This window comes from Trachypithecus francoisi, unplaced genomic scaffold (assembly GCF_009764315.1).
Source record: "Trachypithecus francoisi isolate TF-2019V2 unplaced genomic scaffold, Tfra_2.0 Lachesis_group3, whole genome shotgun sequence".
Taxonomy (NCBI): Eukaryota; Metazoa; Chordata; class Mammalia; order Primates; family Cercopithecidae; genus Trachypithecus; species Trachypithecus francoisi.
In genome coordinates, this window is record NW_022681468.1 from 103,268,430 (window position 1) to 103,340,518 (window position 72,089).

Sequence of the window (72,089 nt, forward strand, 5' to 3'; positions counted from 1 at the left end):
ATACATGCACACACACCACACAATTACATGCACAAACATGCACACAACAGATACATACACAGGCATGCATGCACATACAAACACACACACAATCACACACATACCCTGCTCCTGAGGAGCGCAGTTGAGGAGTGGGGCTAGTCAGCTGAGGAAAGTCAGGAAGGGCTTTGCAGAGGGCTAAGGTGCTGAGTTGAAATCTGAAGGGTAAGGAGGAAGACAAACAATGGAAGAGAGAGGACTTTGGGGAATAAAAAGATCACAGATGAGAGAGCTGAAGGAGCCTGGCACATTCAGGGGACTCGTATAGCTCAGTATTTCTGGAGAATAAAAGCATCCAGAACTCCAGCTTCTGTTAGCTTGGGCCAAGGTTAAAGACTCAAATTGCAGCCCAGGCATTCTCCCAGGGGCTGGAGACAGAGAAAATAAACTGCAGCTTCACCACATATTTGGACATCCAGAGTCGTGGGAGAAGATCAGGTGAAATTAACATGAGTGTTTCTATACCAAGCCCTCCTCAGTGAAGATGTAGCCCTCCCTCAGTGGCATAAAACCATTCACATGATTGTATGAGTGGATAAGCCAAGAACACCAGCAAATTGGTCTCTCCAAATAAAAAAATAAATAAATGAGCATTTGATTGGACCACCTAACCAAAAGCTTTGTCAGGACAGAGATTCAACAGCCTCCTCTGCAATCTAAGTCATATCTGATTCCTCTCTGCTCTCACCAGACACATCCGGTGCATCTGAAGACACCCCAAATCCCTCCACTCTTCTTCTTCAGGGCCACCACCCTCACCCAAGTCAGCTATTGTCTGGATTCTTGAAGCAGCTCCTACCTGTTCTCCCTGAGTCTTCTCCTTTCCCATCACGTATCCCAAACTTTGAGAAACCTAAGGCAGGTCGTGTCACCCTGCTTCAAACTGCCCAGTGGATTCCATTTTATTATACAAACGGTGGCTGAGAGCACAGCTCTGGAGCCAAGTCCCGGATTTAGCTCTGAGTTCAAATCTTAATTACCCCATACCTCAGTTTTCTGCTCTGTAAAATGGGGTTGATAATTGTACCTATCTCATACCATTTTGTGAGGACTAAATGAGTTACTATATGTAGCATTTGCTGATACTATGTTTTTATTAAAATAAAATCTAATCTTTTTACCATGATCCCTGACTATGTCTGTGACCTCATTCTGATCCTCTTCACCCCTCACTAGGTAATAAATAGCCACACTGAACTTCTTCTTGATCTTTAAATAGATCAAGGTTATTTTGAGCTCAGCGCTTTTGCCTTTGTTGTTCTCTCTTCCAGACACGCTTCGGCCCAGATCTTCACATGCCTGGCTCCCTTGTCTCATTCAGAGACAAGCAGAGATGTCACCACTGAGTTCCCTCTAGCTTCCCCTCTGCCATGTCCTCCACACACACACCCCCAGACACATATACTCATGATTACCCTATTGGTTGCCTTCATAGCGTTTATTGTGAGCTCCATGCATGTTACTTATTTATTCCTCTACCTAATTATTACTCACTTTTCCCCAAATATAAGGAAAGCTTCAGAGAATGAAAACTTGTAGGATAGTGTCTGGCATATGGAGGAAACTGAGAGCATGTGTGCATGATGAATGTATGAATGAATGAATGAATGAATGAATCACTGTATTAGCACCCTGTATGTGCTTACTGAACACACTGAAGGAAGCTCTAACCACTCCTGGAAATGGAAACAAACTAAAGTTAAAGGAAACTCCATCTCTGCCATGTGACAGATATGAAACTCTTATGCCACGTGATCCAATTAGCATCGCTCTTGAAAGGGCATTATTCTTGGATATGATTACACCATCTGTCCTAAAAGCTTTCATGATTCATGATCAGATAAGCACTGAACCCCATTTGGCAGGTCTCATAAAGAGACTCTATCTTCTCCGCTGGGTTCTGGCCATGTGTGGGCAGTGTTTTGACATTTTCAGATGAAATATGGGCTCAAATGAAAAACACATAAGTACTGAGATGACATGGGCAGGGGAGGAATATTGCACTCTGTAAACTCTCAGAGTGTAACCAGGCTAAGGAGGATAAATCCAAGTATAGAAAAATGTGGAGAAACATTGCCCAGTGGGAAACCTTGTTAAATTCTGGTTTTATCTCCCTAAAGAAATTGCTAGAGGCTATATTGCATGTAGCAGGACAAAGACTCGGAGCACACAACACCTGGATGTTGTAGAAGGTCCCAGAAGCACAGATTATGACAGAAGAGGACTTGGAGCAAACTACTGAGCCTAGGGAAGTGATCACCACCCCATTTTAAGGATCAGGAAAAGTCACTCTAGGTGGGGCACAGTGGCTCACGCCTGTAATCCCAGCACTTTGGGAGGCCAAGGACGGGCAGATCACTTGAGGTCAGGAGTTTGAGACCAGCCTGGCCAACATGGTGAAACCCCATCTCTACTAAAGACGTAAAAATTATCTGGGCGTGGTGATGGATGCCTGTAATCCCAGATACTTGGGAGGCTGAGGCATGAGAATCACTTGAACCCAGGAGGCGGAGGTTGCAGTGAGCTGAGATCGTGCCACTGCACTCCAGCCTGGGCAACAAAGAGAGAGTCTGTGTCAAAAAAAAAAAGAAGAAAGAAAAAGAAAAAAGAAAAAGAAAAAGCACCCTAGCCTAGGCAATATAGTGAGAACCTGTCTCTCAAAAAAAAATTTTTTTTTTTTAATGAGCTGAGCACGGTGGGTGTACTTCCAGCTAGTTGGAAGGATGAGGCAGGAGAATTGCCTGAGCCTGGGAGGTTAAGGCTACAGTGAGGTATGATCATGCCACTCCAAGCCTGGGCAACAAAGTGAGACCCTGTCAAAAGAAAGAGAAAGAAAAGGTGGGGGAAGCGGGGGAGAGGGGGAGAGAGAGAGAGAAAGTCAGGGAGACAGGGAGGGAGGGAGGGAAAGAGGGCGTGAATAGCTGTTGGTTTTGCCTGCCTGTTCACCATTTCTCCTCCTGCTGATGGGACAAAATCTTTTTTCCTTTCAGAAACCCCTCACTCCCCATTCTTGGGTCTTGTGGTTTGGGTGGGGCTCATGCAGAATCCCAGGGTTTAGTGATGATTTGGGTGGAGCTAATGAGAGTGTTGCACCCCCTGGCTACATGATTAACTCAGGGATAAACATGTGACCCACACCAGTCAAAAGAGAAATTCTGGGATTCTCTTTTTCTGAAACTATTGAGAAAGAGCAGCTTTCTGTCTGTAGAGGTTGCTAAACTCTAGGAATAAACACATCTCAGGCTGCCAGCAGTCAGTTTTATTCTCTTGAAGACAGCCTGCCTAAGAATGTAGCCAACACAAAGGTAGGCTAAAGCTGAGAAGTGGAGGAAAATGAATTCCGGAACAAACCAGGTCTCTGGCTAAAACAAGCACTGAATATTTCAATTACCCGAGCCCCAAATGCCTGAAACCCCTTATCATAATTAAACTCTGTGGTATAATAACAATATGTATTTGGTCTTTGTCCCTGGTTCCTGGCACAGAACTCCTAAAACCCTTGGAACTGAGGGGTCAGAGCATCTTTTGTTATTCATAATGAATCCCTTTTGATCACATCTGAGTTTATACTCATGAGTTTACTTAGACTGGGACTTCTAGATAGCCTCAGGATGGCTGGTTACCAGAAAGACCAAGTGATAAGAGGACTGGGACTTTCAGCCCCATCCACTGACCTCTGGGAAGAGGAAGGGGGCTGGAGATTAAACTCTACAAAACTCTCAAACAACAAACTTGGGGAGCTTCCAGGTTGGCGAAGATGCTGGAGGGGTAGCAAGCCCTAAGAGATCATGAAAACTCTGCACCCACCACCCCAAGACCTGGCTCTCTGCATGTTTTCCATTTGGATGTTCCTAAGTTGTTTCTTTTATAACTCAGTAACAGCAGGCAAAGTGCTTTTCTGAGTTATGTGAGTCACTCTAACAAATTATCAAACCTGAGGGGGAAGGTCCTAGGAATCCCCAAATTTGTAGGTGGTCAGTCAGAAGTACTGGTGGCCCCTAAATCTTGCAACTGGCATCAGAAGTGGCGGAAGTCTAGTGAGACCGAGTCTTTAACCTGAGGGATCTACATTACCTCCAGGTCGTTGATGTCAGAATTGAATCGAATGGTCGGACACCCAGTTGGTGTGGAGAACTGGTTGTTGGTGTGGATAAAAGATGTATATATTTAGTATCAGAAGCAGCATCAGAAGAAAACGCCATGTAAACCCATTCCCCTGGGATTTTCTATCACTTGCAACCACAAGTCCTGACCAATTCAAGAATCCCAGGCTTAGAAATTTGCAGTAACTCACTCGGCCACACAGCTTAAAAAGCAACAGAACTAGGCACTGAACCAGGTCTCTGAACCCCTAAATCCAGGGTCTTATCTGCTGACCTGCTCTTTCCCTGAGAGGGGCACCGTGGAAGCTTTTCCAACCACAGGTGGTAGGTGGCACCTAATAGTTTCATCAACTCTTGAAACTCCAAGTTTCTATCACTGTAACAACCTCCCCCACAGATGACTGTAAGAGAGTTTACACACAAACTCTGAAGCAGCAGTATCCTCCAGGGAAGCAAACCCAGCACCGCTCTTGCGCTGACACCCTGAGCGCCCTACACAACGTCATCTGGGAGTGTACATTCTAAATTCAGCCCATGACATACTGGTCAACTCTATTTCCTGAACAAAGTTCAACACTAGGGTTGAGGAAAATAACATCTCTTTAGCTTGGACTCAACTACTGAGAAGGAACTCAATGAACTATCTAAAATATTGGCTGTTTGCTCGTTTTATTTTCTAATTTCCCCTTATCGCTGTAAAATAGATTATACCATCCTTCTGGCAAAGACCACATCTTAGACACTTCAGTGTCTCCCTCAGCCTCCAACACTGTGCCTTGTGCATAAGAAAACATGTTGAATGCTGACTAATGCAGGACTTTTGCTGGTCCTGGTTTGATTCCACTATCTCTGCCTCCTTCCAAACCCAACGCTTCTAAGTCTGATACTAGGAAGTCTTTTTCAAGCCTTATTTAACTTTCCTAAGATACTTGTCTTCACAGATGTTTGTCACATGTGTTGTGCTGATGGGCTGTTAAATTAATCTTGTTCAATATCAGCTCACCCCACATTTAAAATAAAATGGCAGCCGGGAAGAAGCAGAGCAGTGAATGGGGAGGGGGATCATAAACAGGGCTAGAAAAAGAACAAATGTGGGCATTTAGGGGAGAGGAGGCTGTGCAGGAGGGGAGGCACATACCCCTGCGACTGGGCATATCTGAATTTAACGGAAGAAGATGATACTTAGAGCAAGGATTGAAGTGAGGTTAGAGTGCTCAGCACCAGAAAGGCTGAACGAAAAGGGGTGCAGGATGCCTGGAGTAGACAGTTGGGGTGAAGGGACTCTCCTTCATCAACAGCTTACATGGGCAAGACCTAGAAATTCAACACCATGAATTTCAGGGAGGCCACTGGGTAGAAGGGAGGACATGATCCAGCCACACTGGTTTTCTTTCTAAAGTCCCATGTGCTTTCTTCTCCAGCTTTGCATGTGCTCATTCCTCTGCCACCCAAGATTTCTCCTTCCAATCCTGCCTTAGATGTTACCTCCTCTGGGGGCCATCATAATGCCCCCTCACCGCCAATCTTACATGGTCGCTTGCTCTGCCACATATAGTGAAGCATTTTACTCTACATCAGGGATCAGTCTCCCTTATATTATATTGCACTTTAACTTTTATAGGATGTTTTCACCCTGTTATTCAAGCTTCCTGGCTATCCTGGGAGATTGTGTCTTATTCACCACATTCAATATATGATATAAACTAAAGATCAGAGAAGCTGAGAGCATCACTCAAGGACCAAGCTCATGATGCTCAGGACAAAACTAAGCCAACTCTTCCAGCACAATTTCAATGTCTTCCCACTTCACCAGGTTGCCCCAAAGGATTAACTGGAGGGAGAGTTTTGTGTGCACAGCTGGGAGCTCTGCGTGCATATAAGCATGAAACTCTCCAGGGTTCTTTGCCATAGTCTTTTGGGGGGGAAAATGGGCTTCCTGGTATTAATGGTCATATTGAACAGAAAAGTTACTTTTTTATATTTCTTTCACCTTTGTGCCATATTACAAAATGGGCATAGGCCTGATTCTGGGATTAGCACCCTTATACCATTGAAAGCAAAAAAAAAAAAAAAAAAAAGATAAGAGTGTCCAAATAGAAGACCCTAGAGCTGCTCCCTGTGGACCACTGACCTGTCCTACCTTGATGCACATGGAATAGAAAGGGACAGAATCTAGGCACATATCAGATGTGCTTAGCCACCATCCTCCTAAGGCAGTGATGAGGAGACACCATTCTTTCACCAAACATAAGTCTTACTGGGTCCTGGGTTCTGGGGGCACAGAGTGAATGCATAAGATGAGACCCTGTCCCAAAGTGTTCAAAATCTTGTGGGGAAAATAGATTTGAATGTCATTTTATTATGATTCTCTTACTCTTATTCATTTTTCTTTCCTTCTTGTTTCAAACTTATTTTATGGGGGTTTTTCAATGTGTTTTGTAATTTTTATTTCTTGCGGTACTACTTTGCTAAATAGTACTAAATGTGCTAAACATGCTCCATTTGTTGTTTTAGCTGACTCTACCTCTTTGTGGTTGGTTTTCTTATGTGGTATAATTATTACTGCCGCTGCTGTTGTTAGGTCATCTCTAACAAGTGTTGTATTCCTTATAGGATTTTAATGGACTCCGAGTTGTAAAATATAACACAGCAGCATTAGGTTTGCTTTTTTTGGGATTCTGGTACATAAATGGCCTTGGACCACTTTTATGTTAATCCCTTGCCTTTCAGTAATTGATGCCCAGTTTGGATACAGACCTGGAATTGTAATTTCCCTTTAATAACTTTAATGCTGGTGTGAAGGGCTTTTCTAGTGCCCAAGACCAAGGGGCACTTTGAGGCTGTCCTCTCCCTACTCTTCACAGGCCTCTGGTCGGGTCTCTAACTGCTCAATAGGAAATAAAAGTCAGTCTCTAGGACACAGAGCCTTTATCCACCTGAAACCCCAGCCAACTGCAGCAGTAAAATCCTTCTCATTCTCACTCTTACCACCCTCTGTGCTTATGGCACCTGGGGGCTTCCCTTTTCCCTTCTTTCAAGCTCAGTCACATTTTAGTGTTTGATTGTATATAGAATATTTGTCTTGTAGCAAACAAACTATCACCATGTTGCTGGAAGCTCCAAATAGAGACTCAGACACCATAATAAAGAATTTTGATTTCTTTTTGAGGAAAGCAATGGAGCCTAGAAGATTCCACAGCAACCTCGTTCGCTGACAGTGCTGACGACTGGAAAATCTGCTCTGGAGCCAGCAGCCACCTGGAGCCAGCAGCCGTCTGGAGCCCCGGAGACAGAGGCTGGTGCTGACTTGACTTTGAATGCACCTGGGACCCTCACCAGGCTTCTCTAGAGCTGACTCCTTCTCCCTGGTGAACAGCATCCCTCCTCTGTGTGACCCAAGCAAGGGCAAAGGAGTTCAGAGAAGTCTCCGGAAAGAAGGAGAAAGGCCAGATGCTGAGAGTGACCTACAGTAGTCCCCCTTATCTGAGGTTTCATTTTCTGCAGTTTCAGCTACTCAGAGTCAACCACAATCCAAAAATAGCTAAGTATCATAGAGTAAGATATTTTGAGAGAGAGCAAGCTCACATTCCATAAATTTCAAATTTTATAATTGTTATATTTTATTATTAGTTATTTATGTTAATTTCTTACTGTTCCTAATTTATAAATTACACTATCATAGGTGTATATATAGAGAAAGAAAAGGGCCAGGCCCAGTGGCTCACACCTGTAATCCTCGCACTTTGGGAAGCCGAGGTGAGTGTATTGCCTGAGCTCAGGAGTTCAAGACCAGCCTGGTGAAACCCTGTCTCTACTAAAATACAAAAAATTAGCCAGGCATAGCAGCGTGCACCTGCAGTCCCAGCTACTTGGGAGGCTGAGGCAGGAGAATAGCTAGAACCAGGGAGGCAGAGGCTGCAGTGAGCCGAGATCACACCATTGCACTCCAGCCTGGGTAACAGAGCATCCATGGTCTCAGTCATCCACTGGGGGTCTTGGAACATATCTCCCATGGATAAGGGGAGGCTACAGTACAGAGGGAATTGGGTGCCAGGGGAGGATTCCAGGAGGGTGAAGTAAATAAGAATGGCACTCCCCATGACATCCAAAGGCCAGCAAGGCATGGAATTACAACAGATGGAGTGAAGGAAGAGGACCTGACGTTTACATGGGAACTACTCAGTGGACTCCTCCATGAAGTTCTCTTTTTTAAAAAATTTCCACATTTATTTTAGATTCAGAGGGTACATGTGCAGATGTGCTACAATGGCATATTGCGTTATACTGAGATTTAGAGATTGATCCCCATCGCCCAGGTAGTAAGCATAGGACCCAATAGGTAGTTTTTCAGCTCTTGCCCCCCTCTTTTGGAGTCCCCAGTGTCTATTGTTCTTATCTTTGTGTCCATGAGTACCTACAGTTTAGCTCTCACTTACTAGTGAGAACGTACAGTATTTGGTTTTCTGTTCCTGTGTTAATTCACTTAGGACAATGGCCTCCAGCTGCATTCTTGTTGCTGCAAATGACGTGATTTCATTCCTTTTTTGCTGCACAATATTTCATGGTGTATATGCACCACAGTTTCTTTATCCAATCTACCATAGTTGGTCACCTAGGTTGATTCCACGTCTTTACTATTGTGAACAGTGCTGCAATGAACATACAAGTGCATGTGTCTTTTTGACAGAATGAGATAGTAATGGGATTGCTGGGTCAAACTGTAGTTCTGTTTAAGTTCTTTATACTCTCTCTTTTAAAAAATATATTAGCAGACTTTGTTTTTTAGAAACAAAACTTTTTCAGAAAAGTTGAGCCTAAAGAACAGAGAGGTCCCATATACCCCCTCTCTCCCTCTACTCTAGTTTCTCCTATTACTAACGTCTTGCTTTGTGTGGTACATTTGTGCTGGATGGATATCTATACATTATTATGAACTAGTGTCCATCATTGACTTCAGGGTACACTTCTTGCACTGTACACTTAATGGATAGGGACATATGTACAATGCATGTATCTACCATTGCAGTATCAGACAGAATAGTTTCACTGCCCTACTGTCTCATTTTTAGAACATTATACATTTAGAAACATAGGGTTAACATATCATCCAGCAATTCTGGGTATATACCCAAAAGAATTGAAAGCAGGGTCTCAGACACTTGCACACCCACGTTCATACCAACATTATTCACAACAACCAAAAGAAGGAAACAATCCAAAGATCCATCTATGGATAAATAAACAGAAGGTGGTATTTACATACATGTGCTAAAATGTGGTATATAATAGAATATCATTCAGCCTTGAAAAGGAAGGACGTATACATGCACACGTATGTTTATTGCAGCACTATTTACAATAGCAAAGACTTGGAACCAACCCAAATGCCCATCAATGATAGATGGGATAAGAAAATGTGGCACATATACACCATGGAATACAATGCAGTCATAAAAAAAGAATGAGTTCATGTACTTTGCAGGGACATGGATAAAGCTGGAAACCATCACTCTTAGCAGACTAACACAGGAACAGAAAACCAAACACCGCATGTTCTCCCTCGTAAGTGGGAGCTGAACAATGAGATCACATGGACACAGGGAGGGGAACATCACACACCAGGGCCTGTCAGGGAGTGGGAGGCAAGGGGAGGGAGAGCATTAGGACCAATACCTAATGCATGTGGGGCTTAAAACCTAGATGACGGGTTGATAGGTGCAGCAAACCACCATGGCACATGTATAGCTATGTAACAAACCTGTACATTCTGCACATGTATCCCAGAACTTAAAGTAAAATTTTTAAATAAAAGGAAGGTGGAATGACACATGCTACAATATGGATGAACCTTAAAGACATTATGCTGATTAAAGTAAGCCAACCACAAAAGGCCACATATTGTGTGATCCCACTTATATGAAGTACCTCAAATAGTCAAATTCCTGGAGACAAAGCTGGAGAGAGTGGGGAATGGAGATGTATTGTTTCATAGGAACAGTTTCCATTTGGAATGATGAAAAAGTTGTAGAGATGGGAGGTGGTGATGGCTGCACAATGTGAATGTACTTAATGCCACTGAACTGCACACTTAAAAATGGTTAAAATGGTACATTTTATGTTATGTATATTACACCACGATACAAAATAAACAAACAGAAAAAATACATCCATAGACCTTATTCCCAAAATGTTTTTAAAAAGCATGGTATCTTAATTCTCACAGAGGCCATAGAAGGTGACTACCATACTCAGTTCATAGAGATACTTGATAACTGTCCAGCCAGGGCCACTAGTGTCACCCAGTGTGACTAACTCTGCCATCCTGTGCACATTTTTCCACAGGAAGTTCTAAGCCAGTCTCAACCCAGATCATGACATGGAACAAGCACTCGCCATTCTCTATCAGGAACCACAGAGGAGAAGGGCAAGAAGAGACATAGGCTATGGTGGCCACTGTCAACAAAGAAAAATCCCTTTCCTGGGTCCATGAACTCAGTGCTTGGAAAATCTGGTTTGGATGACCCTTTTCTCCCCTAACATCCCACACTTTACATTTTTTGGCTTAAATGCACAATCAGCTGTTGACATTCTTCATCAGTGGTAGAACAAAGACAACACCATTCTCCCAAGTATTTGAGTTTTCAGCTTTGACAATTGGAACCGAATTGGAGGATTTATCTCATTGCTCATTCCTCCCTCTACCCCAAAGCAAATTCTCAGTCTGTGCCTGCCAACCCATAATGACACTCGTGCATTCCTCTTTTTCTGCCTGCCTTTTCCCTCTCCCTTTCCCACACCCCCAACACACAGGTGGAAATTAAAAACCAGGTTTGCCAATGCTGGAAGTCGTATATTGAAGTTGGAAATAAATTGAAAATGAGCAAGCTGGAGCAACGTAACAGGGCCCCGTGCCCGAGGCCTGATAAGCCACCCACACCAGTTCTTTCTGCTCCTGACAATGTGTTATGATTGCATAGCTGAGTCACCTATACCAAATGATAGTAATTCAGCTCAGTCATGTAAAAAATCAGAAATGCTCAGCCATCTGGCCACAGGCTTACTCACCTATCAGGGCCACCCATTGTCATACTGTTGGCGGAAAAGGGCATAGAAGGTGGTAGGTAAAAGAGAGGGCATGGATAGAGGGATGGCCCTAAATAGCTTGGGGCCATGAGTCTAAAACTTTGCCTCTGTCCCATCTTGTTGAAATAAGCATTATGACAGATGGTCATAATAGAGGTTCAGACAAGAATCTCCCTCATTTGTTGTCTCTATTCATTGCTGGAGATTTTTAAATGTGAAACAAACTTACTCTACCATTTTTTTCTAATGCACTTGGAAAAGATAGAGATAAAAGTCAATATTCATTGGTAACAACTTTGCAATAAAACCTTCACTTTCATATATTGTTAGGGGATAAATTCGTATAATTATAGGAAAGCATGTTGGCATTAATGTATCAGGATTTTTAAAGTTATTCCAATGTTTAGATGGTCTTCTAAGGTAATTCTCAGTTATATCTTAAGGAAATAATCAGAGATAGGCACAAAAATTAATGTTACAAAAATTTTCATTTCTGCACTTCTTATAATAGCGAGAGAAGGAAGAGAAGGAAGGAAGGGAGGGAGGAAGGGATTTAAATGTCCTATAATGAAATAAATGGTTTAAAAATTATGGCCACACAACCAATTTACTAGAAAATAGCCATTACACACCTCAACTTCAAAGAAAATTTAATGACATGGGGAAATGTTTATGATATAACTGTATGTGCAGAGCAGGCCATAAAACTTGATATACAATGTGAAATGTATTCTGTCAAATCATATATAAAATTGCCTTTTTATGAATCAAAATGGTTGAATTTCATGAATTTCATATGATGCAAGTCAAAAAAGAAAAAAATACTATAAACAAAAAAATCGCTATGGTAAGAGTGGTTTGCTCGGTTGACATTTAAGTTTTGTTTTAATCCCTTTCCTTATTCCAATGTTCTACCTCAGGTCTTTTGGAATTAGAAAAGGGAAAAAGAGGTCAGGAGTTCGAGACCAGCCTGGCCAACATAATGAAACCCCGTTTCTACTAAAAGTACAAAAAATTAGCCAGGCATGGTGGTATGCGCCTATAGTCCCAGCTACATGGAAGGCTGAGACAGGAGAATTGCTTGAACCCAGGGGGCGGAGGTTGCGGTGAGCCGGGATTGTGCCACTGCACTCCAGCCTATGCAACAGGATGAGACCCCATCTCAAAAATAATAATAAAATAAAAATAACAAAATGTAAAAGTTTAAGAGCCCACCCCCAGCAGAGTCCAATTCAGTCCAGGGGAGACATGTGGTAGAACCAGCTTGTACAGGCTTACAAGAGCATATTGAGTGCTTTTCCCAACTCTTCCTTCTTGGTATGATTGATATCACATCAGGTTGGTAGTTTGAAATTGACCACGGTGAAATTGACCATGAGAATTGGTAAATGCTACAAATCCGGGCCTCTCTTTCCAACCTGCTAGCATACCACTGGTCCAGGGGTTTTATTGGTCCAGGACAGGACCTGCCCAGCCACAGGATACCCCTGATTCCCTGCGTTGGACTGATGAGTCAAACAACTCTTCATCCTCTAACCCCTATTCTGAAATTCCACAATCTGAGTTCATGCTCACCAAATGAACTTCTAATTCATATGGTTTCCCATGGGTCTCTCCCACAGGGACAGGACTATGTGATAGACAGGCCCATCAGGGGATACATGGACACGGTGGTTTCTGTTATTTAATAAATTAGAGTTACTCAACAGGAATGGGGCAGTTGGCTCCTGAGACAAATTCAGGCTCCACATGCAGCTGAGTCAGTTTTCAGAGCCTCTGATACCAAGGGTGAGGTTGTGGGCCATGCTGAATTCTTCTCCCTGGGAGACTGCTTTGTCAGCTGTCAGCACACTTACCACTCGCTTCTTCCTAGGCATTTCCACATTTGCCATTAACAGTTAATAATAGTTAGCATTTACTGCTTGCTTATTGTGCCAGGCACCATGCTAAGTGCTTGACACACATGATATCATTTAGTCCTCAGAAGCTCATGAGCTACATTGTAGGAATACTAGTCATGCATTTGGCTCCTGAAACCTTTGAATACCTTTCTTTCATTCAGAGCCTCTCCCACCTTCGAAGGTAGAACAGTGGAGCTCGATTTCCCAGCCTCCTTTGCAGCTAGTGCACAGGCATGTGACCCAATCTCTGCCAAACAGATGCACCCAGAAGATCTGCTTTGGGAATCTGGTGACCTAAAGCTCCCCTGGAAAGCCACCAAAGAAAGGGTGACCTCAGGGACATCCACATCCAGTGGCAGGGATGCAGGTGACAGTACCCTGTACAAGCAGGGCATGCGGCAGTGTCTGGCCCAGCAGCAGTGGCAGGGGCATCTCCTCCCCTGAGGCAGTCCTGCTGCTGGGTAGCCTACATGCCTTCCAAACCTGGCTCGGTGGCCCTCCTGAAAAAGTCAGACACTAATGAATATCCTTTACCCAACTCCTGTGAGGTTTAACCTCCAGCATAAGTTTCTGCGCATCTCAAAAACATTAAGAACCCTGACAGATTTATAGGTAAAATTATAACATATCCAAGGTCATATAATAATCAGGATTAAACCCAGGTCTCTTTGACCCCAGAACACACGCTTTTATTTTAAGATACTACTGCAATGCACCATACCTCTACCCTCTAGGTCAGTATTATTGCTCCCATTTTAAAGATGCTTCTGAGATTCTAGGAAGTTGAAATATTTTCTCAATCACACACAAGTGATTAGTGGTGAGTGGAGCCAGGATCAATCCTAGGGCCACCCACTTCTCTCCCCCTGCCCTTTCCTGATAGATGCACCATCATGACCTGACTCAGTAGTCCCCATCCCACCCTGGCATTCCCTAGACCAGTCTCTCTCCCTCTCCTGTGTGGGTGATGCCCTGTGCCATATCACCTCCTTCCTCAGCCTCTTCCCTGACCTACAATGACCTGCCATTCTCCCCACTTTTCATTCAAAATCTACCACCTTTTCAACGCCTACAAATTAAGTGCCACCTTCTCTGTGACACAGCGACCCGCAGCTCCCGTGAATTCACATTCTATCTGAACCACTCATTTGGGAGTGTCACCCTGTGCTGCCTGGCATGGTTACTAATTCTGTCTTTTCTTCTTTATCACATTGACAGCTCTTGGCAGGCAAAGATTTGTAGTTATTTAGCACCAAGCCCAGTGCCATGCATACAGTAGGCACTCAAGAACTATTGCTCAACAAACAAGTGAATACAATAGCAGCCAGCTTGCCCTAATTAGCTACATGATCTATATGAGTTTTGGGGTTTTTTTTTTTTTTTTTTTGAGATGGAATCTTGCTCTGTCACCCAGGCTGGCGTGCAGTGGTATGATCTCGGCTCATCACAACCTCCGCCTCCCGAGTTCAAGCAATTCTCCTGCCTCAGCTTCCCGAGTAGCTGGGACTACAGGCACGCGCCAACATGCCTAGCTAATTTTTGTATTTTTAGTAGAGACAGGGTTTTACCACATTGGCCAGGCTGGTCTCGAACTCCTGATCTTGTGATCCGCCTGCCTCAGCCTCCTAAAGTGCTGGGATTACAGGCGTGAGCCACCGTGCCCGGCCGAGGTATTATCTTAATAGTTTTGTTTACCTCTTTCCCCTTTCCCTAGGAATGCAGATGTTTAAGATGGAAATTGGAAGCATCTTTAGCCCCTACTCAGTGTGGCAATTCCGTGGGAACTCAGCTACCATGCATACAGGCCAAGTAATAGCAACTGTTCTCCCCAAAAGGAAGGTTCAAGAACATCAGAACTGCCTGTAGTGGGGTCAGATCTGAGTCCGCAGGGCCCTTAGACCCAGCTCCACAGCCCTTCTACACACACATCCTCTGCCTCCACCAACAGACAGCATCGTGCAGTCCTGCTGTGTCTTGCCTCGGCTTCATTTTCTTCCCCCAAAGCACATTGCAGAGTCACCTGCTCCTGGCTCCACCCTCAAACTCCATTCCCAATGCTCTCCACTTCCCTATTAACCATGCCTCACACTGTTCTATCTTCCCTCATGCTAAGCGCCCCCGCTCCCACAGTTACGGACTGTGTGTTTGAGTCTCCAAAAATGTCATACATTGAAACCCTAATCCCCAGTGTGATGGTACAGCAGGTGGGGTCTTTGGGAGGTGACAAGGTCACGAGGGTGGAGTGTCCCTGATGGGATTATAGTAGTCCCCCCTCATCCATAGGGAATAGACCCTCAGCGGATGGCCAAAGCTGCAAATAGTACCAAACCCTGTATACACTATGTGTTTTTGATCTAATAACCCAGATGGCTACTAAGTGTCTAAGGGTGGGTATTCTATAAAGTGTGGATACTTTATAAAATAAAGAGATGATTCATGTCAGAGCCGGATGGCACAAGATTTCATCATGCTACTCAGAATGGCATGCAATTTAAAACTTACAAATTGTTTTTTTCTGTTCTGGAATCTTCCATGTAATGTTTTCAGACCTCATTTGACCACCCATAACTGAAACAGCAGAAAGCATAACGGCAGATAAGAGGAGACTATTGTACTGCACTTAAAGAGATGCAAGAGAGCTCTCTCTCTCTCTCTCTCTCTCTCTCTCTCTCTCTCTCTCCGTCACATGAGGACACAGAAGATGTCAACTGCAAACCAGGAAGTAGGCCCTCACCAGAACCCAGGCATGCTATCTCCACGATCGTGGACTTCCCAACCTCCAGAACTGTTTATATTGTTTAAATCACCCATTCTATACTAATTTGTTACAGCAGCCTAAACTGACGAAGACATACACGCACACATACCTGATGAAATCTTCACCCATACTGTAGCTTAACTGCCTCCTGCCTCCTCCAGTGTACCTCTGGCAGGCAGACACCACTGTTTACCCAAACCCCACTCACAATCCTCTCCTCCCTGGGTACTTCCAAATAGGGCTGGCCTGTGACACAGTTCTGGCTAATAAGATAAAGTCAGAAGTCTGCCAAGAAGGGCTTCCCTTCCAGAATTTAAAATAAAATAAAATAATAATAATAAAGTTATTGAAGAGAGGCCTTTTTGTTCCTTCGCCCTTCCCATTTCCAATCTGGAATGTGGACTTGAGGTCTAGAGATGAAGCAGCCCTCTTGCAACCACGAGGCAACAAACATAGCACCAAGCCCTTCACACTAAGTGTGGCAAAGGGGAAATGCTAGAAAGAGCCTGGGTTTCTGGGGCCCTAGAGAGTCACTGTGCCTGCCTGGACTACATATCCAAGACTTCTCATAGAAGGAGACAACTCAGAGGTTTGCATTGAAGTCACAGTCATAGGGCTTGCTGGGCTTTAGAGACAATCACATTCCTATTTAATGCACCACCTTTCCAGGGGTCCTTCCAATGAGACAACCACAAAATAGTGTTACTTGTACCTCTCCCTCATGACTGGATCATGTAGTTCTGTGATGTATACTGATTTGTATACTTTCTTATTCTATCTTATAACAGCTTCAAGTTTTCTGAGGCCAGAGCTTAGTTCCCTTATCTTTAAGTAGGGTCTCCCCCTGTCCTCAGCCAAGTGTATTAACAAACTAGGAACTCTACATGTCTGCTGATCTAAGGTAAAGTGTGTCCTTTTTTTCTGGCTCTATCTTTTAGCCAATGTCTCCTAATTAAAAGGAGGAATCCACTCGCCCTCCCATCTTCATGTACAGAAGGAAGCATTCCGAGCAATCATCAGAATATCATGTATATTTTTCCCTGCTGCAAATTTGTTATTTACATATTAAAGTGGTTATTAGAAGAGAGAAGTCACTGATGCAAATTTGACATTCAGATGTCAGCCACTCCATAAATAAGGTCAACTGTGATGAGGACACATGTTAGTCTCCAATTAGAATCGCTTAATGTCTAAATAATGCTGATGTGAGGCATCTGCCAGCCCCATCTAGACTCATAAACAAAGACATTGATGAGAGTTAACCTAGCCCAATGCTTCTTTCATGTCTCGCCATTTCACAGCTCTCAACTACTAGGAAACAAGACTTCTCTATCTGGGAGTTGTTCTGGTACAGTTAGTGAAAAGCATGGCCAAGTCCTGGCAGCACAAATTCTCCCAGATCTGTGAACCATCAGAACCAAGAGCTACCTCGAGTTGTTCTTCCTGTAGCCTCAACTCAACTCTTCCCAGAGGAACATGGAGGCATGCAAAGTTTCAGAGTATACAGAACATGTTCTGTGCACTTGTTAATTTTAATAAAGTGGTATTCAAAGAAATCCATTTCATTCAAAGATTTGGTTTTTAAAAATAAAATGATTACATTTTTTTACCCAATGATCATTTCAAACATGATTTGATATTCAAACAGATATGAATATAAAATGCAAAATTCACCTAGTTTTCAAATAAAGCATTGAAATATTCCAAGAAATTTCATGCCTGGAGCCAACTTTGCAGGGCTCTTCCCATAAGGTGGCACTTTTGATGGAAAAGTCTGAGAAACACTGGCTTCAAAGAAATCATTCTAAAGCCAGGGCAGCTGTCCTTCGACCACAACTTGGAAGAGCTGTAAACATGCTGGAGTGGGAGGAAAGACTCGTTCTAGAGGGAATGCCAGCTGCAGTCATAACAAAGCTCTCGCCCCACCAAGTGAATCGAGATGACTTCCTTTAACATAACTGGCATATGCCCTAGAGTCAACACAGTTTCCCTGATGTCCCAGGCCCCGTGTTCCTGGTTGATTCCTCATGGCCAGTCTTGACTTGCCCTTTCTGTACTTCTCATTCATTAAACTCCAGATCTCCCCTCCATGGCTTAGATGATCAGGTCAACCTCAGATGCCCTCTTTGAAGCATGGCTTTCCATGTCCGAGTTCTGGCCTGGGCACTGTGGGTGAGAGGCATGTTGCCCCATCACTCAAGCTCCTTCCCCTTGTTTTGCCTCTTCCATCAGAAGGAAATTGTGCATAATCAAAAACAAAATGTCTAAAAAAGCAAAAGGATCCTTCCAATCAAGATTCATAAGACATTTTTAAAACACTGATAGCAGTTGCCCCAATTCCAAAATAATATAAACCTTACTCTCATGGGTTTAATGCCCTTACCAAAAACGCACTTCAGTAAATCCAACTAAAACCCTTTAGCCTGACATTTGAAGCTAAGGCTCTGCTCTACAATGCCCTTCACACCCAATTCTGGGACCTGCTATTCAGCATTTCACTAATTGATATCCATCTATTGAGAGCAGACCATGAGCTGGGACTGCCCTGAGGGTGGTATAGGAGACAGGCCAGGTGCTGCCCTTGTGGGACAGTCATTCTAAAAGGGGGTGATGAAAGAAAATATCTGGAGATGATATGTGCTAGGAGGAAAATAAAACATGGCCTAGACAATTGAGTGTAACTGGAGATTCAGGTGGCCCAGCAAGGCCTCACTGAGAGGGGGAATAGAGGTGAGACCTGCAAGGAAACCAATTCATACTGATCTGAAGGAAAAGCATTCCAAATAAAGGAAATGGCAAGGAGAGATAATGAGAGAAGTGTGTGCAAAGGCCTTCAGGGGTTGAACCTTGGAGGGAGGCCCGTGTCATAATTTCAAAATAAAGAGCCAAAAATGGAGAGCAGTGATTTCAACTTTTCTATCTGATATGTGGCTTGGCTAAATGAGGGTGTCAGATCCACCCTCCCTCCCAGCTCTTCTCCCTCCTAGGATGGGAACCAGCACTTAAATCTCAGTCCACTTAGCCAGTGCTGAGTCAGCCCAACCTGGAGGGAGCAGACAGGAGCCATCCAGGCCCTACTAGAGGCGAAATCTGGACGTAGCCTTGTCACTATTTTAAAAATAGAAATAAATAGAAGAAACATTAATTTAAAAAAATATATCATTCAAGTTCTTGCTGTGTACCTAGTACTGCACCAGCACTTTGATTTTTTTTTTTATTCTGTTTAAGAATCGTCACCCTCAAGGTAGTTTTTTGAGTATAGACATTTGCCCAGTTTTGCACTGCAGGTGAGCAGAGAAGCTAGGGATCAAACACAGGCCTGTGTAATTCCTAAGACCCTGATGTAAAACTGGGGTCACCTGGGTATCTGCTTTGCCAGGCTAGCTGCTGCTGTTTTTTGTTGTTGTTGTTGTTGTTTGTTTGTTTTGGGTTTTTTTGGTTTTGTTTTGTTTGGGATGGAGTCTCACTTTGTTGCCCAGGCTGGAGTGTGATGGTAAAATCTCAACTCACTACAACCTCCACCTCCCAGGTTCAAGCAATTATCATGCCTCAGCCTCCCAAGTAGCTGGGATTACAGGTGCCTACCACCACACCTGGCTAATTTTTGTAATTTTAGTGGAGATGGGGTTTCACCATGTTGGCCAGGCTGGTCTCAAACTCCTGACCTCAAGTGATCCACCCACCTCAGCCTCCCAAAGTGCTGGGATTGCAGGCGTGAGCCACCTCACCTGGCCACTGCTGCCTTTTCTAACCCCTACCTTTTTACTCCACAAACACATCCTGGGTTTGTGCCCATTTTCCTGATTAGCCCAAACACACAACCAGGGTCTCAGGCTGTACCTTGGAAGCTACAAAGCTGACTATCTCTGCCTATCTCTTGGACATTTTTTATGCTAAGAGGCAGGATCCTGGCTCTCTTGGCCTTGCCTTTGAGAGTGCAGACTAGGGGTGAGGTTGTACTTGAGACTGATGTAGACTGGAGGATGACAGGTTGGTTTCCCTGGTCCAGCTATGCTACATAGGACTTCCTTTTCTTCTATCACCTCTTCCTGAATATTCCAATTAAGCCACAGGCCTCCCTGACCTAAGTTGAGCAAGGCAAGAGCATGTGGCCACTAGCACTATTGTAGTCCACGTCGCTCCAAATGATACCCGTGTGCCTCTTAGACTACTGTACATGGACTGTTAGGGTATCCTAGTTCTCCTGGCTTGTGCATCAATTTTTGCATTTCCAGATGTTAGAATAGATGGACATCTGAGTAAAGCATCCTTCCTGCTATCAAGGTCTTGCAAACTTATCAAGGAAACATGGAAAGTTACATAATAACAAATGGTTTCACAAGCCAGCCAATAGAGAAATAGAGAATGTGTGAGGATAAGACTTTCTTTATCCTCGAGGTTTACCAGGAATTTTACCAGATTACGCATAAATCTGTCTCAATTCTATATCCTTGTCTGGAGTTTGGTGAAAACTCTTGAATTGAAGATTCAAAGAATTTGCTTCCACTTAAGAAATGTTTTGTTTTTATTTTTATTTATTTTGCTATTTAATTATTTGTTTCTTTTTTGTTTGGTGGAACTAATGTTGGAGCTCCTGGACTCATCCTTCAAGTCTCCTATCTTGTCCCATGAGAGTTCCCTCTCTTTATAGTTTTGTTCTGTTCAAGTTTTTTCTTCTTGATCTTCCAAGGCCACCAGTTCAGGTCGCATCTTCTCATTTGATTCATATATCAGATTTTTTAGTTGGCAAACTAAACGTTTTTGATACCAAAGAGTCTTTTCCTTCAATGCTTAAATCTCCTCACATAGTGCAGTAGGTTGGAAGTCATGTCCACCCAGAACTTGAAACGTGACCTGATTTGGAAACAGGGTCTTTTGCACATGTTTAGAAGAGGTCCTAGTGGATCTCTGGTGTCCTCATTTTTAAAAAGAGAGAGAGAGAGGATACACAGATACACACAGAAATGAAGGCCATATGACAGTGGAGGCAGAGGTTGAAGTGATGCTACCACAAGTCAAGCAACACCAGGAGCCACCAGAAGCTGGAAGAGGCAGGGACAGGTGGGACCCTAGAGACTTCAGAGGGAGTATGGCTCTGCTGACTCCTTGGTTTTGGACTTCTGGCCTCCAGAACTGTAAAAGAACAAATCGCTGTTGCTTTAAACCACCATGTTTGTGATGATTTATTACAGCAGTCCCTTACTGAAGTTGTCTATTCCAGCCACTCTATTTCAGGTACCCCTTCTGTATGTTTTGTGGATTCCTCCTCTCCAGCTCCTGGGTTCCTTTGCACGTGTTTTTATTCTCCTTTCCTCTGCTCACTGGGGCTAAGGCAGAATTACCATGGTACCCTGCGCAAAGGCAACCCTGAGAGCAATGAGAGACATAGCCATCTCCTCCTCCATTGTGGACACACAGTGTGCATGTGACTGCCAGTGTCTGAAAGGCAAGCAGAGGCCATACTTGAAAAACTTAGTGTGTTGGCGAAGTCCTTCTTTCATTTACGCAGTCCTAACAAATCGATTTGCATCTGCACTCCTTGGCTTATGGGTGGAGATTCCAGCCCAACTTCTGAGTCTCCCCAGTCTTCAACAGCTCTTTCCTCACAGCTCACCTCCCTTTACTCCAGTGTCCACTAAAACTTCCAAATAGGGCTGGCCTGTGACACAGTTCTGGCTAATAAGATAAAGTCAGAAGTCTGCCAAGAAGGGCTTCCCTTCCAGAATTTAAAATAAAATAAAATAATAATAATAAAGTTATTGAAGAGAGGCCTTTTTGTTCCTTCGCCCTTCCCATTTCCAATCTGGAATGTGGACTTGAGGTCTAGAGATGAAGCAGCCCTCTTGCAACCACGAGGCAACAAACATAGCACCAAGCCCTTCACACTAAGTGTGGCAAAGGGGAAATGAGTGGAGGAAATGACCTGGATGTAAATCTGGGAATGGATGGGTTTGGTGTCCACGGCATTAAAAAATCCTAAGGTTCAGAGGACAATTTGGCAATATTCTAATTAAAAGTTAAAATGCCTATGCTCTTTGGACAGGGAGTCTACTTCTGGGTACTTATCCTAAACATTTGGTCTCTGTGCTAAATGACACATGAAAGTCACAGTCATCACAACATTGTTTATCAAAGCAATGGTTGGAAACAGCTTACACTTTATGGAACAAAATACTACACAATTAATAAAAAAAAGATAAAGGGGATATCACCACCAATCCCACATAAATACAAACTACCATCAGAAAATACTATAAACACCTCTATGCAAATAAGCAAGAAAATCTAGAAAAAATTATAAATTCCTGGACACATACACCCTCCCAATACTAAACCAGGAGAAGTTGAATCCCTGAATAGACCAATAACAAGTTCTGAAATTGAGGCAGTAATTAGTAGCCTACCAACCAAAAAAAGCCCAGGACCAGATGGACTCATAGCCAAATTCTACCAGAGGTACAAAGAGGAGCTGGTATCATTCCTTCGGAAACTATTCCAAACAATAGAAAAAGAGGAAATCTCCCCTAACTCATTGTATGAGGCCAGCATCATTCTGGTACCAAAACCCAGCAAAGACACAACAAAAAAAAGAAAATGTCAGGCCAATATCCCAATTAACATCGATAAGAAAATCCTCAATAAAATACTGGCAAACCAAATCCAGCAGCACATCAAAAAGCTTATCCACCACGATCAAGTCGGCTTCATCCCTGGGATGCAAGGCTGGTTCAACATATGCAAATCAACAAACATAATCCATCACATAAACAGAACCAATGACTAAAACCACATGATTATCTCAATAGTTGCAGAAAAGGCCTTCAACAAAATTCAACAGCCCTTCATGCTAAAAACTGTCAAACTAGGTATCGATGGAATGTATCTCAAAATAATAAGAGCTATTTATGACAGACCTACAGCCACTATCATACTGAATGGGCAAAAACTGGAAGCATTTCCTTTGAAAACTGACACAAGACACAGATGCCCTCTCTCACCACTCCTATTCAACATAGTACTGGAAGTTCTAGCCAGGGCAATCAGGCAAGAGAAAGAAAGAAAGGGTATTCAGTCAGGAAAAGGGGAAGTCAAATTGTCTCTGTTTGCAGATGACATGATTGTATATTTAGAAAACCCCATCGTCTCAGCCCAAAATCTCCTTAAGCTGGTAAGCAACTTCAGCAAAGTCTCAGGATACAAAATCAATGTGCAAAAATCACAAGCATTTCTATACACCGTTAACAGACAAACAGATAGCCAAATCATGAGTGAACTCCCATTCACAATTGCTACAAAGAGCATAAAATACTTAGGAATACAACTTACAAGGGATGTGAAGGACCTCTTCAAGGAGAACTACAAACCACTGCTCAAGGAAATAAGAGAGGACACAAACAAATGGATTCATGATAGGAAGAATCAATATCATGAAAATGGCCATATTGCCCAAAGTAATTTATAGATTCAATGCTATCTCCATCAACCTACCATTGACTTTCTTCACAAAACTGGGAAAAAAACTACTTTAAATTTCACATGGAACCCAAAAAGAGTCCACATAGCTAAGACAATCCTAAGCCAAAGGAACAAAGCTGGAGGCATCACAGTACCTGACTTCAAACTGTACTACAAGGCTACAGTAACAAAAACAGCATGGTACTGGTACCAGAACAGATATATAGACCAAAGGAACAGCACAGAGGCCTCAGAAATAATACCACTCATCTACAACCATCTGATCTTTGACAAACCCAATAAAAACAAGCAATGGGGAAAGGATTCCTTATTTAATAAATGGTGTTGGGAAATCGCAGAAAGCTGAAACTGGATCTCTTCCTTACACTTTATACAAAAATTAATTCAAGATGGATTAAAGACTTAAATGTTAGACCTAAAACCATAAAAACCCTAGAAGAAAGCCTAGGCAATACCATCCAGTACATAGGCATGGGCAAAGACTTCATGACTAAAACATCAAAAGCAATGGCAACAAAAGTCAAAATAGACAAATGGGATCTAATTAAACTAAAGAACTTCTGCACAGCAAAAGAAACTATCATCAGGGGGAACAGGCAACCTACAGAACAGGAGAAAATTTTTTCAGTCTATCCATCTGACAAATGGCTAATACCCAGAATCTACAAAGAACTCAAATTTACAAGAAAAAAACAAACAACCCCATCAAAAAGTGGGCAAAGGATATGAACAGACACTTCTCAAAAGAAGACATTTATGCAGCCAACAAACATATGAAAAAAAGCTCATCATCACTGGTCATTAGAGAGATGCAAATCAAAACCACAGTGAGATATCATCTCACGCCAGTTAGAATGTTGATCATTAAAAAGTCAGGAAGCAATAGATGGTGGAGAGGATGTGGAGAAATAGGAACGCTTTTACACTGTTGGTGGAAACATAAATTAGTTCAACCATTGTGGAAGACAATGTGGCGATTCCTCAAGGATCTAGAACTAGAAATACCATTTGACCCAGCCATCCCATTACCGGGTATATATGGAAAGGATCATTAATCATTCTACTCTAAAGACTCATGCACACTACGTATATGGTGTAGCTGTTCACAATAGCAAAGGCTTGGAACCCACCCAAATGCCCATCAATTTTAGATTGGACAAAGAAAATGTGGCACATATACACCATGGAATACTTTGCAGCCATAAAAAAGGATGAGCTCATGTCCTTTGCAGGGACATGGATGAAGCTGGAAACTATCATTCTCAGCAAACTAACACAAGAACAGAAAACCAAACACCACGCGTATTCACTCATAAGTGGGAGTTGAACAATGAGAACACACGGACACAGAGCGGGTACATCACACACCAGGATCTGTTGGGATGTGGGGGGCTAGGGGAGGGATAAAATTAGGGGAAATACCTAATGTAGATGACAGGTTGATGGGTACAGCAAATCACCATGGCACGTGTATACCTATGTAACAAACCTGCATCTTCTGCACATGTACCCCAGAACTTAAAGCATAATTAAAAAATAAATAAAAATTTAAAAAAATACTACACAGTCCTTAAAAATAATGAAGTAGTTCTCTGTATGAAATGAAATGATCTCCAAGATATAATTTTAAGTGAAAAAACAAGGCTTGAGAAAGGAGGGAGTAACCAGTGGCGCACAGAGGATCTTAAGGTGGTGAAGCTACTCTGTATGATGCTGTCATGTGGATGCATGTATAGACATTGGTCCAAACCCATAGAACGTACAGCAAACATCAAGAGTGAACTGTGATGTAAACTATGGGCTTTGGGTGCTAGTGATGTGTGGGCTTGTCCATTGTAACAAATGGACCGCTCTGGGATAGAATGCTGATAACAGAGCAGGCTGTTCATGTGTGAGGAAGGGGTGAATGAGAAATCTCTGTATCTTCTGCTCCATTTTGTTGTGAATCTACAACTGCTCTATTTTTAATCATTCTATAAAGTCTATTTTTATAAAAGCAATGTTCAGAATAGTGCTCCAACTACCATAGTGGGGAGGACAGAAAACATATGTGTATCTGTATACATGTCTACACACATATACACACATGTATACATGTAATATATACATGTAACATATTAAAAATTAATAACAGTTGCCTCAAAGAAATTGGCCAACTGGGGCTGAAGACAAAGGGTTACACACTTTTCATTGTATACCCCTCCGTGCATTTTTTTTTTTTTTGAGACAGAGTTTTGCTGTGTTGTCCAGGCTAGACTACAATGGCACGATCTCAGCTCAGTGCAACCTCCTGGTTTCAAGCGATTCTCTTTCCTCAGCCTCCTGAGCAGCAGGGATTACAGACACCCACCCCCACACCCAGCTAATTTTTGTATTTTTACTAGAGATGGGGTTTCACCATGTTGGCCAGCCTGGTCTCGAACTCCTGACCTCAAGTGATTTGCCTACCTCAGCCTCCCACTTCTGTGTCTTTTGAATTAGGTACTGTATCTACAAATTATTCTGTAAATAAATCAAAACTTTAAATAATAAAAATTACAGGTTTCAAAGGCTTGTGACCAATTAGGCTTCACCTAGACTCATGAGAGACCCCAGCGAGGGTTCCAATCTGGTGGAGAGGAGGAAGCATGTCAGGTAGTTGATGGCGGCATGTAGCATGGCAAGGATGTTTTCATTTAGGGACAGATGCTAACCACAGCTGGGAATATAAGAATCAGAATCTGACCTTCAAGAAGAGAGCATGGTGAAAACTACATAGGTAGACCAGCCATGTGAGCTGAAAGCAGAGATGGGGTTCCGAGTGGGAAGGGGGGTGAGATAGGAGAAAGGACCAGGGACACATCTCACACTCAGGGCACACAGCTGGAGGGGTGCCTAGAGGAGATAGCTAAAGCTCCTGGGCACAGAGGCCCGCTCAGGCTCCACAAACACACACACCTTTGCACCTGCTGGGAAAGACAAGGCTGTAGAGGGAATCTCCTCCTCCCCAACAAAACCAGGAAAGAAAGAAAGGCATCCAGGAGCCAACAAGGCCCCACCACAGTGCATGTGTGTCACATCCTCTTTCTCCACCTCATCCAAGCTTACTCAGGGAGTGTCTTGTTCCCTTGGGTTCCTGCAAGGGGATTAGCTGATTTAGTAAACTAATCAAGACACACGATCAGGCACTATTTCATGAGCATCTCATGGGGCCACATGGGATGTTTCCTCTTAAATCAACTTCACATTGTGATATTAATAGCTGTTAATTGTTTAATTTGTTCATCCTTCCCAGGGGCAATTGCATTTTAACTGGCACCTCAGACACTCAAAGTAATGTGTGTCTACAGGAAATTATTTCAGGACTGTGACAACATGGTGGAGGACAGCTATTTGGGACTTGAGGCCTTCCCTGTACCCTCCAAATTATGTGACAAAGATAAGAACCAAATTGATCCACCTTTTATCCCAGGCCATCCCTGGAACATTGAGGACCACTTTAAGAGGAGAAAGAAACCCACTTGGAATGGAGCCTGCCAGCACTGCTCTATGACCTATGACTAAACAAAAGGCCAGTGTCACCTGAATGGCTCAACAAAGCACAATTGACTTGGGGTCTGTCAATCAGACATATTCCACTGACATAATTTAGCTGCCCCTATATGTCAAGTCTGTAAAGACATAATTGCTGGGTCCCGAGAGAATTGATGCTCAACACAAGGCATTATAAGTGGGCCCAGGAGTGTCCTTTTCTTCCCCTGACATGAAACTCCAAGAACTTCTCCAGTCCAACACATACAAAAAAATTAACTACTTTTCAGGGACAAAGGCCCTTCCTTTGTGTTGCCACAGACAATGAAAAAATCAGCCTGTCTGGTCCACCCTCAGAGAAAAAGCCAGTCAGTGCAATTTACCATGACCACTGACTGTTCAGTGGGACTTACCAACTCTCTTGGGGACTGCATTCTTTTAGTATGCAGGGTATGGAAATTCCACAAGCCTCTCAATTGCCCTGGTGCAATTACTGTATTGATTTGATACAGCATTAGCTCCGTGTTTAAGGTAGTTTATGGTTTTTAATTTGCAATTAAGTCAAATGATGCCTGTTTGTTAAAATGGCTGACATTTGTTTATATTCTGCAGCAAGCAATGAAGGCAGCTTCCGTTTAGCATCACAAATACATGGAATAGGGAGCTTGACATTTCAAGCAACTCAGTTGCTTGCCTGGCTCTTCAAACTAGTAAAACAATTAAACTTATATCCATCTATTATTTAAAAGGTCGAAGTAATAATTGGTGCTTTTCAGTGATAAGCTAATGAAGCCACCAAGCAACATTGGAAGGATACTAACTAGAAGAGTAGCAAGAATAATTGATTTTATCACTTCTTCCTTTCTGAATAATCTCCAAGCGCTTGACCTACTCCATTTCTTTCCAACTTCTGATGTAGCTACACTGCATCTACTCTTCGTGGTGGTTGGTTTTTGGCATCACTTTTGTTGTTGCATTCTGTTTCAACATAAATCTCAGAATTCTTCTTTCTCTAAGAAGAGGCAAGATGGTAGCTGATAAGAGTTTGCATCTCAGGAGTGCATCCCATAATCCCAGTGTCAGAGCAACATCAGCCATCACTGAGCATGTCATGGTTCTGCACAAATGTTGTACCCTCACGTGAGGACTCTCAAATATTCTCAAATAGTCCCATTTCCATGTCCCATTCTTAGCTCTTTCAATTCTGTGTAACCACCAACTTACCTCATGACATTTGCAACATAAATACCAGCTGCAGAAAAGAATGCCTGTTTTTTGAACCATCCCAACACCTAACAACTCAGTAGACAAGAATAAGCCTGTAACAGAGATAGAGGACAGAAGAGCAGATCAGATGTCGCAGAAGATAAAGGAAAAGTGTGTTTCAAGAACATCCAATGCTGCTAAGATGTAAAGGAAGAGGAGGACTGCATGGGAGGTAGGAAAGAGATGATTTCAGATACCAAGTGGCACTCAGGTGACCTCAGTTATAACTGTTTTGATAGAGTGATGGAGGCAGGAGCCAGCATGGGGCATTTGGAGGAAGGAAGAGTTGTCACTGCAAGGCAGATGCTTCCCTGCTCTGCACACCCCAGCAACCAAGGCTGTGACTACACAGGGAAGATTCATCAGTTTAAGAACCTCCTCAGAGCAGTATTCCAAAGTCATGCTTTAATTTGCCATTTACTAAACTACTAACCTTCTTTATAAGAGATGAGGTCTTGCTATGCTGCCCAGGCTACTCTCCAACTTCTGGACTCAAGGGATTCTCCCACCTCAACCTCTCAAGTAGTTGGGATTACAGGTGTGAGCCACTGCACCTGGCTTAAACTACTAACAAACATTGATTTACACAAAACAGTCAAATACTGAAGAGCCGTAACTACCATATGGGTTTGCTATTAACTACCTCCTCCCCCTTTTCCAGGTAATTCATGAAATCCAGCCAGAAGTAGCTCAGAGAGAAACTCTGGCCTTTGTCTGACTTTACTAATTCCTTTGTAGCCTGATAGATTCATCATCCCTGCTCCATTTCCATGTCCTATGCCAGTCCAAGATCCTTGCTGATCCATGACAATCTATGTTACACCATCCACTTGCCCACACCAGAGCCAAACCAGCACTTACTGAGAGTTCTGTCTCTACACCTGTTTCTCACAGAGCTCCAAATTCATGCAGAGATTTCAGTAACAGCAGGGTTTTGCTCTGTCGTGTCCCATGCAAGTGTTGAAGCAACTAGAAATGAAAGTTCTGCAAACATGCTCCAGAGAAACCCTATGAATATGACCAACAGATACCATCTCCAGTTGTGATGGGTGAGTAGTTAAGATCTCCCTGGTTGTAGGGAGAAAAGAAACCTCGAGTACTGACTGTCACCTGGAAGCCCCTCCCACTACCACTTAAAGACCTTTGAGATACTTGTTGGCAAGAGCTTTTTCAAAATAGTTTTCCTGCCATAGTCTCCATTGCTCTAGAGAGCCCCCTGCAGTGATGTAACCCCCTCCTCTGGAAACAAATATGGCCCTGTAAACTACGGGGAGGCAGGGAAGGGATGGTTTTTGACATCAGGAGGCACTAAGGGTCATGAAGACATCCAATATTGATGACAAATTTAAGAGGATTTTGTAAAGTCAATTGTTAATTAAATTATTCAAACTATTTGGGACTAGGAAAAACCAAGGCAACTGAATAAACAGGTACTTTCTAAACTCACTTTAATTAAAAAAAAAAAAAATGATAGTGACACCCAACAGTCTCTTCCAGCTAAGTGAACATTCAGAAATAGTCAAGAAAGAAATGGAAAGAAAAGGAAAAGATATACTATGTTATGGGTCAAATTGTGTCACCCAAGAAAAAATATGTTGAAGTCTTAACCCCCAGTACCCAAAGACATAACCTTATTTGGAAGTTGCATCTGTGCAGCAGTCATCAAAATAAAGTCATTAGGGTGGTCCTAATCCAATAGGACTGGTATGCTTATAAAAAGGGGAAATTTGAACAAAGACACAGACACACAGAGGAAAAACAATGTGGAGACACAGGGAGAAGACAGTTATGTGCCTGGAGGAGGCACAAGCTGAGGAATATCAAGGATTGCCAGCTAATGCCAGAGGCTAGAAGAGGCAAGAATGAATTCTTCCCGGCACTGTCAGAGGCAGCACAGCCCTGCCAACACTTTGATCTCAGACTTCTGCCCCCAGAATGTGAGACAATACATTTATGTTATTTTAAGCCACCTAGTTTTGGGTACTCTTCTATGGCAGGGACACTAATACATTATCTCATTATATGTATATATTAAGTGTAGGTTTATCCCAATTTCTAAAAATTAAGGTGTGAAAGAGATTTCCATTTTATGAATGAACCACTATGGCAGGCAGATCAACAAAGCTCCATTTGGCACAGCAACTATGGGAATATAACAACAGAAGAAAGGGACAGAATAAAAAGAATCCTGAAGTAAAATTAGACACAAAACACATAAGGCTCTTTACAATTTGCTTAAAAGGTGTAAATTTTTGTTCTGGGCTTCCCACTGGCCAGTTTAAAGAAAGAAATTCAATCAGTTACACAACACAAGGTCCACATGGAGGGAGAAAAAAATGGCTATCAGGAGAAGCAAAGCTATTTCTGGGAATGAATCCTGAAAGAAAGTTAACTAAGAGACTGATCTGATTACTGAATTATATCTTTAGCAATATCAATTATCCCATATACACGCTGCTTAATTCTGAATTATATATGGCTGTGTCTTATAATGTCCTTCATTTTCAGGCAATGGACACACAGGATGGTAAAAGTTGTGATTTTCAAAGTTAAAATGGTGTCATTGATTTCCAGCTGTCTGTTGATGTGGCTTAATCCAGAGATAAAATCTAGAACGTTTTATGCAGGGGTTCCAAAAAACTAGTCCACAGACAAGATGCATCAGGATCACCCGCTGCTTACCTTTAAGAAGATACAGATGCCTGGATTTCAACCCTGGGGAATCTAATTGATTGGAAAATTCCAAACGAATTCTAGATGAGAACCACTCATCTAGAGGAAGATAAAGTGCCTCAGTCAAGCCTTCTGATATGTAGGCGTCATTTCTCTCAGTCCAGATTTTAATAACTTTTGGATAGAAGTCAAGGTGAGACTCCAAGTCAATTATGGGTTCCCTCAATGTGCTAATGTAAACCACCAAACTCATTGCTATGGTCTGAATATGTCTCTGAAAATTCATGTGTTGGAAACTTGATCCTCATTGAAGTGGCATTGGGAGGTGGGGCCTTTGGGGAGGTGAAATGTTCAGTGCTGTTTGCTATGGTTTGGATGTGGTTTCTTTGTTCCCACCAAAGCTCATATTGAAATTTGATGCCCAGTGTAGTAGTGTTGGGAGACGAGGCCTACTGAGAGATGTCTGAGCTGTGAGGACAATTCATGAATGGCTTAGAGCTGTTCTTGAGGTAAGAAGTGAGTTCTTACTCTTGTGAGAATAAATTAGTTCTCTTAGGAATGGTTTCTGAGAGAGTGAGTTGTTATAAAGCCAGGACGTCCCTCAGGTCTCGTCTCCCTCTTCTTCACATGTGTTTGCTTCCCCTTTGACCTTCTCCACCATGTTATGATACAGCACAAAAGCCCTCTCCAGAAACCAGGGCTGTGCCCTTGAACTTCTCAACCTGCAGAACCATGAGTTAAATAAACCAGCTTCCTTTATAAATTACCCAGACTTGGGTATTCTTTAATGGCAACATAAAACAGACTGAGCCACCATGATAAAACAAAAAAAAAAGGTTGCTGGAGTGGATTCACTCTCTTCTTCTCTTCTGCTATGTGAGCACACAGCAAGAAGGCCCTCACAAGATGCCAGCACCTTGATCTTGGATTTTCCATCCTCCAGAACTGTGTGGGAAAATTTTCTGTTTTTTTTTTTTTTTTTTTTTTTTTTTTCTTTTTTTATTTTTTATTATACTTTAAGTTCTAGGGTACATGTGCATAACGTTTATATCATGTATAACTCCCCAATGCAATCCCTCCCTCCTCCCCCCTCCCCATGATAGGCCCCAGTGTGTGATGTTCCCCTTCCCGAGTCCAAGTGATCTCATTGTTCAGTTCCCACCTATGAGTGAGAACATGCGGTGTTTGGTTTTCTCTTCTTGTGATAGTTTGCTAAGAATGATGGTTTCCAGCTGCATCCATGTCCCTACAAAGGACGCAAACTCATCCTTTCTGATGGCTGCATAGTATTCCATGGTGTATATGTGCCACATTTTCTTAATCCAGTCTGTCACAGATGGACATTTGGGTTGATTCCAAGTCTTTGCTATTGTGAATAGTGCCGCAATAAACATACGTGTGCATGTGTCTTTGTAGTAGAGTAATTTATAATCCTTTGGGTATATACCCAGTAGTGGGATGGCTGGGTCATATGGTACATCTAGTTCTAGATCCTTGAGGAATCGCCATACTGTTTTCCATAATGGTTGAACTAGTTTACAATCCCACCAACAGTGTAAAAGTGTTCCTATTTCTCCACATCCTCTCCAACATCTATTGTTTCCTGACTTCTTAATGATTGCCATTCTAACTGGTGTGAGATGGTATCTCACTGTGGTTTTGATTTGCATTTCTCTGATGGCGAGTGATGACGAGCATTTTTTCATGTGTCTGTTGGCTGTATGGATGTCTTCTTTTGAGAAATGTCTGTTCATATCCTTTCCCCACTTTTTGATGGGGTTGTTTGTTTTTTTCTTGTATATTTGTTTGAGTTCTTTGTAGATTCTGGATATTAGCCCTTTGTCAGATGAGTAGGTTGCAAAAATTTTCTCCCATTCTGTAGGTTGCCTGTTCACTCTGATGGTAGTTTCTTTTGCTGTGCAAAAGCTCTTTAGTTTAATGAGGTCCCATTTGTCAATTTTGGCTTTTGCTGCCGTTGCTTTTGGTGTTTTAGACATGAAGTCCTTGCCCATGCCTATGTCCTGAATGGTACTACCTAGATTTTCTTCTAGGGTTTTTATGGTATTAGGTCTAACATTTAAGTCTCTAATCCATCTTGAATTAATTTTCGTATAAGGGGTCAGGAAAGGATCCAGTTTCAGCTTTCTACTTGTGGCTAGCCAATTTTCCCAGCACCATTTATTAAATAGGGAATCCTTTCCCCATTTCTTGTTTTTGTCAGGTTTGTCAAAGATCAGATGGCTGTAGATGTGTGGTATTATTTCTGAGGACTCTGTTCTGTTCCACTGGTCTATTTCTCTGTTGTGGTACCAGTACCATGCTGTTTTGGTTACTGTAGCCTTGTAGTATAGTTTGAAGTCAGGTAGCGTGACGCCTCCAGCTTTGTCCTTTTGACCTAGGATTGTCTTGGCAATGCGGGCTCTTTTTTGGTTCCATATGAACTTTAAAGCCGTTTTTTCCAATTCTGTGAAGAAAGTCATTGGTAGCTTGATGGGGATGGCATTGAATCTATAAATCACCTTGGGCAGTATGGCCATTTTCACGATATTGATTCTTCCTATCCATGAGCATGGTATGTTCTTCCATTTGTTTGTGTCCTCTTTGATTTCACTGAGCAGTGGTTTGTAGTTCTCCTTGAAGAGGTCCTTTACATCCCTTGTAAGCTGGATTCCTAGGTATTTGATTCTCTTTGAAGCAATTGTGAATGGAAGTTGATTCCTGATTTGGCTCTCTGCTTGTCTGTTACTGGTGTATAAGAATGCTTGTGATTTTTGCACATTAATTTTGTATCCTGAGACTTTGCTGAAGTTGCTTATCAGCTTAAGGAGATTTTGGGCTGAGACGATGGGGTTTTCTAAATATACAATCATGTCATCTGCAAACAGGGACAATTTGACTTCTTCTTTTCCTAACTGGATACCCTTGATTTCTTTCTCTTGCCTGATTGCCCTAGCCAGAACTTCCAACACGATGTTGAATAGGAGTGGTGAGAGAGGGCATCCCTGTCTTGTGCCAGTTTTCAAAGGGAATTTTTCCAGTTTTTGCCCATTCAGTATGATATTAGCTGTGGGTTTGTCGTAAATAGCTCTTATTATTTTGAGGTACGTTCCATCAATACCGAATTTATTGAGCGTTTTTAGCATAAAGGGCTGTTGAATTTTGTCAAAAGCCTTTTCTGCATCTATTGAGATAATCATGTGGTTCTTGTCTTTGGTTCTGTTTATATGCTGGATTACGTTTATTGATTTGCGAATGTTGAACCAGCCTTGCATCCCAGGGATGAAGCCCACTTGATCATGGTGGATAAGCTTTTTGATGTGCTGCTGAATCCGGTTTGCCAGTATTTTATTGAGAATTTTTGCATCGATGTTCATCAGGGATATTGGTCTAAAATTCTCTTTTTTTGTTGTGTCTCTGCCAGGCTTTGGTATCAGGATGATGTTGGCCTCATAAAATGAGTTAGGGAGGATTCCCTCTTTTTCTATTGATTGGAATAGTTTCAGAAGGAATGGTACCAGCTCCTCCTTGTACCTCTGGTAGAATTCAGCTGTGAATCCATCTGGTCCTGGACTTTTTTTCGTGGTAGGCTATTAATTGTTGCCTCAATTTCAGAGCCTGTTATTGGTCTATTCAGGGATTCAACTTCTTCCTGGTTCAGTCTTGGAGAGTGTAAGTGTCCAGGAAATTATCCATTTCTTCTAGATTTTCTAGTCGATTTGCGTAGAGGCATTTATAGTATTCTCTGATGGTTGTTTGTATTTCTGTGGGGTCGGTGGTGATATCCCCTTTATCATTTTTTATTGCGTCTATTTGATTCCTCTCTCTTTTCTTCTTTATTAGTCTTGCTAGCGGTCTGTCAATTTTGTTGATCTTTTCAAAAAACCAACTCCTGGATTCATTGATTTTTTGGAGGGTTTTTTGTGACTCTATCTCCTTCAGTTCTGCTCTGATCTTAGTTATTTCTTGCCTTCTGCTAGCTTTTGAATGTGTTTGCTCTTGCCTCTCTAGTTCTTTTAATTGTGATGTTAAAGTGTCAATTTTAGATCTTTCCTGCTTTCTCTTGTGGGCATTTAGTGCTATAAATTTCCCTCTACACACTGCTTTAAATGTGTCCCAGAGATTCTGGTATGTTGTATCTTTGTTCTCATTGGTTTCAAAGAACATCTTTATTTCTGCTTTCATTTCGTTATGTACCCAGTAGTCATTCAGGAGCAGGTTATTCAGTTTCCATGTAGTTGAGCGGTTTTGATTGAGTTTCTTAGTCCTGAGTTCTAGTTTGATTGCACTGTGGTCTGAGAGACAGTTTGTTATAATTTCTGTTCTTGTACATTTGCTGAGGAGTGCTTTACTTCCAATTATGTGGTCAATTTTGGAATAAGTGCGATGTGGTGCTGAGAAGAATGTATATTCTGTTGATTTGGGGTGGAGAGTTCTATAGATGTCTATTAGGTCCGCTTGGTGCAGAGATGAGTTCAATTCCTGGATATCCTTGTTAACTTTCTGTCTCGTTGATCTGTCTAATGTTGACAGTGGAGTGTTGAAATCTCCCATTATTATTGTATGGGAGTCTAAGTCTCTTTGTAGGTCTCTAAGGACTTGCTTTATGAATCTGGGTGCTCCTGTATTGGGTGCATATATATTTAGGAGAGTTAGCTCTTCCTGTTGAATTGATCCCTTTACCATTATGTAATGGCCTTCTTTGTCTCTTTTGATCTTTGATGGCTTAAAGTCTGTTTTATCAGAGACTAGGATTGCAACCCCTGCTTTTTTTTGTTCTCCATTTGCTTGGTAGATCTTTCTCCATCCCTTTATTTTGAGCCTATGTATGTCTCTGCATGTGAGATGGGTCTCCTGAATACAGCAGACTGATGGGTCTTGACTCTTTATCCAGTTTGCCAGTCTGTGTCTTTTCATTGGAGCATTTAGTCCATTGACATTTAAGGTTAATATTGTTATGTGTGAACTTGATCCTGTCATTATGATATTAACTGGTTATTTTGCTCATTAGTTGATGCAGTTTCTTCCTAGCCTCGATGGTCTTTACATTTTGGCATGTTTTTGCAATGGCTGGTACCAGTTGTTCCTTTCCATGTTTAGGGCTTCCTTCAGGGTCTCTTGTAAGGCAGGCCTGGTGGTGACAAAATCTCTAAGCATTTGCTTATCTGTAAAGGATTTTATTTCTCCTTCACTGATGAAACTTAGTTTGGCTGGATATGAAATTCTGGGTTGAAAATTCTTTTCTTTAAGAATGTTGAATATTGGCCCCCACTCTCTTCTGGCTTGTAGAGTTTCTGCCGAGAGATCTGCTGTTAGTCTGATGGGCTTCCCTTTGTGGGTAACCCGACCTTTCTCTCTGGCTGCCCTTAAGATTTTTTCCTTCATTTCAACTTTGGTGAATCTGGCAATTATGTGTCTTGGAGTTGCTCTTCTGGAGGAGTATCTTTGTGGCGTTCTCTGTATTTCCTGAATTTGAATGTTGGCCTGCCCTACTAGGTTGGGGAAGTTCTCCTGGATGATATCCTGAAGAGTGTTTTCCAACTTGGTTCCATTTTCCCCCTCACTTTCAGGCACCCCAATCAGACGTAGATTTGGTCTTTTTACATAATCCCATACTTCTTGCAGGCTTTGTTCATTTCTTTTTCTTCTTTTTTCTTTTGGTTTTCTCTTCTCGCTTCATTTCATTCATTTGATCCTCAATCGCTGATACTCTTTCTTCCAGTTGATCGAGTCGGTTACTGAAGCTTGTGCATTTGTCACGTATTTCTCGTGTCATGGTTTTCATCTCTGTCATTTCGTTTATGATCTTCTCTGCATTAATTAGTCTAGCTGTCAATTCTTCCACTTTTTTTTCAAGATTTTTAGTTTCTTTGCGCTGGGTACGTAATTCCTCCTTTAGCTCTGAGAAGTTTGATGGACTGAAGCCTTCTTCTCTCATCTCGTCAAAATCATTCTCTGACCAGCTTTGATCCGTTGCTGGCGATGGGCTGCGCTCCTTTGCAGGGGGAGATGCGCTCTTATTTTTTGAATTTCCAGCTTTTCTGCCCTGCTTTTTCCCCATCTTTGTGGCTTTATCTGTCTCTGGTCTTTGATGATAGTGACGTACTGATGGGGTTTTGGTATAGGTGTCCTTCCTGTTTGATAGTTTTCCGTCTGACAGTCAGAAGGACTGTCTGTTGGTCTGTTGGAGATTGCTTGAGGTCCACTCCAGACCCTGTTTGCCTGGGTATCAGCAGCAGAGGTTGCCAAAGATAGAATATTGCTGAGCAGCGAGTGTACCTGTCTGATTCTTCCTTTGGAAGTTTCCTCTCAGGGATGACTCCACCCTGTGAGGTGTGGGGTGTCAGACTGCCCCTAGTGGGGGATGTCTCCCAGCTAGGCTACTCAGGGGTCAGGGACCCACCTGAGCAGGCAGTCTGTCCGTTCTCGGATCTCAACCTCCGCGTTGGGAGATCCACGGCTCTCCCCAAAGCTGTCAGACAGAGTCGTTCGCCTCTGCACCGCCCCCGCTGCTTTCCCTATTGGACCTCAGCTGTGGGCTGTCCCCAGAGGTGGAGTCTACAGAGACAGGCAGGTTTCCTTGAGCTGCTGTGAGCTCCACCCAGTTCGAGCTTCCCAGCGGCTTTGTTTACCTACTTAAGCCTCAGCAATGGTGGGCGCCCCTCCCCCAGCCTCGCTGCTGCCTTGCGGATAGATCGCCGCAGACGGCTGTGTTAGCAGTGAGGGAGGCTCCGTGGGCGTGGGACCCTCCCGGCCAGGTGTGGGATATATTCTCCTGGTGTGCCTGTTTCCTTAAAGCGCAGTATTGGGGTGGGAGTTACGCGATTTTCCAGGTGTTATGTGTCTCAGTTCCCCTGGCTAGGAAAACGGATTTCCTTCCCCCTTGCGCTTCCAGGTGAGGCGATGCCTCGCCCTGCTTCAGCTCACGCTGGTCAGGCTGCAGCAGCTGACCAGCACCGATTGTCCGGCACTCCCTAGAGAGATGACCCCAGTACCTCAGTTGAAAATGCAGAAATCACCGGTCTTCTGTGTTACTCGCGCTGGGAGTTGGAGACTGGAGCTGTTCCTATTCGGCCATCTTGCTCCGCCCAAAATTTTCTGTTTTTTATGTTACCCAATCTCAGATAGTCTGTTGTAGCATCACAAATGGACTAAGACACTATCACCTCAAAAAGATTGTGTTCTGAAGAGAAAGTGACTCATCACCCACACTTCCATGTGCCACATGGGCTTGGCCTGAATTCTATCACCTCCATTTATTAGCCACATGGTCCTTAGCTGGGTCAGGGACCTCTCTAGCTTTACTTGGCCTAGGGAAATAAAGATGACAAAGTCAGTCTCATACATTTGTTGTAATGGTTAAATAAGAGTAGTGTGAAACTCTTAGCAAAATGCCTGTGTGGTGGAAACATCCAATAAAGGAAGCTTATTGTTGTTCATTATTCCTTTAGGAGATATTTTCTGAGACTGTGCCCCAAGATATCACCCTGCCTGGCTGGAATTGTCAAACTGGCAAGATAAACCATTAAGATGCTCCACAGATCAAAATTGACCACCAAGGTGCAAAACTATGACATAAATCCAGAAAGTGGGCCCTCCCCGGCTACCTCCAACCCTTGGTGAGGGTGTCCTCTACATAGCCCAATTGGGAGATAGGAGGACAGGTGTGCAGAATGCCATGTGTAACTAAGCAGAGAGTGTTGTTACAGAAATGAGGAAGGCTGTGAGAGCAAATGACTCAAAACCCATAAAAATAAACCAGACTCCACATGCAGCACTTAAATGCAACAAGGACTCAGGAGGCCTCCTGGAGAATGGTTCATGTTATTTTTATTCAGCGAGGGTCTTTCAAAATCCTTTATTGGTTAATCCTCCTATTGGCTGGATAGCTCCTTCTTGCAGGATCATAAAGCTAGCTGCAATCTTGAATGGGTTATTTTGGGACCTTATTACTTGCCTCCAAACACTTTTTTATCTAAACCTGAGTGCCCAAGCTACCCAAGGTGTATATGCAGGATAATTAATTTCTATGCCTTCCAAAACTGAGCCCACGGCAGGCTGTGGAGAAAGAAGGGAAGCAGAGGGAGAAGAGGGTGCCATTAAAACTCAGAGGTAGCTTGGTGGAGGGACTGCATAATCAGCAATAAGCTCAATAAGGGACGCTAGGGAGGCAATGTGACTGCTGTCAATATCAGTTTCATCTCTGCCACTCTATTTGATGGTCTGTGATGCAGTCATTTACAAATGTCTATCGAGAGTTCATAACATAAGAAATGCTTATTTTGCTCTGCCCTGTACATCAGTATAAAAATAATAGCTACACTTGACTGAGCACAAACTTTCTCATTATATACACTCATTAAAGGATATGTATATCTGCTACACACACACACACACACACACACACACACACACACTCATGAAACTAACACTCTACAGGGTAGGTTTTATTTTCCTGGCCTGAAAGTTGGAAACAGAGACTCAGAGAAGTTAAACCACTTGTCCAAGGTCATCCAGCTACTGTGTGGTGGAAACAGGTTTTAAACCCTGGCCTGCCCAACCCCAAAGCCTGCACTCTCATTTTTGCCAGCTAGCTAGGGTCAACACAAGAGATTCAAAGGAAGTAGGCTAATGTGATTGTATCTGGATCCTGGGAATTTGGGCACTTTTAAAAACAGTTTTGCATTTTTCCCAAGGACCCCAAAATTTCTTTCGTAATGAAGGACATTAAACCTGTTTTTGTGTATTCCCTTCCCATATGACATTCCAGCAAACACAGGAGCCCTCAAATGGACCTAGGAGTGGGCTCGGCTTCCTGCCTGCCATCTCTGAGTTTGTGTCACTGCTCTGTGGTCTGCTGAGAACTGCTCTGCTCACGACACAAGATGGGATTTGACTTGTACAAACTTTTATTTCCTCTATAGCTGTTCCTTAACTCCAGCCAGGGACCCCTGCTGCCCCACAGCTCCTTAGAGACCATATCAGTTTCCTGTAGCTGCTATAACAAAGTACCACAAGCTGGGTGGCTTAAAACAACAGAAATAATATTCTTTTTCAGGCCAGGCTCAGTAGCTCACACCTGTAATCCCAGCACTTTAGGAGGCCGAGGCAGGTAGATCACCTGAGATCAGGAGTTCAAGACCAGGCTGGCCAACATGGCAAAACCCCATCTCTACTAAAAGACATAAAAATTAGCCAGGCATAATGGTGGGTGCCTGTAATCTCAGCTACTCAGGAGGCAGAGGCAAGGAAAATTGCTTCAAGTCAGGAGGTGGAGGTTACAGCAAACTGAGATGGCACTACTGCACTCTGGCCTGGGCAACAGAGCTACATGCTATCTCAAATTTTAAAATACATATATATATATATATATTCTTTTTCAGCTCTAGAGGCCAGAAGTCCAAAAGTCCAAGGTCTTGGCAAAGCCAGCCACCCTCCATTGACCCTGGGGAAAAATTCATTCCTTGCCTCATCCAGTTTCTGCTGATTCCAGACGTTGCTTGACTTGTGGCTGCCTCACTCCAAGCTCTGCCTTTGACTTCACATGGTCTTAGTTTTGTCTCCTCTTCTACATCTTATAAAGACATTTGTCATTGAATTACAAGTGCCTACTTGGATAATCCAGAATGAGCTCATCTCAGGGTCCTTAATTCTAATACATCTGTAGAGATGCTTTTTCCAAATAAGATCACATTTGCATGTTCTAGGGATTAGGTGGTGAAGATAGTTTTTTGGGAGCCACCATTTAACCACTATGGAAACCATCCCTCTTGCTAGCCCAGGGCTCATAACAAGAGGCAATGGGATGGATGTTGTATTTACATCTTGTGATGTCAGTTTCAGGATCACGTGTTAAGCTCCCCACATCACCACAGCAGAAGAAAACTCTGCTGTCAGACAGAAAAGGGAGGAATTTGTAAGCTCTTCTCTATCTCCTCCCTAACAAAGCACCATCTCTTGCATAGCAGGCAATGATTGATTCTAAGATGAAGCACTGTCCCTTTAAGTTCCTGAGGCCCAAATTCTTGAAATCTCTTTTTAATTTTATGGTAACCATTAGGGGCTTTGTCGAGGAAGGATGACAGGAGTAATCACCCGAAAACAGATTTCTAGGTAATTTATACTTAGTCAATCCAAACCTAATTCCTGGGTGACCTATACTGTGCCTAAGGAGGCTGAAATAATCATGTATTTACCCTTTACCCTGAAATTAGATGGTACTTACTATGCAATTACCCAGCCACTAAGTGACAATTACCGTGTAATTAAATGGTCAGTGGTTACCATATTATTAAATAGCATTGACATGATATTCATTCCACAGAACCTTGTACAGTGCTCACAGAATTAAACCCCCCACCAAGAAATTACAGCCATTCCTGGGAAGATCTGTTCTTTGCTTGGGTGACTTATCTAGCTGGCAAAAATCCGAGTGCCACATGCCTCAGAGGGAGCCTGGAAATAGTGAACATTGGGCTCAGATATAACGTGATCTCTTAGACACAGGCCTCTCATTAGACCAGAAGAGCACCTCTGAAGCCCAGCTCCAGTCCAAAGCTAGGATATCTGGCCAAATTCCACCATCCTTCTCTAAGAACATGGTGCAAAGGAGTAGAAGACATCATATTCATTCTTTCCTGGATGTGATGCCTATCCAGGCGCAAAAGATGCTGGGAGAGCTTGGAGCCCTGAGTAAAGAAGAGTCCTTGGGATGACTGATTCCATCTGGGAGAAATAGTCACCAAATCTTTAATACAAACATAAGCTGCCTCCTTTGTTCCATAAAGACAGGACCTTTATCTGCCTTGTTTATTGTCTTATCACCAATACCATTCTTGGCATATTGTAGATGCTCAATAAATATTAGTTGAATGAATTGAATTGATTGTTATGCATCTACTACATGCCAGGCACTCTAAATCGAAACATTTTAAGGACAATATGAGGTCCTCATGGAGTCTCAGAAAGGCTGAATCACTTGCCCAAGGTTGTAAAATAACCAGGGGGTGGCAGGTGTAAGACTAAATGTGTGACACCCCAACCTCAGCCACATACATTCTCAAACCACCCTGGGAAGTTTAACGTCTGTGGAAGGCAGTAGGTGGGGAGCAGCCTGGCCAGACATGGAGGCCAGCCCGCATATGGCTGCAGCCCAGGAGCCTGAGTTGGGGGCCGAGTGAGCCATAGACAGAGTAGGAGGCCAATGACTGTGGCCACAGCAGACACTATATAGAAAGATAACTTCACACTATCCTTCTCCTCTGCCTCTGTGGCAGAATTTGATGCTGTGGTTGGATATTTAGAGAACATTATCATGGATAAGTTCCAGTTATTGCAGAGAAATTCCAGGGACAGTACTACCAAGAGTTTGAAGATATGAAAGAGAATAAACTCACCGACACACCTATTTTTAATGAATGGATTTCTTTGGTAGAAAACTATCTTGAAGAACAGCTGCTGGAGTGGATTCTTGGATTCAATATGGCAGCCTTCATTGCAAGGTTACACACCATAAGGGGTGGGTCACACATTCCACATGCTGCTCACATTTACAGATTGTCTAACTTTTAGAGAAATATTTCTGGACTACAATGCAGAAAAAGAAGGCCAGTGACTGGATTTAAGCAGTGTTATAGTGCCAACTTCAATGTACAAATCATTCTCTATGCCAGCCTTCCAAAACAATCTGCAGCACCAGATCCCACCTCCAGACAATGAATGGGATCATGCTAATGTCACCAGCCAGATATGCTCAGAGAAATTTCAGCTACTGATGACTGAGGAATACATCTTGGAAAGACTGCCTCTGTTCTGCAGCTCTTCCTTAAGTATTCACGTATCAAAACCAAAATAGCCTAATCCTCCAGAACAGCTTCTCCTAAAACACCTTCTTGTGTTCAGTAACCCTAGTACACTTCCCCAAGTGCGCAGAGTAATCCTAGTACTTCTTCCCATCCCAAGTAGGCACTTCCCTCAGGTGCTTCTGGGTCAGAATCCTTTGAGGGCCCCTTTCCCCAGCATACATATTGGCATGTCAACAATGTGGAATAATCCACCATCACAAATTCTTTGACGCAGGCCTTGCATGAACCTTTTTGTGCACTTACAGAGAGAGGGAGATGGAGTCTCACTCTGTTGCCAGACTGGAGTGCAATGGCACAATCTCAGCTCACTGCAACCTCCACCTCCCAGGTTCAAGCGATTCTCCTATGTCAGCCTCCCAAGTAGCTGGGACTACAGGCGCATGCCACCACATGCAGCTAATTTTTGTATTTTTAGTGGAGATGGGGTTTCACCATGTTGGCCAAGATGGTCTTGATCTCTCGACCTTGTGATCTGCCTGCCTCGGCCTCCCAAAGTGCTGGGATTACAGGCATGAGCCATGGAGCCCAGCCACAGCTCTTTTTCACATGGATCAGAGTTTTAGTCCATCAGCTTCAGTGGAGTTTTTTACTATTTGTAGCAGCATTTATCTAGGGTGTAACTCAAGCCAGCTGACTAGCTTGAGATTTCTGGATCTCCTGTGATCCCAGTTTGTCTTGGCTGTAGGAATCTACGAAGAGAGTGACCCTTTATTTAAAAACTACATGTGAAAAATAAACTCCTAGTCTTACATTTACAGTCCTGTATCACCATGTCTTCTGCTGGTCCTGATGTAGTTCCACTGTTTCCAGAAGACTTTTTTAAGCATTATATTTCTAAAAAATACTTTTTTTTTTTTTTTTTTGAGACAGAGCCTTGCTCTGCCACCAAGCTGGAGTGAAGTGGCATGATCTTGGCTCACTGCAACCTCCACCTCCTGGGTTCAAGCGATTCTCCTGCCTCAGTCGCCGGAGTAGCTGGGATTACAGGTAGGTGCCACCATGCCCAGCTAATTTTTGTATTATTTTTCTGTTAAGTAGAGATGGGGTTTCACCATGTTGGCCAGGATGGTCTTGATCTCTTGATCCGCCTGCCTCGGCCTCCCAAAGTGCTGGGATTACAGACATGAGCCATCATGCCTGGCCCTAAAAAATATTTTTGTAGATGAAGAATCAGGCTAACCTGGTGAATATGATCTTACATTTTCCATGATTACCCCCATAAAGATCAAAATATGTGCTGTGTGCTTTTTATAGTTGTTAGTGCTATGAAGGCAAAAATGTCTTCTATGCTGGCATTAATTCCTATTTTACTAGGCACCAATGAATTCATGCTGTGTGCTGGAAATCAGCTAAATCAGTATCTTGTTCTTAGAGCACATTAAATGTGTCTATGCACATTTGCTGAAAATCCTTTCTGTATAAACCAGTTTAAGTTTTCTGTAGGGTAGGTAGGAACTCTAACTTCCTCTTCCTGTGAAAATTCTCTCCTACTGAGATGGTATTCCACTAGTTGAGCTCTGCAATGAGGAGGAAGTTGTAAACAGCTTTACTGGTCATCTGTCTGCTTTATGTGTGATAGACTATAACTTACCAGAAATATGTATATCACATCTCTAGGAAAAAAGAAAAAACACAGTCGTTCAATTTCAATATGTACTTTTTTTTAAGTAAAAATAAGAATTTGTACTGACTTTTCACTTGGCTATTCTAGTTTCAAAGGATAAGCTACAAGCAATGTGTTTTTTCTTTACTGCCATGTTGATTGAATTCTTTTGTACTATGAGTAAAATGTGAGGCATTTTGCAAGAACCATTAAAAAAAAGGACTTTGGAAAGCTGATGGCTTTCCCAGGATGAATCACTTTGGGGTCTAAGATTTATTTATGTAAAGGAACCATAACAGTTTATGTCAACTGTTATTCACACTTATTTAGATAAAGAAAATTAAGCTCAGAGAGATTAAGAGACTAGTCCAAAGTCACACATCTGGTAAATTGCTGAGTTGAACTTGAACTCAGAAGCCATTTGTCTGCTTAGTATAACTAAAGAAAGACAGATCACCTGCCTCAAGCCTTCACATTTTCACCATTAAAATGTTATGTTTGGGGATCAGCATTGTTTCTAAATGTTGATGGTAAAATGTAATGTCTCACTAGCACTCTCTAATACCCTAAATCAAATTACCTAGCCTCCACAGACAGATTCAGAGGAAAAAATGAGACCAGAGAGGAATGGATAAAGTTTGAGGTTGTATAGATGAACACAGTTCTCATCTTAAAGTCAATTCTGATCAGTTGATAGTGGCTGTCTGGAACATGGTATTGTGAAGCCTTCTGGGGTTACCTCAGGATTCAGCATTATAAAGGATCATGATCAACTAGTGATGTCTGCCATGGACACTGTTGAGGGAGTAGCAGCATATGAGTCAGGTATTTACCATCTCTGATAGAGGTTGTGGGATTTCCCAAAATAAGGTCAGGCTTGGAAATTGGTAGGGCTGGGAAGAAGACAATGAGTGAGGCTGGAAAACCAGCTAATAAAGTAAGCAGCCAAAGACACTATTTCCCTCAAGTGCATATGCTTGAAGGAGAAAGTGAAAAATAAGGTCTGAGTAAAATGCAAACTACAAGTTAGGAAAGCTAGCTTCTAATCTCAGCTCTGCAGTTAATTATCTTTACATTAATTGACCTCATCACTTCCCCTCTCTAGGTCTTGGTTTCCTCATCTGTAAAATGCAGGTATTTGAATAGCAAATCCCCAAACCACTTCCACAACAAGGATTCCACAAATCTATGGTGCTTGTTACTGTAAGTAAAGAAAAGGGAAAACTATAGGCAGGAAAAGTGAGTAAAAGCTGGTCACACTCTTTTTAATTTTCTACTGGAGGAGTATGAGATACAGAAGTAGAAATCAACACTTTCATTTTGACTGTGAGTCTTAGACATGAATTCAACATTCAAGTAGAAATGTCAAGTAGACAATTGAACATAAGTCTAGAGCTCAAGGGAGAACCCTGTGTAGACAAACTTGGGAGTCATCAGTAAATAGATGAGACTGGATAAGGTCTCCTGGGGAGAGAATATAACTACAGAAGAAAAGAGGGCCAAGGGCTGTTTCATCATTTAGAATTTAGACATAAAGGGAGTGTTAAGTGAGGCAAGGCAAGAACAAAGCCACCGTCATGGAAGCATAGGAAAGAAAGGATTTCAAGGAATGAGTCGTCAGATCAGCCCAATGCTGAGAAACTGAGTCACATGGGGAAAGAGAATTAGCTTTGGTAAGTTATAGCATTGGTGACCATGATTTTTTTTAAAAATGGTTCACAGACTGGGAGGTGAGGAGGTGGGGAATACCATGACCCACAGCCTACTGTACGCTTATAATGTTTTTGTGAGAATCTATGTAAAGGGTCTATCATTGCGCTTGATATGCCAGGCGCTCAAAAATATAAATTTCTATCCCTTTAATATACTTGCATTTAATCTGTCTGCCATTTTCCACAGAGATGGCTTTCTGACAACCTGTCAGATTCTAGTATTAAAGGTCTTTTTTCTTGACCTTGGCCCTGGGGGAGCACTGATAGAGCTGTAAGGCTGACCTGTCATTCTTTCACCTCCCATAGTCCTATCGAATAAAGATCTCATCAGGCAGGCCACCGCTAAGGTCAGAATGACACCTCATTCCAGGAGAGGAAATTGATCATGTGCAAACAACTCCTAAGAAATCCTGCCAGGGAGGGTACGTGAGAGGTCCATAAATAATGCAATGAAGACTGTCATCCTCAGCCACGAATTCTACTGACCCTCCAATAGGAACTGTATAGTCAATATCCTAGTGCCAACCAAACAAGTGTGGTTACTGATCACTTATGCATCTTGCCCTCCTACAGCAGAGATACTAGGCTATCCATAACTGTGACACTCACATTGCTCAATTCAATTCATCCATTAATTTGTTCAACACATAGTTCCAAGCACCCATCTGCAGAGCACAATGCTCCACATTGTAGGGTATGCAATGAAGTCTATGACATTGATGCAAAACGTATAAACAGATACCCATTGAGCATCTGCTATGTGCCAGGGCTCTAGGCTCCAGGGTTCAGCAGTGAACAAGACAAGCCAAATTCCCAGCCCTTATGGAGCTTACATCCTAGTGGCTTTGGGCTCTGAGCTCAGTAATCTTATAAATCAGGTCAGGGAAAGGAAAACACCTAGGGTGAAGAATGAAATACACATAGACCAGAGGAAATAGTTAAATGTCCACCTGTCAGTTCAAGTGTCAGGGGCATTAGGGCCCATTCTAGGCACAAACCAAAAGGAGCAAAAGTCTCAAGGTGTACATGAATAAGAATGTCCAAAACATGGACTTCTATAGACTGAGGAATGATTATGGAGGACCTTCAAATCAGCCTAGACAGTTTGGACTTTGTTTGTGGGAACTCATGAAGGGACTCTAAGCATGGAAAGAACATGACAAAAGCAGGGCATGAGGAAAATCTTGAGCTACCATGTGCACGACAAACAAGGGAAGATGAAAGGAAAAAGTGCCTATGTCCTGAATTCCAACTCTAGGCCAGATGCCTTACCTATAGGACCTTGATTTTTCTTCTTCTTAAATTTTTAAATACTATTTTATTTGGAAATATCACGAACTTATTAAAAAGTTGCAAGTAGAGTTTTCTTCTTGAACGACTTAAGTCGCAAATTGGAGTCCCCATCACCTCCAAATTCTCTTGAATTTTCTATAACAAAAGACAGTCTCCCACATCAATATAATAAAATTATCAAAATCAGGAGCTTAACATTGATCATTGGCACCACTTAGTCTTCTTCTCAAATTGAAGTTTCATCAGTTGTCCCAACAATATCCTTTAGAGTGAAATGGTCCAGTTCAGAATTGGTCATTGTGTTTAGCTCCCATGTCTCTTTAGACTCCTTCATGACACTGGAATAGTTTCTCAGTCTTTACGGAATCTCATTGGAATCCTTCAACAACCTTACTATGTGGATGCTGTTATTATCCCACTATGCAGAAAAAGAAACTAAGGTTCTAAGAGGTTAAGTAATGAGCCAAGGTGCCCCAGTGGCTGAGCTCCAAAGCGCGTGTGGTTCCAAAACCCAGCATCTGACATGAACAGGTGAGCATTTAGGACTCATTCCAGTGATGGCAGTGTGAGAAGGAAAAGGAACCAGTCCAAGAACATGGCAATAGAAATGGAGAGAGGAAAGTGGATGTGAGGGACCACGCCAAGGAGCCAACCAGTCATTGGCTTTCCCCAATTGACTCCCACAGCAAAGGTTAAAAGATGACTGAGGTTTTGAGCTTGGGCAGCTGTTGAGGACTGGATGACTGGTAATGACAGGAAGTAAGCTCTTGTCTAGGCTGCAGACATTTTTGCTTGATGGGAGGTTTCAATTAGCTATTGGAATGGAACCTCTCCATGGGAAGCGGACCTCTGTAGGAAGATCTTCATCTCAGAAGTGAGGAGAACCTCTTGTTGAAAGCTGAGGGCATCCCCCAGGACTGTAATGCCATTTCATCTGCTTTCTGCAGATAAACCTTTTTGAAAATGTCATCTGCAGGTAACTTCTTTTAAAAATGCAATTACCATTTGGAGGGGTAATTTATTAAATCTGTGTGAACTTATTTTAAATTAGTTTAAATAATCAGTGCCTACATGATAAGAACTTTAAAACATTGTGAGAGCTTTAGTCACTGGGGAGATTGTGGAAAAAGGACCCTGAAACTGAGAGAAAAGAGTTTTACTCTCAGGAAAGAAAGAGGCACCAAGTAAAGACACCAACTTCCCAGGGTGGCCAAGCCAGAGAAGCAAGCAATACCAAAGGAGCCTCTACTATGTGCCTGGCATAGTACTCCAGGCTTTGCTCTCTGTGTCTCATCTGCCAACCCTCATCAGGTCAGTGGTACTGTTCACATTTCAGAGATGAAGAAAATAGGGCTCAAAGAGGTGAAACACCTTGTCCAAGCTCATCTTCCTGACATGGTTGTCATGGAGCTAGGAGTCAAACCCAGGGCTCTTTAATCCCAAAGCCCAGGCTGTCTACCAGGCTACCTGCCTCCAAGACCCCTGGAGACTCAGCACTATTGGGTAGATTAAGCTTATGGCTGAATTTGACCACAAGAGTCCAGAAGGGTTCAACTGTGGCTTGTAGTTCTACTTGGAAAAGGACCTGGCTGGTGTGAGGGGAGCATTGGCAGAGCAGGGGGATGGGCCATAAACAGCTTGCTGGTCTCAGGCCATCTCTCTTCTTGCCCTCTAAGAGCTTGTAGATTGGACTGGAGCAAGTGGCAGAAACTTCCCACTTCCCAGTTCCCCTCACACATACACTGAATGGGTAAAGTGGTTCTGCACATCACACAGGTGCTGGAAGAAATGAAGACATGCACTCAGAGGTAGCAGAACCCAGGGGCAAATCATATCAGCCATATGGGTTTACGTCTTCATGAGATCTGCTGAACCCAAACTCAAGAATGTGCTGGATCAAAGAGCTATCTGTGTGTTAATTAAATGACAGGCAATCTCACCTAGAGATCTGAGTTATTTCAGTGATCACTTGCCTTTGGACAACACTTACCTCCCTCTGCCCCAAGTCACCACACCCTCTTTTTTATCAGGCCAGCTTCCCTCCGAGGGCCCAAGACTTTATGGATCATCATCAGGCATGATGGAGTACAATAGAAAGGACAGACTTTGGTTCTGAAATCCCTAGTGGGCCACCTTGGACTTTATTCTTCATCTCTAAAATGCAGTAACAGTAAAGACACTAGCGTACAGTTTTATTTTATTAAATGAGATACCATCTACTACTAAGTATTTAGTACAGACCCTAGCCTTAAGTAAGTGCACAATTAGTTACTATCAATTTAAAAAAAAGAAAAGAAAGAAAAAAAAGAAAATTCAACTCTGAACTTAGGCAAGGGCAGACTTTATTTGAAAGAATTATTTCAAGAGGAGGGTATGAGACTATTGCAATAGGGGGACAAGGACTGCTGAAAAAAGGGGATGGAGGGGAATGCTCCAACCGTGAGATCTGCAAATGCCTCGAGGATTGGGAAGAAAGGGGCTTTTCTTTTTAAGGAGGAGTCAACAAGGTTAGGAAGAAGCTGGTGTGGGGAAGTAGGATGGACAAGAGGCACAGATGGAGGTATTCTGATCTGACAGCAGATCAGAGACAAAAAGGGAAAGAGGAGTTCTTTAATCTTTACTATTTTCTAGGACCACAGGGCTGGGGTGAAATTCAGCCTCACTACAGTGAAAGCTTGTTTAAACTCTGCAAGCCTCTGTTTCTTCCTCTGTAAAATGGGGGTAGTAATAGCTACTTCCCAGGACTGCTGTGCAGATTAAATGAGACAAGATATGCCACGTGCTGACCAGGACTCCTGGGCACAGTGAAACTAAATATTGTTGCTTTTTTTAATGTTGCATATCTACCATGTATCAAGCACTGTGCTCAGCATTGTAACAAATAAAAAAAATTTTGAGAAGATTTTGGGATGATGAAGCAGGAAAGGCCTGGGGCAGGTGCGGTGGCTCACAGATAGCTTCTACACCTTCCTTACCGCCCTTTTCTAGGGAATGAGAGAGATACAAGTTTGATGATCTCCATTAACCCTGGGCTTCACAATTCTAAATCACAGGCAGTCTGAAATGAACACAGCATGGTATCCAGGAGATTCCCCCAAGCAGCAGTTTCATTAGTCTTCCTAGATGCAGAATACTGGCACTGTACTGATTCTGCTTTCTTACCTGGGCTGGGTGCACGCTGAGTCCACCTTTTCTACAGATGGTGATGGCTAAGCAGGGCCATGCTCTCCATGTGAACCCAGCTTAGGACCAGCGACCTCAGACACCCCCTCTGAAGCCCTCAGTCAGCTAGACGTCTCCTTCTGGGACCAGGCAGAACTTACCCTGTGAGTGCTGGTATAAATATAGTTCCCTCTGGGCAGCCAGCCTGAGCCGCGCCAACTGGTTTTCCATTGCCACTCGCTCTTCACACGCTACTTGGTTTCACTACTCGGAGCTGCTCAGCCACTCAGGGTTCAGTATTCAAGAGCTCTGGGAAGCATGGCCAACTTATATTTTGATGATTTTCTTTCTGCCATCTCAGCACTGTAGACACCCTCCTTTCTGAGTGCTAGGAAAATGCAGCTGGACCTGATCCGTGTTGCACCATGAATACCTTGGTATATTTCACTTGGTATTCAGCTCCCACTAGACCTGAAATACACAAAAACTCGAAGCTCCTTCATGGAAGTCACAGGAAAACATGCTTTTGGGATGCTTCTCTGGTGCCTTTTTACTATGGAAAATGGGACTTAAACCGAAAACAGCAATTAATACAAAAAAAGGCCATTTTCTGTAACCTGATGAAGGCCCCAGATCTGATCCACATTTGGCCTGTAAATACATTTATCAGGTCAACACACAATTGCCTACACATTTTAATTGGTTGACAATTTTTAAACCTGGAGATTTTACCTAAAAGTCAAGATTTCTGGCTTTCCTTGAAGAAAAACAAAAATCAGATATGAGAACCCTTGGGCCCATATTTCTACACAGTAGAATTGACTGGAGCTAAGCTGCAGCTGCTCCCATTACAGGACATCACTCTCTAGCTGACCACTGTCCCCAGATCTCATTCATTGATGGATCAAAGTTATCGAGCACCTGCAATGGCCCAGACTGTCCCAGATCCTGCTGCTACACTGGTGAACAAAGTAGAGGATTCCCCCGCTATCTCAGAAGGTGCATGCTAACATCTCCCTTGTTTCCTGACACTGAGGTAGATGGCAGCTGGCATTCATCATCACACTTGTGCCTTTGGTTTCCTTTTAGTTGAGTAAAGAGAACAATATTGCTCAAACAGGCCCCACATCACTCTTGCGTTAATAGTGGGCCCCTGTAGATGTTTGCATGGTAACACCAACTCTAATCTTTATCTGTCCAACCCAATAAAGTGAAAACGCTGGAAAGGGTAGGAACGTAACGTGCATTTTTGTATTTTCAGTGTTTATGTTAGTATCTGCCATAAGTAGTTTTTTTGTTTGTTTGTTTTTCGTTTGTTTGATTTGAAACAAGGTCTTGCTCTTTGCCCAGGCTGGAGTGCAGTGGCACACTCTTGGCTCACTGCAACCTCTGTCTCCTGGGCTCAAGTGATCCTCCCACCTCAGCCTCCCAAGTAGCTGGGACTACAGGCACGCACCACTACACCTGGTTAACTTTTTGTTTGAGATGGGGTTTTACCATGTAGCCCAGGCTGGTCTTGAACTCTTGGGCTCAAGCTATCTGCCCAAGTTGGCCATTCAAAGTGTTGGGATTGCAGGCATGAGCCACCCGCACCTGGCCAAGTATAGTCTTAGCAAATAGAAATATTGATATACAAAGACGTACATGAGGAGTTGGTATAATCAAAAGAATTAAAAGGAGAACTTGGAGTGTGTATAGGGGATCTTGGTTCAACTAAGGAAAAGTGACCCCAGGTTGCCTTGAGCTGCAGTTACGTTGACATCTTTCCATGTCTGACCAAGTATAACTACCAAAGCTGTTTCTTCTTTGGTGCCTGTCTCAATTATGAGTCCTCTGTTGATGTACCACCCTAGATCATGGCTATTGCAGGTCTTAAGTTTAGAAAACAGGATATGGGCTGGGCGCGGTGGCTCAAGCCTGTAATCCCAGCACTTTGGGAGGCCGAGACGGGCGGATCACGAGGTCAGGAGATCGAGACCATCCTGGCTAACACGGTGAAACCCCGTCTCTACTAAAAAAAAATACAAAAATCTAGCCGGGCGAGGTGGCAGGCGCCTGTAGTCCCAGCTACTCGGGAGGCTGAGGCAGGAGAATGGCCTAAACCCGGGAGGCGGAGCTTGCAGTGAGCTGAGATCCGGCCACTGCACTCCCGCCCGGGCAACAGAGCGAGACTCCATCTCAAAAAAAAAAAAAAAAAGAAAAAGAAAACAGGATATGAGGATTCACCTGTTGCTGAGCAGCATTGGCAGGAGGTGTGGAATGAGCCTTTGAGTCAGACAAACCCCGTGATGCACACTAGATAACCCCAAGGTGTCAAGACAATAGACCACCATGGTACCTCTTCCACCGACAGTTTAATTGGTGCAAGTCTCTCCAACAGGACAGACACCTAGTCATCCTAGATGGCAAAATTTAAATGGTAATGACCAAAAGATAATGACTCAGGACAGAGGAGCAAATGCTGAATACGAGGCAGGACCCTGCAACCTGGGTTCCAGTAATGAACAGGAGGTGGGGCATCCAGGGGATGGAAGCAGCAAGTCAGCTCTGCAAACTGAGAAAGCCAAGAGCAGCAGGTGCAGCCTCACTTCATTCATCCCATCCCATCCCATCCCTGGAAGGCAGTGATGCTCTTCAGGGCACTAGAGGCTCCCAAATGTTCTAGACAGAAGGACCGCACTCAGCTCCAGATGGACCTGGTTGGCTTCTTTGATAAGTCACTTAGCACTGGGTCAGGGCACTCTTAGCCAACAGAGTGGCAGAAAAGATACAAGACCAATAAAAGGACCACTTGTAAAGCCATCTGGTCACCTGCCTGAGTCACTGCTGCCCCTCTTCATTCTATCATTACATCTTACTGCTTTAGACAAGAAACGGGCAAGGATAGGGGAGAGGGAAACAAAGCAGTCCAGCTGAATTCTTTCTGGAAAGAGTAGGAGTATGTCAGTATCTGCCATAAGTAGAGCCTTTTTTTTTTCTGAGACAAGGTCTCACTCTGTCACCCAGGCTGGAGTTCAGTGATTCAATCTCAGCTCACTGCAACCTCACCTCCTGGGCTCAAGCAATTCTCCCACTTCAGCCTCCCGAGTAGTGGAAATACAGGTGCATGCCATCACACCTGGCTAATTTTGTAGAGATAGGATTTCCTCTTAGCTCTGTGAGTGAATTTCCTCATTAAACCTCTCTCCAAACCAGTGAAGAAGATGCTTTTTTCCTCTCCACTTTAGACAGGCAAAGATTAAAACTTGGAGGAGTTTAGCAACTCACCCCAGGTCACACAGCCAGTAAGGGGAAGGGATTTGAAATCAGGTTGATCGAATTCCAGAGGTTAAGCTCTTTACCACCAGACTAGCCTCAAACATGACAATGTCTAAACTCTGAACCACTCCAGCAACTATTTTGGTGGGTGAAGTCTACAAACATTAGTCAAAATTAGGCTTAAAGAGTCTCAGTGAGTTCACACTTTCTTGTGATCCCTCCCCCTCCCACGAACTCCCATCATAACAGATGGAGAGGGGATAAAATCTGCTTAGAGCTTTCCAAGGAAATCCAAAAGCTGCCTCCTTCTCCTGGGCTCTTCTAATGCCCCCTAATCCCAGGAGATAATCAGAGCACCAGAGAATGAAATATTGAATTCCAAGGAGGCAGTGCCAAACTCCCAAGGCAGAGGAAGACTGTGAAGGCTCTTAGAGCTGGAGGCAGTTAACCAAGGCCACATCATCAAGCTCAGGGCATAGAGGCTGCTTAACTGGGCCCTCGTCTCTCTACACACTTCTGCCCTCACAGCCAGTTCCACGGTTTAAAATACCAGCAGACCACTAGATTCTGTGCTCCAGACCCACATATGCAAAGTGGGTGGTCTACCTGTGATATGGTTTGGCTGTGTCCCCACCCAATCTCATCTTGAACTGTAGCTCCCACAGTTCCCACGTGTTGTGGGAGGGGCCCAATAGGAAGTAATTGAATCACGGGGGTGGGTCTTTCCCATGCTGCTCTTCTGCTAGTGAATAAGTCTTATGAGATCTGATGGTTTTACAAGGGGGAGTTTCCCTGCATAAGTATTCTGTCTTGTCTGCCACCATGTAAGACATGTCTTTTGCCTTCCACCATAATTGTGAGACCTCCCCAGCCTCATGAAACTGTGAATCCATTAAACCTCTTTTTCTTTATGAATTGTCCAGTCTCAGGTATGTCTTTACAAGCAACATGAAAATGGATGAATATAACCTAGCATCTTAATGTAATGTTTTCTGGACAGAAATCTTAGATTCCCCAACCGAAATCTGTCCCTGCTCCCCATCAGTAAATTGATCCTCCCCATCAATAAATAGCACTACTGTCTACACAGGTACTAAAACTACAGTCCTGGGACTCAATCTTTTCATTAGCTAGTATTTAAAAAGTTCAATACATATAAAAATAGACAGAATAGTATAGTGAACCCCTGTGACTCAACTTCAACAATGATCAACTCCTGGCCACTCCTATTTCATCTAGACATCCCCTCCCCTTCCTCCCTCCTGGATTATTTTGAAGCAAATCCTACATCTCAAAGTTGATCAGTAGACCCCTAGGGATCCCCAAGATACTTTCAGGGAAACTTCCAGGTCAAGTCTATTTTTATTCTATTACTAAGACATCATTTGCCTTTTTCACTGTATTGACACACTAACAGCGCGTAAGCCACAGTGGGTAAGTGGCTGGTGCCTTAGCTCTGGCCAAGACAGCATGGCAGCACTGTGGTCTCCACTACCACTCACTCACATTGAAATAAACACCAGTGTGCCGGATGCAGTGGCTAATCCCAGCACTTTGGGAGGCTGGGGCGGGTGGATCACCTTAGGTCAGGAGTTCAAGACCAGCCTGGACAACATGGTGAAACCCCATCTCTACTAACAATACAAAGATTAGCCAGGCATGGTGGTGGGCACCTGTAATCTCAGCTGCTCCGGAGGCTGAGGCAGGAGAATCACTTAAACCTGGGAGGCAGAGGTTGCAGTGAGCCAAGATTGTGCCACTGCACTCCAGCCTGGGCAACAGAGCAAGACTCCATCTCAACTAAATAAATAAATAATAAACACCAGTGCCCCTTTAGGATGTGCTTGATAAAGCAGTAATAATTAATTTTGTCAAATCTCAACTTTCGGGTACACATCTTAGTACTGCAAGCAACCAAGTGAAAGTATGCATAAAGTGCTTTATACTGCATGCCAAAGTATAATCGTTGCCTCCTGGAAAAGCACTTGTACAAATGTTTGAGTGACAAGCTAACCTAGTTGATTTTTTTCATGGAACATTATTTTTACTTGAAATTTCCACTAACAAATTCTGGTTATACAGACTCAGGTATTTGGCATATATTTTCTCAAAAATGAATAAAGTAATACTGTCATTTCAAGGAAAACAGCTGACAGCATTTGTTGCCAATGATACACTTCAAATTTTAAAGTAAAATGTAGAATTTGGGGAAAATTATGTCTGCCACCATGGGTTTGACAGCTTCTCAATACTTAAAAATTTTTCTGACAATATCAATGATGAAATTAACAAGTGTAATATTTTATATTATATAATGAAATCTGCCAAGATGTGGAAGATGTGACTATTTAATAAACTAATATTTACAGGCCAGGCACAGTGGCTCATGCCTATAATTTAAGCACTTTGGGAGGCCAAGATAGGAGGATCACTTGAGCCCAGGAATTTGAGACCAGCCTGGGCAACAAAGTGAAATCCTGTCTCAACAAAAAATACAAAAATTAGCTGCACATGGTGGTGCACACCTATAGTCCCAGCTACTCAGGAAGTTGAGCTGGGAGGATTGCTTAAGCCAGGGAAATCGAGGCTGCAGTGAGCCAAAATCACACCACTGCTCTCTAGCTTGGACAACAGAGAAAGACCCCGTCTCAAAAAAAAAAAAAAAAGAACCCAAAACTAATATTTACAAATGACCAATGAATGATAATACAAAATCATGCATGTGTAAAAGATTCATTTAAAGCATAAGATAGACCAATGGATTATAATGGAACGGAGTACAAAAGTTTGACTACAGATAAAAACTACCATTTATCAAGTTTTGATGCAATATCAAAGAAGAATAACCACAGTTACGCGAAAACGGCCATTAAAATACTCCTGCCTTTACCAAGTATTATTTGTATGAAACCAAATTTTGTATACTCCAATCAAAACAACATATTGCAAATGATTAAATTTGGAAGCCAATATGTGAATCTAGCCATCTTCCATTAAGCCAGAATTTCAAAGATAATTGCAAAAATATAAAATAGCCCCCTTCTCATCAATTTCTTTAAAAATGTAGTTGTCTTTAAAAACACGTCATTTGTTATAAATAAATGTATTTAAATTTTTTGTTTTAATTTCTAATATGGTAAATATCAGTAACTACAACTTATATTTTAAAATGCCCTTTGACTTCAGTGTCATGCAATATATTCATGTAACAAAGCTGCACTTGTACCCCCTGAATCTAAAATAAAAATTGAAATTATAAAAATATATGTAAACGAAATAAAATAATGCTCTTTGGGTTCTTCAATAATTTTTTAGTACATAGTTCTCAAAAAAACATTTGAGAACTGCGGCTTTATACTGTCAATATTTCAGTTTGTATCTCTTAAAGATAAGGAGCCTGTTTTTAAAAAAAATCACAATCTCACTCTTTAAAGTAACAGCTGGCAGCAAAGCTGTTGAACAGAATTTAGAATTGAAACAGAATCCACATCTTGCAAAATGTACCCTGACTCAGAGACAGGAGCTGTGCTAGACTAAGCCATGAAGCACATCAGACTATCTAAAACAAAACTTCTTTTTATACCAGTTCATTCAAACCCATATGTTCCAAGTAGAGCAGACAAACTGACCTTACTAACAAATTAACAGAGCTATATACAGATTCTAAAGTCCTAAAGAACACTCACTGCTGCAGCAGCTTCCAAGACAACAGAATTCTGGTCAATTCCTGCCAAGACTATCTATAGCTAACTCCAGCCCCCAAAACCTTATAAGCAGCCATTCTGTGACTCCTCTGAGATACCACAGTTCCCCACGATGTACACGCTCCCTTGCTGCAGCAAATAATAAGCCCAACTTTTTTCTTCTTTACTACAGCTGTATTCTGGTATGATCTATACCTCAGGGGAACCGACAATCCCAAATTTAAGCCATCATCTTCTCCTGGCCAAACCACTGCAGCAGCCTCCTGCCTGTTCTCCCTGTTCTTCTCACAACTGCTGCATAACAGTTATCCTCACACTTAGCAGCTTACAATTATTTATTATTTATTACTACAATTTGCTCATGATTCTGTAGATCAGTAATTTGGAAAGGACACCAGTGTCTGTTTTCTGATGTCTGGAGCCTCAGATGGGAAGCCTCAAAAGCTGAGGGTGTCTTGATGGCTGGAAGCTAGACTCATCTAAAAGCTTATGCACTCACATGTCTGGCACCTGGGTTGGGAGAACAAAAAGTCTGGGGCTGCCAACTGGAAAACCCACATGAGGCCCCTCCATGTGGCTTTGAGTCCTCACAGCATGGCAGCCTGGGGGAGAAGGGAGGGTCAGACTTCTTCCATGACATCCCAGGGCTCTGAGCACAGGTCCCCATGTGGAAACCGCCACTGTTTTTTATAACCTCACACAGCATCATTTCCAGTGCATCCTGTCCATTACAAGTAAGTCAGAAGGCTAAGTTCAAGGGGACATCAATTAGACTTCATCTCTTGATAGAACTCTTGAAGGTTCAAGAATATGTGGGATGGAAGATGTTCTTTGTGACCGTCTTTGGAAAACATAATCTAGCCCAATTTCTTTTAGTTTTGTTTATCAACTACCTGATATCCAGTGGACAAAGTGTTACTTCTAAAATTAGCAAAGCCATGTCACAGCCTTGCTGGGAATCCTTCAAAGATTTCTCATCACACTTGAGGAAATCCAGGCATTTTACTACAGCCCAGTGAGTCCTGTATATCCTTGTTCCTCCCTACATATTTCCCACCGGCTGCTCCTGCTCCCCCCAGCTGCAATGTTTCTCCCCAGCTCAGAAACCTGGATCCTTATCCCTCAAGGTTCAGCTACAAAGGGAACTTCCTCTAAGAGGTCCTCCCTAATAATGCCCTGAAAAGTAGCCCCAGAACCCAGAATTAAACTAAGTGATTGACTGAGGGCAAGATAAATAACAGACATAGTTGCTGCAGAATTCACAATTCTCCAAGCAACTTTCAAATTTTGCCCTGTGAAACATTAGTTTAGCCCAATGTTGAACTACTACTTTAAAATATGAATTCATAGCAAATCTCCAAGAACTTGAGTAAAACAAAGTTGCAGAGTTTTTTTGTTTTTTGTTTTTTGAGATGGAGTCTCACTCTGTTACCCAGGCTGGAGTGCAGTGGCACAATCTTGGCTCACTGCAACCTCCGCCTCCCAGGTTCAAGTGATTCTCCTGCCTCAGCCTCCCAAGTAGCTGGGATTATGGGCGCCTGCCACCACACCCAGCCAATTTTTGTATTTTTGGTAGAGACAGTTTCACCATGTTGGCCAGGCTGGTCTTGAACTCCTGACCTCAAGTGATCCACCCACCCCAGCCTCCCCAAGTGCTGGAATTACAGGAATGAGCCACTGTGCCCAGCCATTTTCTTTACAGCATGATCACCTCTAGTCCATAATATGCTCATTACATGCCAGATCTCCATGAGAGGGATGTAACAGGCAGTGGTTCTCAACGTATGCAACCACAAGACTCTTTTTTCAAGTAGTATCTCCAGGTCCCACTTTGCAAAACTCTATTCCAAGCAATTAGGTTCTACCTGCATCCCCGACCCACATCCTTGAAGGTGAGTTACAAATAACGGGAAACCTGTGGAAGGTCCAGCTCCCCTAGCAATGGCCTGATTGGCTGCTTTTGAGGTCATACTTTTGACTAATGCTTATGATTGGCTGTCAGTAACACTCCACTCATGGTAACAGTGTCCAGCAGATATATGAGCCTCTCATCTAGACATGTGAATTATATTCTTTAGAGCAGTGAGTCATTGAGACCAGGGACTGCTGAGGATTGCAATTTTTTTACTGGGCCAAGAACCTCAGAGGCTGGCTCCAGGCCTGCTCCCATATAGGAAAAGCATGTCTATAGCTTCCCAGAAGCAGGCTGGCTGGCCCTGGGAATGGAAGAATGGGTTCATCGAGGGGCTATAACCTGGAGAGCTCAAAGGAGGTGATTTGTCTCTGATGTGCCTAACATTCAGTTCCCAGAATATATCTCCGAGACTATCGGGGGTTGGGGGAAAGAAAGGTTACATTTTTAGTAACTGCCTGTCTCCTATAATGCTTGCTGGAAATTCTTTGGGGATTGATCTTATCAGAAAAGTCAAACAAAATTTCATTTTAAAGTTGGTCCTCTCTCCCATGCACCCATCGTATAATTGCCAAAAAGCAAACTAAGTTTGACTTTTTAAAACCCTCATTCCTTCTTTTCTCAAAAGCTGGTGCCATAAAGAAAAAAAATAAATAAATAAATCCTCTAGTCCTAAGGGTGGAATCAGCATACCTTCATAGCAGTAATGACAGCTCACACACTGAGCCCTTGCTGTGTGCAGGGCACTGTGGTAAACAAACCATGCGCCGTTTCTCTTCACAGCCAATCTCTAACACTAATATTACATATGTCCCCATTTTGTGGGTGAGGAACTGAGGTACCAAAGTCACTGACTTGTCCAAAATTGCACAATAAGCTGAAGAGCAAGGGTTTGAATCCAGGTATAGCTGACCTCAAAATATGGTTTTTTATTTTTTTTTTTTTTTTTTTTTTGAGACAGATTCTCACTCCATCACCCAGGCTGGAGTGCATTGGCACAATCTCAGCTCACTGAAACCTCTGCCTCCCAGGTCCAGACAATTCTTGTGTCTCAGCCTCCTGAGTAGCTAGAATTACAGACACATATCACCACACCCAGCTAATTTTTGTATTTTTACTACAGACTGGGTTTTGCCATATCCATGCTGGTCTTGAACTCCTGACCTCAGGTGATCCACGCTCCTTGGCCTCCCAAAGTGCTGGGATTACAGGCGTAAGCCAACACACCTGGCCAAAATATGGCTTTTCATTAATATAACTTAGCAAAGCTGTTGGCCAGTCCCAGCTGCCCAGGTACACAGGCTCTAAGGCAATGCTTCTAGGCCTTTTCTGTGCATGTGAATGACCAGGGGGTCTTATTAGAATGCAGATGCTGATTCAGCCTGGGCTAGGGCCTGAGACTGACCTTTGTAACAGGGCCCCAGATGCTGCTGGATGCTGGCTTACCCACCACACTGTGAGGCTCTAAGGTAGCAATGATCCAATTTTGCTGCATGTCACAGTCACCTGGGGAGATTTTAAAATCCTGATGCCCAGGCCTCACCCTGCACCACATACATCAAAGTTTCAGCAGGGCACAGTATCTCATGCCTGTAATCCTAGCACTTCGGGAGGCCAAGGCAGGAGAATCACTTGAGCCCAGGAGTTCAAGACCAGCCTGGGCATCATGGCGAAATTCCATCTCTACAAAAAAATACCAAAAATAGCCAGACATAGTGGCATGCACCTGTGGTCCCAACTACTCAGGAGGCTGAAGCAGGAGGATCACCTGAGCCCAGGAAGCCAGAGCCGCAGAGCCAAGATCACACCACTGTACTCTAGCCTGGGCGACAAGAGTGAGGCCCTGTCTCAAAAAAAAAAAAAAAAAAAAAATCTCTGGAGGTGGGTTCCAGGCGTCATTTTTTGAAGCTCCCCAGCGACTCCAATGTGCACCCAGATGGCAAACACTGCTCTAAGGGTCATGAGATGCCCTGAGAATAATTAGGAGGGGAAAGTCAGATCTCCATATGCTGATGAGATAGGTGAATTTCATAATGATGGCATCCTTGTTGGAAGTTTCAGAAAATCATTACCCACACTAATAATTCAAGACAGCCTGTAAAATTACGGTGGCCCAGCCTCCTTTCAAGGTAACCATCTGGCGTAATCCCAGATAGCAAATGATTCCTCTGATTCCCCACTTCTCCCACGCATGCACACACTCTGTTCACCACTTGCACCTCTGTAGATCCCACCACGTTTTAACTTGAACTTGGAGAAGGCCATCCCCATCCTGGTCTACCCCTCCCACAAAGGCTCAGAACACCAAGCTGCTTTCCCTAACACCCACCCCACTCATCAGATGGAAAGTGAGAACATAAACACCCTGGTGTTATTGAAGCAATGAAGGCTGCACCAGCTGTCTGTTTCTCTTGACTCAAACCAAAATACTCACAACTGACAAATGAAAGAAAAGGAAGAGAGGGGAAGTGTGTCAGAGTTAAAGGCTTAAAAAAGAAGAATTAGGGCAAAGAAAGGATGCCAAAAGAGTCTTATGATATGGATTTGGGCTGCGTTTCCCAGAAGCCTGCATCTGCTTCCCACCCACTGGGAGGTCCCCCATGCACACTCATGGGAGGAACTTTCTTTTGCTTTTCTTCCTCAGTTCCCCCAATCCCCAGTTGCTTTTCTCTCAACATTCCCTTTTTTCCTCTGGGAACTCAAGAAAAATAAAGAAATCTTTTGATCTCCAAGGCTTAAATAGATGTTCCCCTCTGTAAAGGCCTGGAGGTTGGTGGAGATAAGGTCATAAATACACTGACACAAAGAGAAAAGGATTTGAGAGGCAACAGTCTATTCAAATAGCGAAAAACTATGAGGATGCTTTTTAAGAAATGCCCAGCAATACATGTCATCCACAGGAGCAATGCTTCCAGAGGAAAGAGGCAAATCGATGCATTCCAGAACATCAGGTCCATTAACAAACCAAACTCTTTTAAAGATGAGACATAAATAATTTTCTCTGGAAAACTGAGTTGAGTCTACCATGCTTTGCAGCAAAGTGCTCCCTATCCACAAGAAAGAGGCTTCTCAGCTTGGCCAAGTGGCATGTCCCATCACCCTGGAGTTGACAAAGCATATGAGTCCCTTAGGGTGACCAACTTGTCCCAGTTTGCCTGGAACTTTCCTGGTGTTAGCACTAAAAACCCTGCACACCAAGAACCCCCTCAGTCCTAGGAAAACTGGGATGGTGGGTTACCCTGGTCTCTTCCCTCAGTTGGGCCTATGTCCTATCCAGCTATTTCAGGCCTCTCTTCCTGAGACTGGGCTCCTCAATCCTCTTTCCCAGCTATAACCTGCACAAATAAGCAAGTGAGAAGGCCAAAGACTCCCTTAGCTTCCTTGGTACACGGATTGAGGGTTTCTAATAAGTGATTTGCATTCCAGGTTCATCAAAGTAAGACACTCCCACATTTTCTCCCTGATGCTGATTGAATGATTAGCTTTGTGCCCATTTTGAATATCTAGCTTTAAATATTAATAACAGATAGTCAAGACTGGACCTTGCAACGTTCAGGGCAAGACGAAGCATTTCTTTCTACTTCCAATATGTAGCAAATGGCCAACTCTGTTAGGCTAGAGCAGGTCTCTGCCAAGGCCAGATGCCCCCAAGAACTGGCCTTGGAGAGGCAGGCATTCATGATGGACACATGGGCACCTTTAGGCAGAAATGAACAGGAAACAATTGCGTGGACCATTCTGTCCACATTTATTATTCATCCCAGTTGCTCTTGTCCTTTCACTTCACCCCAACTTCAAATTCCTTCGGATGTTTCACCTGAGTACTGATGTGACCATTCACCTGGCCAGGCCTTAGACCCATCAGACCCACCTGTGAGCCTAAACAAACCACCAAGAGGTTGGGAAAGACTTGGGCCTCTTTCATTTGGAGGGGAGCAGAGACAAGGCAAGCTCCTAAAAGATTAAAACTAGGGTAACAAATATCTAATACTCTCATCACAAAGAAAGTATTATATGTACAGTCTCTGTTGAGGATCATATCAAAACTCTAAATGTGAAACCCTTTGTGACAATGACCAGGACCAAATAGCATCCCCTTCCTTCTCCCTCCCCCATTGGCCTCCTGAAGTCTCAGGGGATCTCAGATCAGCGCACGGGATTCATTTGGACCTTCACTACTTCTAGGCTGGCACTGACTTTCCAGTGCCACTTCCCTCTCCCCAGGACACAGATGGTGCCAGGAGATTTCAGACATGAAAAATAGGAGAAACTTGTAAACTATGGGAGATGAGAGAGAGGAGAGGCTGGGGTGATACCAAACCTAGTTCTCTTGAAATTAGTAAGAAACAAAAGCCAGGTAGGCAGCCAAGACAAAACAGCTGAAGGGCAATGAAATGGGTTCACCCCTGCATGTGGCATCACAGTCTCTGAAAGACAATGATGGAAAGCCAAGTACCAATCACTCCTTTGTTTGTCCCAGAACAAAGAGGAAGGGTGACAGGTGTGTTTTACATAGATGCCTCCTCAGGGTCTGGGAGGCAATTATTCCTCAAGGTCACAGCTACTGGGAGCTCAGGGGCTCAAGAGTGTCTCGGTTCTGGGCCCTTCAAGGGATGCTTCACCTTCCCCAGCATTGCTTTTATGCTATGGAAAATGATGTGGCCAAAAACACGGATGCCCAAGACATAAAACAGGAGCAAGGCAGAGTGTTAAAACAGCTGTATTGCATTCCTCCAGCACCATCTCCAACCCAGTCCCTCCCACTCTCCACTCAGCTGCACCAAACTGGACTCTCAAACATGGCCCACTCACTCATACTCCCCAGCATGCTGTTATTGATAAAATAGCCATGGTCATCACTACCAGTTACTAGCAAAGTTGGGATTTGGAGCAGGTGTGTCTGATTTGTAAGCTGTATCTGCATTTCTGCTTCTCTTCCCCAGGCTGTCTAGTTCCTTCTAACTCGGCCTGTGGTGATGTCCTTCTGGGTCTAGAGCAGCTGCCTGACCCTCCTCTGTCTGGGTTCATTTCCTCTCCTTGGCACCCTCACTTCACCAGGTGCTCACTTCTCTTCCTAGCCCTATCTCACGGCAGTGAAATCATGCATTAACTCATGTGTATCTCCCCTACAACCCAGATAGTGAGGGCCAAGGTACTGGAACATGCTTTATTCATCCTCATATGCCCAGGGGCAACAGGTGCCTAGTACATCATAGGTGGTCCATAGCGAGCCCTGTGAGGTCGGGACTATTCCCACATCAGTTACCCTTACATCCTCCGTGCAGAGGACACAGCACAGAGTAGGTGCTCAAATATGTGTCCAATGCATGCCTATTGATTGATTCAATAAATAATGAACATTCCATTCCACTTGGGACTGTATTATTCAAAACCGGCATATTCTTATTAATAATTGAAACATGTCTTAAAGTTTTCTTTTTTTCACTTCTCTACTGTTTCTCTGATCTATAGCAAAAAAAAATAATAATAAATGTTTAAGGATTAGATCAAAGACCAACTCCAAGTGACTGTAACAAACCAGACTCATTTTGTGTATGAATTGCCCCTAGAAATCTGAGTCGCCACCCTAATTTGGTCATGCCTTAGGACAATGCAAATTCAGATGCACTGCATGGTCCAGGCCTCCTGATTCATTATGCAGTGAGTTTTCACAGCTGGGGCAAAACAATCCAACTAAATAGATACATTTCAAGCACCTACTATAAGCAGAACAATGTGCCAGATACTCTGGGAAAAAAATACAAATAAGATCAATGGCTATTTTCAAGGACTTTACAAGTAGAAAGTAAGACAAGACATATTTACTAATAACCATGACCTATGGAAACAAGTTCCTTGATGAGAGGACCAGAGTGCCAGGGCTGATGGGGGCAGGAGGGGTGTGGGGGCGGGACACACAGACACCTGAGGGGCTCCTTCTGGCTGGCTGGAGGTGGGCTTTGATGGTGGAAGATCTTAGGCTGGGGCACTCGCTGGAGAAGTAGGATTTTAACAGAAGGGGTGGGAGGGAGACAGTTATTCTATGAAGGAAGCACAAGAGAGTAATTATAAACAGAACAGAGGTGGGGAGGCACAGTACACTTTTCTGGGTACCATGTGTGAAGAATGAGAGAGTACGAAAAGGAAAACCCCAGAGAGGTGAGACAAGCCAAATACTGTAGAACTGGAAGCCAGGCTGGGAAGCCGTCACATATTATGCAAGCAGTGGAGGAACGCTAAATGTCTGGAGAGTTTCTACGGTTGTTTGTACAAAGGGAAAAATATGTTCCTTTTTTTCAGTGGTCTAGTCACTTAGCTCAGTGACACCCCTGAAACAAGAAAGGCCCTGTTACCATTTGCCTAGGTCCATGTGTGCCTGGCCTAAAGGACTGACAGAATTGAGATGTGGTGCTACTCCAAAGTGAGCATCCAGAAAGGAAGGACTGGCCTTCCAGAATCTGGGAGTCTTTTAAATGTTACATAAACACTCTTACTTCCTTCTTCCAATTTCCTTCCTCCTCTTTGGGGCCTTTCCAACCCAGCACTTGAGTATCAGTGAAGAGAAAGCAGGAAATGCTGTCCCAGATCCTGGCTGTAGTTGGCCCTTCAGATCAGCTCTAAAGTCGGCCTGCAAGCACATAAGCTCTGGCAAAGGTAACAACAGCTGCTTCTGCTCACTCCATACCTGCATTGCTGCTTATTGCTCAATAAAGCTTTCAAGCACCCTTAGAAAGGATGAAATGGAAAAACAAACTGTGCCATGAGAGGGGCTCAGCTTGAACTGAAGCTAAACTTGAGCTTCAAATAGGACTTGGAAGGTCTGTGGAACCGGTGGAGGAGGCAGCTCCAGATGTACCTGAGGGGCTGAGGAGCCCCCTAGGAGGAACTCACCATGGGAAGGGACAGCAAGCAGGCACACAGGCCGTGTCGAGGGCGAAGACAGAAATAATTCAAAATGTTCCTGTGTCGGCCACTCAAAAGGTCCCATGGCCCAGACCCACTGAGGCCTGAGTCATCAAACACGAGGCCTGCAATAAAGGATTTTATAAAGCAGATGGAATGGTTTTGTTTGTATTTCTGTGAAAAGCAGCAGCAGAGAGGTCTCTTTTGGTGTGAATAGTGACAAGGTTCATCCCTACAAAGTGCATCAGCAAGAGAAGAGGAGAATGCTAGGCCTCTCAGGTTATCAAGCAAATAACTTTCCAGGGTAAATGTGGACATCCCAGGACTCCTTTGACCATTTGAAAGGAGTCTAAATAGGGCTGAATTCCCCAGTGAGCAGAGGAAGGCAATCCAGAGGAACCCTATTTTATACCATAGGTGTGACCGCACATTTAGCCTTAGGTTGGGGCTCTCAGGGAAAAGTTTTTGTGGCTATGTGATCCCATTGTTTTTCAGCAAATACACACCCTTCTCCTACCCTTTGCAATCCCTTCTCTCCCTGACCCCTTTCATTCTGGATGGCACCCCCCAAAAGAACTGAAAAGAAGCTTACCTCTTATGTAACTTTTTAAAATGTGCTTTGCGTCTTGCTTTAGCATAAGCTCTAGCAGAAATAATATCTGAAGTTAAGGGTTCAATTAAAATCATTTGCTTTAGCACTCAAAGTGTCTTTCTCCCTGATTCCTAATTCCCTCCCTTAGAGACTTCTGAGGATTATCCTTCCATTTCTCCAGGCAACGAGATTATTTGGCATCCTTCTGGCTTTTCCTGTCTCTTGTCACTAAAACTTTCCATTCGTTTTATGTGCCCTGTGATTAGTGATGATTGAAGAGGAGTGTTTTTTACAAATATGAGCAGCTTGGCCCATTTGGATTTAATGCCCAGAATCCTGGGAAGGTTTTTTACCAATTACCACCGTGGATAATTAGATGATCACTAATCTTTGTGTCAGTCCCAGGAGATCACAAAGATTGTCTTGGTAATTTTCTACAATATTAAGAAAGGGTTCTCTGTGCACATGATGAGGAAAACAGATGACTGTATGGGGGGATGCACAGGTCTTCTCAATATGATGTTCTAAGAACACTGTAGCTCCAGTGAAGTCAATGTGTCACTCCTCAGATGCTATTTTTCTGAGGAGGTCAATGACACATCCAAGTTTGGGCTCTGCCCCAGCTTGACAGCTTGTTCCCACCTTGTGATTTGCTCAGCTCTGTAGGATGGCTGTTGTTCAAAGTTCTGCCATTCACATGGAGGCTGAGGTGCAGAAAGAGGAAGTAGTTTGTCTCAGGTCACACAGCCCACGAGGACAGAGCCTGGAGAAAAATACACTTCCTACCAAATCCTCCCACCATCCCATTACTGGACTAGATTGCAAGCTCCTTAAGGACATGTTATATGATGATCGCTAACTCCATTTACATATGTTTAATGAGCACCCACTTTGTGCCAGGTGCTGTGCTGGATACTAGGGACACAAAAAGGACAGAACCTTGCTGTCACACATTACAGGGGAGGATTGGACCCCCCAAAAAAGAATGTATGTAATTACAAAACGTGGTGCTACAACAAAAAATCTTCTAGAGGGCCAAAAGGAGGAGTACATGAAGTAGGACCCACTTCAGGTGCAGAGATAACAATTAAATTGAAATTTACAGTATGAGAAGGAGCCACTTGTTTGAAGAATTGATGAATGAGCCTTCCAGGAATAGGGGAGAGCATGAGAAAGTCTGAGCTGGGAGGGGGTTAGAGTGTTGCATTCCCAGACTGGGAACAAGGCCAGTGTGGCTGTAGCATAGGAAGCAAAGGTTAGGGCAGCAGAAAGAGGCAGACTAGGACCAGCCCATGCTGGGATAAGTGAGTTGAATGTTATTATACATGCAATGGGAAACCATAAAAAGGCCTAGCAGAAGGGTGACATGATCATATACATTATTATTATGATATATACCTATGTTATTGCTGTGTTTAATACGGACCGTAGGAGGGTAGAAGTGGAAACCAGGAGAACAGTGGCTTTGCAGGGCTCCTCCTGGGAAGGTTTCAAAGACTAAGGTGGTTGGGGTGGAGGCGAAGCAAGATGGATAGCATCTTGTGTGATCTGTGTGACCAATGCTGTAATGAAGAAAGCAGAGGAATCGTAGCAGCCCACATAATTTTGACTCAAATGACTGAGTAGATGGTGGTGCCGTTTATGAAGTGAGGGAGACAGGGCATGGGGGCAGGTTTTAAAGAAACCAGGGTAGAGACACATCAGGTGGCATATGTATGAGTGAAAATCTCAAGGGATGTGCATCTGAGGCTCAGAGGAGAGATTCTGGCCAGAGACACTTTGGGGACTCTTTTGAAAGATGATACTTAGGTGTAGAAGGAGGAAGGATGCCACCTTAGAAAACAGTGAGGAGACAGATATGAGATCCAGGGCCAAGCCCCATGAAATTCCCAAACCTCAGAGGTCAAGTACAGAAGACAGCAAGGGTGACAGAGGAGGAGCCGCCAATGAGGTAGGAGGGAAACTAAGGTAGACCAAAAGCCCCCAGAGCAGAAAGTTTCTGGAGGGAGAGCAGGGCCAGCCACGTGGGGTGCTATGGATGCCCCCCATTGGAGAAGATGGGGCTTGCTGGAGACTGACAAGTGTTTTAGGGACGTGATTAAAGGCAGAAACCAGAGTGGAGCTGTTGATGAGTGAAGATGACCTGAATACAGAAGCTTTTCAAGAAGTTTGGTTGTTGGGGAGCACAGAAATGGGGTGCTAACTGGAGGAGAACGAGGCTTCCAGTGAGGCCATTTTAAGATCAGGAACCTGGTGCATGTGTGTATATTGGTGAGAGTGATTGTGCAGAGAGAGATTAATGATGAAGGAGAGAAAGGAACTAACAGAAGGAGTGAACTCTTGAGGAGGAGGAAAGGAAAGAGGCCCAGAGTCCTTATTGGGAGACATCCCTTGATAGGAGGAGGGACACTTCCTTCATTGCAACCACCTGGAAGAGTAAGGGGTCAGTCCCAACACAGGCAGGTACTTAGGCTGGCAGTGGAGAGGGCCAGTCCACCTCTGGGTCTCTGCATTCTCAGGGACATTCAAAGTGGGCACCTTGGAAGAGAAAGACAACAGAGGAAGGAGCTTGGACAGTTTAGGAAGAGTGTCTGAGGTGCAACATTCCTCTCAGGGCATAAAAGCCATTCTAAGATTTTGCATTTAAAGTGAATCCAGGCTGGGCGTGGTGGCTCACTCCTGTAATCCCAGCACTTTAGGAGGCCGAGGCGGGCAGATCACCTGAGGTCAGGAGTTTGAGACCAGACTGGCCAACATGGCAAAACCCCATCTCTACTACAAATACAAAAAATTAGCCAGGCGTAATGGCAGGCACCTGTAATCCCAGCTACTTGGGAGGCTGAGGCAGGTAGAATTGCTTGAACCCAGGAGGCAGAGGTTGCAGTGTGCCAAGATCGCACCACTGCACTCCAACCTGGGCAACAGAGTAAGAATTTGTCTCAAAAATAAATAAACAAAGTGAATCCAGGCAGCCATGAGGTGTCACACTCTTTAGCCATGCCTAGCAATCCAGTGTGGAGACCATGATGGCTAAAGTCATGTGTCGAGTTGGCTGGCCCACGGTGCCCAGATATTTGGTCAAATATTCTGGATGTTTCTATGGGGGGGGAGGCTTATTTTTTGGATGAAATTAACATTTAAATTGGTGGACTTTGAGTAAAGCAGATTGCCCCCCTTCATATGGGTGGGCCTCATTCAATCAGTTGAAGAACTGAATAAAGCAAAGACTTACCTCCCCCTGGGGCAAGAAGGAATTCTGCCAACAGACCTTAGGAATTAAACTGCAACATCAGCTCTTCCCTCGCCTCTTGATGGCCTGCCCTGCCAATTTTGAACTTGCCAGTCTCCATAATTGCCTGACTCAATCCCTTAAAATCTCTCTACACACACACACACACACACACACACACGCACCTATCTACTCTATTTGAGGGGCTGGAAAGACAAGAAGTTAGTGTAAGTGATAAAAGTAGACAATCCTCTTTAGTTCTCTGAGCCCTGCCCTGGTTCACAGGATACACTCTCTGTATTCACAAGGACCACGACTCGCTGTAAGGAGAACACTGAACTGGAAACACTAATGCCAGTCCCCGAATCATATCTGGGTACTGAACAGAGAATGGACTAATTTCTCTCTACCAGTGACATTCCTTCCACCATGAAGGACTTTCTCCCTTATTCTCAGGAGTTATCATCCCAATCTCTGGCAAGTCTGTTTTAGGGATTGTTTGGCTCTCTGGAAAGGACAGGAGAATACAAAATGATTAAAAATTCCTCCTCCTAAGGTTCATTTGTATGGTTCCCATGTTCAAGAGGGCCACAAATTCAGCCTTTTAATATTATCTGCAAGTGGGGTCATGCACAACATAACACCAAAGTGTTGAAGAAAGGTGACCAGTGAGAACAGTAAATCACCTTAAAATTCTATTATCAAACCACAAAATCTGCTGAGTGCCTCTTCTGATCACTTCCTATCCACCTTGTTTGTGAAGGAGAAATCCCCCACCATAAAATAGTATGAGGTGGCCGAACCCACAGCATCCGATGCTGGATCCATGAGACTAGCAGCAATTTAATCATCACAGACTCACTGCCTGGGAAAAGTGGACACTGCATGGGGCAGGGCCCCCAACAGGTTTGTGCTCAGCAACAGAGTGAACACCCAGGGTCTGTGGGAGGCAGGCCTTGTAGTGAGGGTGAGATGACCATTGGTTCCCACAGGAAGATGTGGTTGTTTTGTCTGAGCAACTCCTTGGGCTGGTAGGGAGGTGAAACCACCAGGCTGAGGAGCAGGTGGAGTACAGCTGAGAAGGGAATTATCTGGATAGGGAACTTTTCCTTTCGTGTGGGGGTATGTTTGTTGAGAGCAGAGAAACTCATGTGAGGTCTTTGGGGCCCTCTGAGACTCAAAGATGTCAAGGCAGCACCTGAAATTTCATGCCTTGCAATTACAAAGCTCTGAATTCATATTTTTAAATGTTGTGGTTATCTTGTGAAGAGCAAACTTATAGCAAAATATGTTGTAGGTGCTAAAGGAATTAATATGGGAAATGTAATTTTTCTCAAAATACACCAAAGTTACTTTTAAAAAATTCTATCCATATGTCAGTCAACTTGGGCTGCTGTAACAAAATATTCATAGACTGGGGGGGGAGGGGCTTAAAAAGCAGACATTTATTTTCTCACAGTTCTGAAGGCCCTGTGAAGTCAAGAAATATTTCATAAACACTTTATGAGCTTCCTACTCCACCCAAGTCAGTGATAGATGCTTCCTGCTATGGTTTAAATGTGCCTCCTCCATAACTCATGTTGAAATTTAATTGTCATTGTAACAGTATTAAGAGGTGAGACCTTTACGAGGTAATTAGGCCATGAGGGCTCCACCTTCACAGGTGGGATTGGTGCTATTATAAAAGGGTAAATTCAGCCTTCTCTTGCTCTCTCACTCTCTCTTTGCCTTTCCACCATATGATGCCCTCCACCATATTCTGATGCAGCAAGAAGGTCCTTGCCAGATGCTGATTCCTTCATCTTGGACTTTCAGTCTCCAGAACTATAAGAAATAAATTTGTTGTAGATTGCCCAGTCTATGATATTCTGTTATAGCAGTACAAAACTGCTAAGACACTTCCACTTCATGTCACCTAAGAGATCATATAGAAATTTGGGGGCGGCAAATGCTTGGCCCAAGACTTCCCTCTCCACATTTAGCAAACGTCCCTAATCAATCAGGACACTCACTCTACTTGAGTCTTAATGCATCCTCAGAGTCCTTCTCAA

At 43.3% G+C, this 72,089-nt stretch overlaps 1 pseudogene; it reads left to right on the top strand.

Moving 5' to 3' along the window:
- Positions 1–18,017: 18,017 nt before the first annotated feature.
- Positions 18,018–42,660, top strand: LOC117071084 (annotated as a pseudogene).
- The last annotated feature ends 29,429 nt before the right edge of the window (positions 42,661–72,089 follow it).